The following is a 72089-nucleotide window of genomic DNA, read 5'->3' on the forward strand; positions in this document are numbered from 1 at the left end:
TAGTCATTTCCTTGTTTTTAGTGCTTTCTTTTATTAACTATTTTTGTTAATACATCACCAAGAAATCCTTATTAATGATAGATTCTTGGCTTGGTGATTGTATTTAACATATAACAGTTTCCTTTGCTTAGTCTTAGTTCAAATAAAATGGACATGTGACTGCATTCTAAGTTTGGTGTTGCTATGCAACAAAATTTGCTTCCAATCCTTACTGGATACTTGCATCAATTTCAAGTGAAAGTGTCACACTAAGTTTGTGTGCCACTTATTCTTTATGCAATGTATCATGCACACCCTCTTATGTTTGCAATCACAATGTTTCTATTTCTCTGTGCCTTGATGGTTATTTTTAACTTGCTTGCTTAAACACATATGCTACTGACATCTTCTTGTGTAAGACATTCATGATACATTTTAGACCCCACCACCATTGTTCTAATTGTTGCTTAAGGATGAGCAAGCATTTTAAGTGTGGTATGGAAAGGAGGAGAATGGGAGGAAAATGATAACAATAGAGAAGATGAATTACAAGGTTGTAAAGTTCTTTTTCCTCTCATTTGTTTCCAGCACTTTAAATTGCATGATTGTCTTTATATTCTCTATATGCATGTGTGGTATGAATAAGCATAGCTTGAATTTTGATTTGTAACATCTTGCTGTGGCATTATGACTACCAACTTGAATTCTGTGAGTTCAAAAGAAGTAAACCATCATGATCATAAACAAACAAGGAATTAAAGAAGAATTTAGCATGAGCATACAAGTAATTGGAAGGCTAGTATGATTAATTGTTGCTCAATTGCATTGGATTTTATTTAATTGAAGTTTTTATCTAGGACATTTTGTGAAATCTTTTGAAATCATGAAAACCTTGAAGAAGCAATTGCAAATTAAGAAAAGCAAAATGGAAAGAATGAGAAAGCTGAAGGCTCTGAGTACCAATGACAATTCCATTGTTAAGTACTTGTGGTGTTTATGTATCAAGCAAAAAGCTTGAAAACAAAACACGTAGAAATCAAGGTTAGGCTCAAGTGCAAATGCACTCCCTCAAAGCTCAAGGTTCTGAGCATCAATGATTAGAGAGTCAAGAAAAGAAACAAATGAGCTTAATGAAGTTCTCTAATTCAAATGCTTGTGGTGCTTATGTATTAAGTGGTAATACTTGAAAACAAAGCATTTAGAATCGTAGCTTTGTTATCAACTCATGGGGTAAAGCACCCAAAAGGAGAAGCTAGTAAAAAAAATAAATTCAATAGCTTGTTTCAAGGAAGAAATATAAGGAAAAGATTTCATAAAATGAGCTAGAAAGAAGCATCAATCATTTACATTTCTTTTGTGATTGTAGCATGCATAGAAAACTAGCCTACCATGAACATTAACTTGCTATTCTTCTCACCTTGGATTGTCAATCTTTATTGCATGATTCTTTTCTTCCTTGGGGACAAGGAAGGTTTAAGTTTGGTGTTGTGATGACATGTCATCATGTCATGTTTTTCTATGCTTTTTCATACAAAAAATTGATGATTTACGCTTAAATATTGAATGTTTTTATGCTTAAATGTTATATTTCTTTGATCTTTTGGTTTGATAAACTTTGTAGGAAATACGTAGAAAAAGAAGCAAAGAAGCACAAATTAAGCTCAATTAAGCTCAAAAGGAGCAAAGAGGATTTGCAACCATGACCTCTTTACACTCCAAAAAGAATAACCTGAGCTACAAAAATTCAAATGAGATGATTTTAGTGGCATTAAAAAGTAGACATCTAGAGCTTTCCAAGCATATATGGCACTGCATGGTGGACACTAAATCTGAGGGAGAAAACTGCCTCAAAAGTGCATAGATGAACATGGTATCAACCTACAGTAAGGCCAGCTGACCTCTTCACATTCCAAGGAGGATAACTTGAGCTGTAGAGCTTGGAATGATGCGCTCTCAATTGCATTCGAAAGTAGACATCGAGATCTTTCCAATGATATATAATAGTATGGGGTGAACTTCAAGGATGGTCCTCAGAAGCTGGCGCTAAGTTTGGCCTCCAAACAGCCCCCATCGCGCGACATTGTGTTAGTAAACGCCACGCTCTTCCCATAGCGCTACGTTTTGTTAGTAAACGCTACACTTTGAGCGCCAGACAGCACGACCATGCCTCCTTCAAAGGACCATAACTTGAGCTACAGATGTCCGATTGATGCGCTTCCAGTTGCGTTGGAAAGCTGACATTCAGAGCTTTCCAACGATATATATCAATCCACATTTGGCATGAAATTGAAGCACAAGTGAAAGGCATCTTTAAGGCCCAAAAAGTAATGCGCGACATTCACAAATGAAGGAGCTAAGGCTCGAAGAAGGAGACCAAAGCAAAGCAAGGGGCGCTACGTTGAGTGAACTAACTGAGCGCTCAAGGGATAGCAAGCCAGCACTCAAACAAGGAGCACTCCGTTAACTAGTTTCACTTTTTCGTGGCCCATCACAAAGAAATTGGCACAAATGGGGCAACCAAGGAAAGCATGGGGCGCTACGTTGGAAATTCCAACTGAGTGCTATGCATGGGCAAGGAGGAAGGTTCGAAGGGAGGCACACAAGGCATGTAGTGCTACGTTCACTAAATGAACTGAGCGCTCCCCTAGGAATAACCCAAGCTCCACCCAACACACCCTAACTCCACTGGAGCTGCACCAAGCCACTCTAACCCATGCCATCAAGTGCCAATCTGGATCCATATTCATTCAAAGCCAAATCTAAATCAACCCATTTCATTGAATCCTCAAAGCAAGCAAAGCCCATTGACATGATTCAAAGGCACAAGAACAATCTAGATTAGGAATTTCATTTAATTTGTAATTTGATTTCAATTTCAATTTCATCTTCATTTTTTGTAGAGCGTATAAAAAGGTATCTATTTCATTTCATTAGGGAGGCTGGCTCTGCTAGAGAGCAATAGGAGTAGAGTAGAATAGAGAATTTTCTTTGAAACACTTTTATTTTTCTGCATTTTTTCATTTCAAGTATTGAATTCAAATTGGCTTATGCAAGTTTCAAATTACTTCTTCTGCAATTTTCTTTCTGTTTTGATCGAGAGAGCAATTGAGCTCTTGGCTTTCTTTCTGTTTTTGCTATTTCAAGAGAAATTGTTAATTTCTCTTTGAGATTTGAGAATTGATCTAAGTCTTCTTGCTGGTTTATTTTTTTGCTACAATTTCCTTCTCTGAAATTTTTACTTTCTGTTTCTATTGCTCCCAATTTACTTTCCTGTACTTCTGTTCCTCTGCACTTTACATTTTAGCTACTGTGGTCTGAATTTAATTTTGCTGTACTTTAAATTTCCTGTCACTTGTTCTCAAGATCTCTTTGATTGCTTGCTTCATTGCTTTCTTTAATTTCCAGCACCCAGCCCCCTTTGCATTTCATAGAATTTACCTTTGTTGTCATTTAAGATTCTGCCAATTTACTTTTCTTGTTCTTTAAGATTCAGTCACTTTACTTCTTGCAATTTATAATTCCTGTAATTTACATTCTATTGCTTCAATTTCATCAAATTCACTAATGTTAGCTTGACTAAACTAATCACCCACTAAAGTTGCTTGATCCATTAATCCCTGTGGGATTGACCTCACTCTAAGTGAGTTATTACTACTTGATGCGACCCGGTACACTTGCCAGTGAGTTTTGTGTGGAATTCTAACTTCCACCCATCAAGTATGTGCATTGATTATAGAAAAATGAATGACGCCACCAGGAAATATCACTTTCCTTTACCCTTCATTGACCAAATGCTAGAAAGACTAGCATGTCATGCTTTTTATTATTTCCTGGATGGATATTCCGGGTACAATTAAATAGCAGTAGATCCATAGGATCAAGAGAAGACAGCATTCACATACCCATCTGGCGTGATCGCCTATAGACGAATGCCATTTGGCCTGTGCAATGCACCTGCCACCTTTTAGAGATGCATGTTATCCATTTTCTCTGATATGGTAGAGAAATTCCTTGAAGTATTCATGGATGACTTCTCTGTTTATGGAGACTCATTTGACTCCTGTCTTGATCATCTGACCTTGGTCCTGAAAAGATGCCAAGAAATAAACCTAGTTATAAACTGGAAGAAATGCCACTTCATGGTAACTGAAGGCATAGTTCTTGGGCATCGGATCTCAAATAAGGGGATACAGGTGGATCAAGCTAAGGTGGAAGTGATAGAACGCTTGCCTCAACCTACTAGTGTTAAGGCAATCAGAAGCTTTCTAGGACATGCAAGATTCCATAGGCAGTTCATAAAAGATTTTTCAAGAATCGCCAAACCCCTGTGTAATCTCCTGGCCACTAATGTTCCATTCGTTTTTGACCAAGAATGCCTGCATGCCTTTGAAACTCTGAAGGCCAAGCTTGTCACTGCTCCTATCATCTCTGCACCCAACTGGGACTTGCTATTTGAGCTAATGTGTGATGCAAGTGATCATGCAATTGGCGTAGTCCTAGGTCAGAGACATGACAAGCTTCTGCATGTTATTTATTATTCTAGTCGCATATTAAATAATGCACAGAAAAACTACACTACTACAGAAAAGGAGCTAATTGCAGTGGTTTATGCCATTGACAAGTTCAAATCCTACTTAGTAGGATCTAAGGTCATTATTTATACTGACCATGCTGCTCTAAAGTATCTACTCACTAAGCAGGATTCTAAACCCAGACTTATAAGACGGATATTACTCCTGCAAGAGTTTGATATAGAAATTAGAGACAAAAAAGGGACAGAAAATCAGGTGGCTGATCACTTATCCCGGATTGAGCTAGTAGTAGGGACTTCTTCTTCCTCTACTGACATATCCAAATACTTTCCGGATGAGTAGCTCTATGCCATCTGGACAGTACCTTGGTTTGCAGACATTGCGAATTACAAGGCTATAAGATTCATTCCCAAGGAGTTTACCAAGCAGCAAGCCAGGAAACTCATGCATGATGCAAAATATTACCTATGGGATGAGCCATATCTCTTTAAGAGATGCTCAGATGAAATAATCCGACGCTGTGTGTCTGAAGAAGAGGCACAGAGAATTCTATGGCATTGCCATAGCTCTGACTATGGAGGATACTTTGGAGGTGAGCGGACAGCCACTAAGGTACTCCAAAGTGGCTTTTACTAGCCTACCCTTTTTAAAGATTCTAGAGAGTTCGTCCATAACTGTGATAGTTGCTGAAGGGCTGGCAATCTTCCTCATGGTCAGAGAATGCCTCAGCAAGGATTCTTAGAGATTGATTTGTTTGATGTATGGGGTATAGATTTCATGGGACCTTTCCCGCTTTTATACTCAAACATCTACATCCTTGTGGCAGTAGATTATGTGTCTAAATGGGTTGAAGCAATAGCAACACCCACTAATGACAATAGAGTGGTAATGAGGTTCCTCCAAAAGAATATTTTTATCAGGTTTGGTGTCCCTAGGACACTAATCAGTGATGGAGGAACTCATTTCTGCAATAGACAACTGGATTCTGTCTTAAGCCGATATGAAGTTTGCCATAAATTAACAACACCGCATCATCCTCAAACTAATGGACAAGCTGAGGTCTCAAATAGAGAACTAAAGTAAATCCTAGAGAGGACAGTAAGTGCCTCTAGAAAGGATTGGGCTAGAAAGCTTGATGATGCTCTGTCGGCATACAGAACAGCTTTCAAAACCACCATTGGAACTTTACCATATCAGCTAGTATATGGGAAGTCCTATCATCTGCCAGTAGAACTAGAACACAAAGCCTATTGGGATACTAGATTCCTCAACCTTGATGCTAAAACAGCAGGAGAGAAATGACTGCTCCAACTGAATGAGTTGGATGAATTCCGGTTAGATGCATTTGAAAATGCAAAAATCTATAAGGAGAAGGCAAAGAGGTGGCATGACAGGAAGCTAGCTTCCAAAGTCTTTGAACCATGACAGAAGGTCCTGCTCTTCAACTTAAGACTCAAACTGTTCCCTGGGAAACTCAAATTCCGTTGGACAGGACCGTTTGTGATTACTAAGGTATCACCATACGGGCATATAGAGCTTCAAGGTAAAGAAACCAGGTTCACTGTCAATGGACAGAGGTTTAAGCATTACCTTGAAGGAGATATAGAGCCAGAAGGCTCAACACTATTACTAAGTTAAGTACAGTGAAGTCCAGATAAAGACATTAAAGAAGCGCTTGTTAGGAGGCAACCCAATAATCACTCATACTTTATTGACTTTCTAGTTGTTTTCGTTTTGATCAATTTTCTTTTTAATTAGTTTTTAATTATATTTGAAGTTATTTTTCATGTTAGTGATCCTGTACAGTGCTTAAACAGTGACAGAATGATGCGAAACAGCAAATAGTATACCCTGGAGTAAAGAGTTTTCTGGCGTTTAAACGCGAGAAAGGGTAGGGTGTTGGGCGTTTAAATGCCCATGGAGGTAGCAGGCCTGGCGTTAAATGCCAGCCAGGAGGCCTGATGATTGGACTTTTGTGTGGTTCAGAATTTTCAAATAAAATCTCGTTGCAATATAGTTTCTAAACCAACAATAGTCCTTTCATACAAAAATTTGGTTGTCACAAGTAACAAACCCCTAAATTTATAAACCGAAGTATTGAACCTCGGGTCGTTCTCCCTAGGAATTACAATAGAGTGTTCTTGTTATTGGTTATGGGTCGTATATTAGGGTTTTTCAGATAGGAGACAAGAAATGTAAAATGCAATGAAAATAAACTAGTAACTAACAAAACTCTTGGCACGGTATGAGTACTAGAAGTCCTATCCTAGTTATCCTCCTCAATTGTGACCACAAATTGTCCATTGCTACCACTTAGTTAACCTCTAACCATAGAGGAAAGTCAAGTGGATGAATTAACTTAATTCCACAAGTCCTAGCCAACTCCCAAGGGAAATACTAGCTTTAGTGGTATCCAAATCAATTAGCAATTTCTAATTATCAATCAACAAAGGAATTAGATAACTCAAGCATCACTAATTACTCTACCAAAGCCAAGAGCACTAAAATCTACTCTAAAATCCAACCAAGTATTTTATCAAACACTTGAAAGGCATAAAAGGAAAGCATAGTAAAAAGTGCAAGGGAAGTAAATCTACACTACTCAATTGCAAGAAATTAAACAACAACAAATCAAATGAACAATAAAGGAACATGAAAACATAAATTGCGTTGAAATGAAAATAGAAGAAACAAATGTGCATGAAGATAAAAGTAAAGGATTACAAGAATTAAATGCTAAAATAGAGAGACGAAAGGTAGAAAAAGAAGAATTGCAAAAGGAAAAGTAAATCAAAGCATGAAATTAACCTAGATCTAAGAATTCCTAATCTAGATCTAACCTACTCCTAATCCTAGAGAGAAGAGAGAGCTTCTCTCTCTAGAAACTAACTAAAAGCATAATAAAACTAAACTAATGACTAGATGCCTCATCCCTCTTCAATCCTTGGGTTAAATAGCATTAGAAATGAGTTGGATTGGGCCCACAAGGCTTTAGAATTCGCTGGACACTAATTGCTTTTAATGAATCTCGTCCAAATCGGCACGTACACGTACATGCCACGTGCGCGCCCCCTAAACATGATACAACTATGGCAAATCTTATATCATTTCGAAGCCCCAGATGTTAGCTTTCTAACGCAACTAGAACCGCATCATTTGGACCTCTGTAGCTCAAGTTATGGTCGATTAAGTGCGAAGAGGTCGGCTTGACAACTTTTACGATTCCTTCATTTCTTCATGAGTTCTCCATTTTTACATGCTTTTCCTTCATTCCTTTGATCCAATCTTTGCCTCCTAGATCTGAAATCACTTAACAAACATATCAAGGCATCTAATGGAATCAAGGTGAATTAAATTTATCTATTCTAAGTCCTAAAAAGCATGTGTTCACTCTTAAGCACAATTAAAGGAGAAGTTATAAAACCAAGCTATTTCATTGGATAAATGTGAGGAAAGGTTATCAAAATGCTCTAAATTCATCACAAGATAAACCCTATAAATGAGGTTTATCAAGGCCCTGGCTGGGCATTTAACGCCCTGAAAGGAGCACATGCCTGGCGTTTAAACGCCAGCCAGGAGGTCCTAGCTGGGCGTTTAACGCCCCACAGGGAGGACTACTCTAGCATTAAACGCCAGAATGCTAGCATTCTGGGCGTTTAAATGCCAGCATGGCAACAGGGAGGTAACTTCAATTTTTCAATCTTATCTTGATTCAACTCATCTTCATCCAATTTAATTTCAAAAATTATTTAATTTTTAAATTAAATATTGTTCAAATATTTCATTTTTAATTTAATTTTCAAATTAAAATAATTTTTTCAAATTTCTTTCAAATCCTTTTCAAACTTTCATCTCTTTTACAACTTGCTTTCAAAATCTTTTCAAAATCCTTTCTTATCTTATTCATATCTTTTATTAACCTTTCAAATCCTTTTCATGTTCCATATCTTGTCTTTAATGTCTTTTCTATCTTCTTAAATTCTTATCTTATCTTTTTTAAAATTTAACAACTTAATTTTTCATATTTTTCAAAAATCATTATCTTCTATTCATGCTTATTTTCGAAAATCCCTCCTCTGCTCCCTATATATATATGTATGCCGTGCTCTCTCTCCCTCACTCACCACCTCTCATTTGAATTCACTTTTCTATTTCTTTTTATACTCTCTTTTCAAGTGTGCTTCCTTTCTTACCTTTTGCTCTAGGATGAGCAAATTTTTAAGTTTGGTGTGACAGGAACCTTGTTCTCTTATCAAGAATTCAATTCCATGGCTCCAAAAAGTGGCAAGACCGCCCCAAAGAACAGGAAAGAAGACAACTCAACAGTTGTTTTCAAACCGGTTTGATCCTTCACCAAGCAACATGAGGAACATTACCACAAGGTAACGAGTAAAAGGCCAGTAATCCCTGAAGTAGGATTCGACCTTTGAGAAGAAGAATACCCAGAGATCCAAGAGCAGATTCGAAGGAGAGGTTGGGAGATTTTAAGTGATCCTGAGTTAAACGTTGGATACAACATGGTTTGGGAATTTTATACTAATCTGTGGATGACAGATAAGCAAAAGTGATGAGCAGATATTTTATATGCTTTTTGACATCATTTTCATATAGTTTTTAGTAGTTTTATTAAGTTTTCATTAAGTTTTTTATAGGTTTTAGTGTTAAAATTGCATTTTTGGATTCTACTATGAGTTTTTGTATTTTTGGACAATTTTAGGTATTTTTTGGCTGAAATTGAGGAGCTGGAGCAGAAGTCTGATTTAGAGACAGAGGAAGCACTACAGATACTGTCCAGATCTGACCTGTCTGAATTTATAAGAGTTTTTCTGGAGCTACAGAGGTCCAAATGGAGCGCTCCCAATGGATATAGAAAGCTGACTGACGCGGCAGAAATTTGCAGATTAAGAATTATTAAGAAAAATGGCGTTGCAAGTACAGCTCTTAACCAGCAAAAATCCACTTGTCAATTTAGAAAAGAGTTGTCACAAATTTTAGAAATAAAATACTGGGAGTATGAGTCCCAGGTCATCTCCCAACCAGTTGCAGGAAGATGTGCTATTTCACTAATCAGAGGTGTTCCAAAATGGTTTTTTTTTAGTTTGATAAACAGGAAATTAAATTGGAGAATTTATGTAATTTAAATAAAATCTCGACCGAGAGAAGATTAATCAGAAGTTCTATCCTTGTTGGAACTTTCTCAAGATCAATCAATAATTAGTAGTTGTTTCCACTTAGTTAACCCTCAACGAATGAGGGAAAGTCAAGTTAAAAGTCAACTTCTATTCACAAGTCCTAATCCTCTCCCTTGGGAAGGATTAGAGTTAGTGACTAACAAGCCAACCAACAACGAACTAATTATAATTGAACTCTTGAGTATTCCAACTCAAGGTTCTCCTTTTAATCAACTCCCAATCAAGTTGGGAAACTACTCCATTATCATAAATGTAGACTTTACAAAATAAAAAGGGGAAATAAAAAGAGACATGATAAACGATAATCAACGAGGTCAATTAAAATAAAAATAGTCTTGCATTAATGAACTCTAAAAGTAATCCAATTTTAACTTTGGACAGATTAAGGATATGAAAGAGTAAGTAAAAAGTAAGTAAACAAACTAGAATGACCAAGTCCAGAGGTAGACTCTTCTCAATAACCGAAGCCAAAATCTTCAAATCCTCAATTATGAGTATATAGAAAAAAACCTAGGGGAAGAGTGAAAATCAGATCTAAAAACTCAAAATTATGCGAAATGAATGTCGTCCTTTGTCTCTGCATGTTCCCTGGCTCTAATCTTCATTTCTGGGCCAAAAACTGGGTTAAAATACAGCCCAGAATTCACGCCAGCGACTTCTGTAAATTCTGCAGATCGCGCACGCCACGCTACCGCGTCGTCCAGCATTTTTCCGTGCCACGCGTGTGCATTGTCCATGCATTCGCGTCACTTGTGCAGCTTCCAATCCATGCGGTTGCGTCAGGCACGCGAGCGCGTCACTACAATTTTCTCCAATTCACGCGGTCGCATGAGCCATGCGTCCGCGTCATTTCTCGCTGGTCATCTCCTCAACTTCTTGTGTTCCTTTCATCTTTGCAGGCTTCCTCTTCATTCTCTAAGCCATTCCTGCCCTATGAAACCTGAAACACTTAACACACGGATCACGGCATCGAATGGTATAAAGGAGGATAAAATAAAAAAAATATACAATTAAAAGATCTTTAGGAAGCAAGTTTTCAATCATAGAACATTTTTAGGAAGGATTTGTAAATACATGCAAATCATATGAATAAGTGGGTGAAGACTTGATAAAACCACACAATTAAACACAATATAAATCATAAAATAGTGGTTTATCAACCTCCTCACACTTAAACATTAGCATGTCCTCATGCTTTAGTTGAAGGAGATAAATACGAATGAATAGGGACATGTAAGACTCATGCAATGCAATGCAACCTATATATATGAATGCAACTATATGATTTTGTCTATCTGATTAAAAATAAATAAGTTCTCTAAGACAGAGCATAGAACAGATTTCACTAATTCAAATCATACAGTAAAAGCAAGTAAATTTGTAAGAAGACAGCTCGTGAAAGCAGGGGACATAGAATCAAGCATTGAACCCTCATTGATGATGTGTGTATACTCTAATCTCTCTAGTGTATAGGGTAATCACTTTATCCTTCTCTAATCATGCTTTCTAATATTTGTCCTTCTCCTAACCAATCAACAACATTTAATGTACCAATGCAAACATCATGAGGTCTTTTTAGGGTTGTAATGGGACTAAGGTAAGGGTGAAGGTATATATGGCTAAGTGAGCTTATAAATTGAATCTTTAATTAACCCAAGCTTTCACCTAATCATATATGTGTATTCTATATAATTTCAAATTTCATACCTAGCTACCCAGAATTTCCTTTTCACATTCCATACTCGTGTATTAACTTTTTCTCTTACTTGTATCACATATGCATTGATTTTTTTTTGAACATGAAAATAAACATAGCTTATCAATGCACATGGATTTTTAAATTTTATAGTTTCACATGAGTAGGTACCCAAATTTCCATTATATTATTATGACACATTCCCTTATTAACCTTTGTTCCCACAATCTTCCCAAACTCAATTAAAACACAATTTCTATCTTAAGCTAACCAAAGATTCAATAGGGATATTTAATTATTTTTCTGCTCAAGGCTAGTAATGTGGTAAAATGTAGAACAAATGGGGTTAAAACGGCTCAAAGTGGCTAACAAAGGTAATTAAAAGGGTAGGCTTATTTGGGATAAGTGAGCTAAACAAATAATGGCCTCAATCATATGCATGCATATAACACATTAACATTGGACATATACGATAAAACAAATTTCAAATTACAATCATAGAGAAGTAAACACACAAGAAAAAATATTTATGGTTAAATAATGTAACCATGTACTTAGGCTCAAAATCTCACGGGTTGTGTGTTCTTAGCTTTTTAAACTATGTTCCAAATACAACTTCAAACAAATTTAACATAAAAATTTTGATTTAAATTAGTGAAAATTTTCAAAATTAGGGTCTTAGGAGAAACTTATTATTTTTTTCAATCAAGTAGAACATGCATGCAATTAACCTATTACTATGCAATCTATCCTATTTTACAAAAGAAAAAATAACTAAATATCCTATTTTATTGGTGTTAAGGAAGAGAAATTACCTCCGAAAGTCAGGTACTGACCGACCTCCCCACACTTAAGGCTTTGCACCGTCCTCGGTGCCATCTGTCAGGAACAAAGGGGGGCTGGTAGCAGTATCTCCACAGTCGGGACCGTCATGGCTCCCTGTGCTGGTAAAGGAAGTGGAGTCTGGAGTGTCAAGGTCTTTGTCAGGTCTGTGGTTGCCTGTGAGTAGCTCCTTGAGGTAATTAAATCAGCGCTGGTTGTGGTGCTCTCGTAGCTTCGTATTCTGGTCTTGCCGGTCCAACCTCTCCAGTTTTTGATGCAGCAGCTGACTTGTTGAAGGTGCTTGTGGTGATGAAGGAGGAATGTCTGCAGCTTGTTCTGCGGACTGGCTAGTGGTGGCTGTTGGTGGCCTGAGATATTTCCCATTAGAGACGTACTGATCATCCCGTGGAAGCATGGCTTTGGTGTCCCCAGCTCTGTAGGAGACTCCAGCTGCTGAGACGAGATCTGAAACCAAGGCGGGAAAAGGTAAGTTGCCCGCAATCTGTACGTGTCACATAGCATTCTAGATGTGTCTTGGTAGAGTCAGAGGCTGGTCTGTGAGGATGCACCATAGGAGAACGGCCATGTTTGCAGTGAAGGAGGACTCATGAGTGCTCAGAAAGATGTAATGGGACATGATCTGTGCTCATACTCGAGCCTCCAAGGTAAGTGCTGAAGCCAATATTCCCTTAGGGCGGGAACGATGGTATCCAAAAATCCATCTGCTGCCAGGTTGTGCAATAACTCTGAGAACAGCGTCCCAGTCAAATTTGTACATCTGGCGCTTGAGTGCGGCCTCTTGAAATACGTCCAGTCCTTTTGGGGCAGGGGGAAGATCTAGAGCTTGTTGAATGGCCTCTTCTGTAATGGGGACTTGCTTCTAACGGACATAGACAGACTGCAGGATTGGCAGGTGGAAATTATAGTAGAACTCGACTACCCAGGAAAGATTAACCTACCGTAGCTGTCTCTGTTGGAATCCCCATTGTCGTCGCTCAATTCGCGGCTCAACAAATTCAGCAATATGGGTTGGGAGGATAAGAAGGTATTCGTTGTTGTAACTCCTTTATGCCAGGATGGGGAATATCTGCTCACAGTAGCGGTTGGTAAATCGCGTAGTGTCCTTTATGTCCGAGGAGATTACCAAGCCTTCCAAACTAACAATCTGTTTGTACTAACAATTATATATAATTAATAAAATAGAAAAAGGGTTTTGTGAAAAGCAAGCATTCAGAGTCGTAGATTAAAAGAAATCTGAAAATAGTGCACAATGCCATACGGGCTTTTTCACAAACACTTAGCATGCATGGTAAATAAGGTATAGAAAGTATTAAATTGAACATGCAAGCAACCCTTTAAGAAGTAATATTTAATTGTCAAATAATTTCTTAATAATTCACAAGCAAAATGTAGAAGAAAACAGATACTCAATTAAATTTCCAACACCAATTAAAAAAACAAAGAAAAAGAAAGAAAAAGAAAATATAGATAATGAAAGTAAAAAGAAAACTAAATAAGAAAACATGAATAAAAGAAAAAGAAAAATAATAATGAAAAAGTAGAGAATGAAGAAGAAATAAACCTTGATAATGGATGTGAAAAAGAAAAAGGGAGATAGTGAGAAAGAAGGAAGAAGGAAGAAGGGGGCGGAAGAAAGAAGAAGTGAAAAGAAAAAGTAGGATTTGGGAAAGAAAATAGATAAGATATTTGGCAGATTTAGATGAGTTGTGGGTCACGCGTGCGCGCGAATAGCGCTTAGGTGAAGTGACGCGGAAGCGTCGGTCACGCGGACGCGTGACATGGATTGTGCTGGTGGCGCGAGGGCAGCCTCACGTTCGTACAACTCTTTGTGTGAACCTTATTTTGCCAAATTCTTGGGTGACACGGTCTCGTGGTTGATGCGATCGCGTGAATGGCCATACGTAGAAAAGCAACGCAGACGCGCGGGGCACGCGTTCGCGTGGTAGGGCTTGTGCTTCTAGCATGAGTCCAGCCCAACTCCAGCTCAACTCTCTGCCATACACCCTTTTTATGTCGATATTTTAGGGCACGCGTTCGCGTGTGTGACGCGGACGCGTGAGAGGCCTTTTTCCCACATGGCGCGGACGCGCGGGCGACGTGGTCGCGTGGATCAAATTGTGCCAAAGGCACGCCTCCAGCCACGCTCTCGCATGACTCTCTGTAAAATCTCTTTTCTTCCTCGAGGCACATATGACGTGGACGCGTCGGCGACGCTGTCGCGTCGCGTGCCCCTTTTTTTTGATGCAATATGAAAATGCAGATGCAAACTATAGGCACTAGTACTGAGAAGAGTTATTGAAAAAGGAAATTAAGGAGAGGGGGAGGAACGATCATACCATGGTGGGTTGTCTCCCACCCAGCACTTTGCTTTAACGTCCTTAAGTTGGACGCTCCACTAGTTTAGTCTTCTACTGTGGGTGGATCTTCCAAGAGGAAGATCTCTAGCTCCTGGTTTTTTGCCATCTTTTCACCATGAAATAACTTCAAGCGATGTCCATTTACCTTTATAAGTTCGGAACTTGAAGGATGGCTCAAGTGAAAGACTCCGTATGGCTCTGCCCTCTCTACTCAATAGGGACCGTCCCAACTGGATCTCAGCTTGCCTAGCATGAGCCGTAATATAGAGTTGTAAAGGAGGACTAAGTCCCCAGGTTGAAACTCTCTTCTCTTGATGTTCTTATCATGCACAGCTTTCACCTTCTCTTTATACAGCCTGGAGTTTTCATAAGCTTCTAGGCGAAGGTTCTCTAATTCTTGTAGTTGCAACTTCCGTTCATCTTCGGCTTTCTCATAGTCCATGTTGATCTCTCTCACCACTTAGAATGCTTTGTGTTCTATCTCTACTGGGAGGTGACAAGCTTTTCCATAAACTAAGCGGAAGGGGCTCACTCCTATAGGTGTCTTGTATGCAGTCCGATATGCCCAAAGCGCGTCTTGTGGCCTGGTGCACCAGTCCTTCCTATAAGGCTTGACTATTTTCTCCAGGATACGCTTTATTTCTCTATTTGACACTTCCATTTGTCCATTAGTCTACGGGTGGTATGCTGTGGCTACTTTGTGAATAACGCCATGCTTCTTCAATAGGGTGCTCAGTGTCCTGTTACAGAAATGGGTACCTTGATCGCTCACGATTGCTTGTGGTGATCCAAAGCGACAGATAACATGGTTTATAACAAAAGAGACAACAGTGTTAGCATCATCAGCACGGGTAGGAATTGCTTCCACCCATTTAGAAACATAATCCATAGTTAACAATATGTATGTAAAACCGCTTGAGTTTGGAAACGGTCCCATGAAGTCAATGCCCCAAACATAAAAAATCTCACAGAACAACATAATTTGTTGGGACATCTCATCCCTCTTGGATATGTTACCAAACCTTTGGCATGGGGAACAAGATTTACAAAAAGCAGTAGCATCTTTAAAAAGAGTGGGCCACCAGAATCCACAGTCTAGGATTTTTCTAGCTATCCTTTGAGGACCAAAATGTCTACCACTCTCAGATGAGTGGCAGGCCTCTAAAATGGACTGGAATTCTGATTGAGGCACATATCTCTTAATTATCTGGTCAGCACCATACCTCCACAGATAGGGGTCATCCCATATATAATATTTGGACTCGCTTTTCAGCTTGTCCCTCTCGTGCTTAGTAAAATTTGGAGGAAAAGTATGGCTAACTAGATAATTAGCTACAGGTACATACCAAGGAACTACTTCAGATATTGCATGCAAGCTATCAATAGGAAAAGCATCATTGATAGGAGTGGAGTCATCCTTAATGTGCTCAAGGTGACTCAAGTGGTCTGCTACTAAATTCTGAGAACCACTCCTATCCTTAATTTCTAAATCAAATTCTTGTAGCAGCAATATCTATCGTATTAGCCTTGGTTTGGACTCTTTTTTTGCTAATAAATACTTTAGAGCTGCATGGTCTGAGTACACTACTACCTTAGTACCAAGTAAATAGGCTCGGAATTTATCCAGAGCAAAAACAATAGCCAAAAGCTCTTTCTCAGTAGTAGTGTAATTAGATTGAGCAGCATCTAATGTCTTGGAAGCATAAGCAATTATGAAAGGATCCTTACCTGCGTGCTGGGCTAGCGTTGCTCCCACAGCATGGTTGGAAGCATCACAGATAATCTCAAAGGGCTGGCTCCAGTCTGGTCCTCTCACAATTGGAGCCTGAGTTAAGGTGATCTTCAGCTTATCGAACGCCTTTATACAATCCTCACTGAACTCGAACTCAATATCTTTCTGCAAAAGTCTGGATAAGGGCAGTGCTACCTTACTGAAGTCCTTGATGAACCACCGGTAGAAACCTGCATGGCCAAGGAACGAACGAACTTCCCTCACGGAGGAGGGGTAAGGCAGACTAGAAATGACATTTATGTTTGCCGGATCTACAGAAATACCAGTGTTAGAGACAACATGTCCTAGTACAATACCTTGTTTGACCACAACATGGCACTTTTCAAAATTTAAAACAAGGTTTGAACTAACACACCTGTCTAACACTCTAGATAGACTATCCAAGCAAAGATTAAAGAAATCACCGTATACGCTAAAATCATCCATAAAAACCTCCAGACAGTTCTCAATAAGATCAGAGAAAAGACTCATCATACACCTTTGGAAAGTAGCTAGTGCATTGCACAAGCCAAAGGGCATTATCTTATAAGCATAAGTCCTAAAAGGACATGTAAAAGTAGTCTTTTCCTAATCTTCAGGTGCTATATGAATCTGGAAATATCCTGTGTAACCATCTAAAAATCAATAATGTGATTTACCTGACAGGCGATCCAGCATTTGATCAATGAATGACAGGGGGTAGTGATCCTTACGAGTGGCCTGGTTGAGGCGCCTGTAATCAATGCAGACCCTCAAGGCATTCTGTACTCTGGTTGCTATGAGCTCTCCATGCTCATTCTTCACTGTAGTGACTCCAGACTTCTTGGGCACCACTTGTACTGGGCTTACCCATTCACTGTCTAAGATGGGGTAGATGATATCTGCCTCAAGTAGTCTGGTCACTTCCTTTTTGACAACCTCTAAGATAGTGGGATTCAGTCTTCTTCGGGGTTGACGAACAGGCCTTGTTCCCTCTTCTAAAAGTATTCTGTGCTCACAAACTTAAGGGTTGATGCCTACTATGCCTGTCAAGCTCCACCGAATTGCCTTCTTGTGTCTCCTCAGCACACTAAGTAACTGCTCCTCTTGTTGGAAAGTGAGTTCCCTTGCAATGATTACTGGGATCTTCTGATCATCCTCAAGGTAAGCATACTTGAAGTGGGGTGGTAGAGGCTTTAATTCCAATTTCTGCTTCTGACCGAGCACTGGGTCTTCTGGAGCTGGTGAAAATGGCAAGGTGTCCTGATTGTGTTTAGTGGGTTTCCCCACAGTTGGACCTTGCTCCATGTGCATCTCTTCTATCTCTTCCTGATGAACTGGAGCTACAGTCCCATCAATGATGTCACATTGGAAGACGAAATGATCTTCCGGAGGGTGCTTCATGGCTTTATTCAAATTGAAGCTTACTGCTCGGCCGTCTATTTCAAAAGAGTAGGTTCTTGAAAAGGCATCCAACTTGAACTTTGAAGTCTTCAGGAATGGTCTTCCAAGAAGGATTGATGACGGCTTCCCTGAGTCATTTTGGGGCATCTCTAGGATATAAAAGTCAATGGGAAATGTGAGCCCCTTAATGCCCACCAGCACGTCCTCAGCAATTCCAACCACTGTAATAATGCTCTTATCTGCTAACACAAAATGAGCTGCCGACCTTTTTAAAGGAGGGGGCCTCAAAGCATCATATATGGACAAAGGCATTATACTAACACACGCACCTAAATCACACATGCAGTCAGAAAATATTACACCCCCAATGGTTAAGTTAACTATGCATAGTCCTGGGTCACTACATTTTTTAGGTATATCCCCATTAAAGCATATATGGAACTACCCAAAGGAATAGTTTCCAATTCATTAATCTTATCCTTATGTATGCACAGATCCTTTAGAAATTTTGCATATTTAGGTACTTGCTGAATAACATCAAAAAGGGGAACATTTACCTCAACCTTTTTGAAGATTTCTACCATTTTAGGGTCAAGTTCCATCTGTTTCCTGGATTTCCTTGCAAGGTGTGGAAATGGGATAGGAATAGCGTCTCTTACGACTTCTGCTTCTTTTGGTTCTCCATTCCTTAGTTGAACTGCTTCTTCTTCAACCATGTCTTGTATTTCATCTTCCTCTTCCACGTCCTCCACTTCAACCATCTCTGCATATGGGGCGTGTTCCTGTAGGCTTGGCTCCTCCTGATTCCTCTCTTGCAGTGTGGTTCCGGACCTTAGGGTGATGGCATTGATGCCACCCTTTGGATTGGGTAAGGGTTGAGAAGGAATTCCACTGGAGCTTGCAGGTTGAGTGTTAGAAGTGCTGGATGATCCCATCTGAGAGACGAGAGCTTGTATAGCGGATGTTAGACCGTTGAGTGTACCTTCCATGTTCTTTTGTCCTTGTGCAATGGACTGAAGCAACTCGTCATTGGAAGAGGAGGGGTAAGTGATTTGAGGGACCCGCTGTTGGTTGTTCTGAGGTGCTTGGGCTTGCCTTAGGTGAGGTGCTCTGTAAGGCTGGTTCTGGTTCTGCTATCTGTTGTTCTTATTATTCCATCTCCGATTTCCCTGGTTGTCTCTGCCTCCTCTGTTATAGTTGTCCCTCCAGCCATGGTTGGAATTATCTCTCTAGCTATGGTTGGAGTTGTCTTGCCAACTCTGGTTATAGTTCCCGCCTTGGTTGTAGTTACTGCCTTATTGGTAGGAGCTTTGATTTGGGCGGTCATAGAAATTGTGAGTGGCTGCCAAGGTGTTGTCCTCTTGTTGGAGTTGTGGACACTCATAAGTATAATGACTATAATCAGTGCATATCCCACATACCCTCTGAGGAACCAGTTGTTGTCTATGTTGGGGTGAGGGAGGTTGAGACTGTTGTTGATTCAGGTTTATCTACTTCAGTAGATTGGTTACCTCTCCCAGAGCTTTAGTGAAAGCAGCAGTCTCACCACTAGAGGACACCTCCGCAACAGTCTTAGGATAGTTGGTCCTGTGTCTAGTGTTTCGGGTAGATTCAGCCAGTTCAGCGATCAACTGCCACGCTTCTGTCACCGTCTTGTACTTCTTCAGAGAGCCATTACTTGCAGCATCTAATGTAGTTTTATCTTGAGGCTTCGTACCTTGTGTAAAGTAACTGATCAACACCATCTCATCAATCTTGTGGTGAGGACATGAGTCCAAGAGGTTTCTGAAACATTCCCAATATTTGTAGAGGGTCTCTAATTCTCCTTGGATAATGCAGGAGATCTCTTTCCTTAGTCTGTCTGTAACCTCAGCTGGAAAGTATTTGTCCATAAACTCCCTCCTGAGCGCATCCCAGTCGGTAACTACTGCCTCCAGTTGAATGTAGTACCACTCCCTCGCATTTCCCTCAAGAGAAAATGGGAAGGCCATAAGCAAAATAGTAGTTTCATCTGCACCATGATGCCTAACAGTAGAACAGGTTGTCTGGAAATCCCTAAGGTGCTTTATGGGCTCCTAAGCAGGTAAGCCATGAAACTTGGGTATCAAGTTGATTAGCGACATCCTCAGTCCAAAATCTGCAGCCAGATCTGGGTGACGCGCTTGATACACTTGCAGGGTAAAATCTGGGGTGCCTGCCTCCTGGAGGGTAATCCTCCTAGGTGCTTGATCAGCGGATAATTTATACGTTTTTTGGCATTGTTTTTAGTATGTTTTGAGTATATTTTAATTAGTTTTTATTATATTTTTATTAGTTTTTATTTAAGAATCATACTTCTGGACTTTACTATGAGTTTATGTATTTTTCTATGATTTCAGGTATTTCCTGGCTGAAATTGAGGGACCTAAGCAAAAATCTGATTCAGAGGCTAAAAAAGGACTGCAGATGCTGTTGGATTCTGACCTCCCTGCACTCAAAGTGGATTTTCTAGAGCTACAGATGCCCAATTGGCACGCTCTCAATTGCGTTGGAAAGTAAACATCCTGGGCTTTCCAGAAATATATAATAGTCTATACTTTGCCCGAGATTTGATGGCTCAAGTAGGCGTTACAAGTCAGCTCAAGAATTCTGGCGTTTAACTCCAAAACTGGCACAAAAGCTGGAGTTAAACGCCCAAACTGGCACAAAAACTGGCGTTTAACTCCAAGAAAAGTCTCTACACATGAAAGCTTCAATGCTCAGTCCAAGCACACACCAAGTGGGCCCGGAAGAAGATTTCTGCATTAATTACTGATCTGTAACCCTAGGCTACTAGTTCTCTATAAATAGGACCTTTTGCTATTGTATTTGACACACGAGACATTACTTTGGATACTCTGATAGACCTTTTCATGTTTGGGGCTGGCCTCACGGTCATGCCTAGACTTTGTTCTTATGTATTCTCAACGGTGGAGTTTCTACACACCATAGATTAAGGTGTGGAGCTCTGTTGTTCTTCATGAATTAATACAAGTACTATTGTTTTTCTATTCAACTCAAGTCTATTTCTTCTCCAAGATATTCATTCGTTCTTCAACTTGATGAATGTGATGATCCGTGACACTCATCATCATTCTCACCTATGAACATGTGCCTGACAACCACCTCTGTTCTACTAGCAATGGCTTAAATGCGTATCTCTTGGGTTTCGAATCAAAGATTGGAACCTTCGTGGTATAGGCTAGAATTATTGGCGGCCATTCCTGAGATCCGGAACGTCTAAACCTTGTCTGTGGTATTCTGAGTAGGATCTGGGAAGGGATGACTCTGACGAGCTTCAAACTCGCGATTGTGGGGCGTGTGACAGACGCAAAAGGATCAATGGATCCTATTCCGACATGATCGAGAACTGACAGCTGATTGGCCGATGTTGTGACAGAGCATCAGGACCATTTTAACTGAGAGGACGGGATGTAGCCATTGACAACGGTGATGCCCAACATAAAGCTTGCCATGGAAAGGAGTATGAATGATTGGAAGAAGGCAATAGGAAAGCAGAGGTTCAAGGGGAACAAAGCATCTTCATATGCTTATCTGAAATCCACCAATGAATTACATAAGTATCTCTATCTTTATTTTATGTTTATCTTCATCACCTTAAACTCCATAACCATTTGAATCCGCCTGACTGAGATTTACAAGATGACCATAGCTTGCTTCAAGCTGACAGTCTCCATGGGATCGACCCTTATTCACATAAGGTTTATTACATGGACGACCCAGTGCACTTGCTGGTTAGTTGTGCGGAATTGTGACAAAGTGTGATTCACGTTTGAGAGCTCCAAGTCATTGGCGCCATTGTTGATGATCACAATTTCGTGCACCAAGTTTTTGGCGCCGTTGCCGGGGATTGTTCGAGTTTGGACAACTGACGGTTCATCTTGTTGCTTAGATTAGTTAACTTTATTTTATTTTTATTTTCAAAAAATTCAAAAAAAAAATTTTTATTTTGTTCTTCAGAGTTTTTAAGAATGAATTCTAGAGTTTCATGATGATCTATTGAAGTCTGGCTGGCTGTGAAGCCTTGTCTAACCTTATTGGACCGAGGTTTCAACTTATCATCACAAGAGCTTATTGATTTCTATCAATTTTGCTATTGTTAGCAATGAATTGCTAAAGCTTGGCTGGCCATTGGCCATGTCTAGTGTTTTGGACCGGAGCATTCATTGAAAGCTTGGCTGGCTAGTAAGCCATGTCTAATTCCTGGACCGGAGTCTTAGACTAGCATTACAATGATTCCTGGAACTCGTATTAGAAATTTTGAACCCCTTTATTTTATTTTCCACTCAATTTTCAAAAAAATACAAAAAAATTTTTTAAAATCATAAAACCAAAAATATTTTATGTTTCTTGTTTGAGTCTATTGTCTAATTTTAAGTTTGGTGTCAATTGCATGTTTTTATTCTTGCATTTTTCGAAAATTTATACATATTGTTCTTCATTGATCTTCAAGTTGTTCTTGATAATTTCATTGCTCTGATCTTTAAATTCTCTTGTTTTGTGTGTTTTGTTGTTTCTCATATGCATTCTCAATTTGTTAGTGTCTCTTATATGAAAATATTTAAGTTTGGTGTCTTGCATGCATTGTTTATTTGATCTTAGTTGAAATTTTTATTGTTTCTCATCATTAAAAATTCAAAAATATTTTCAAAATTGTGTCTTTTCAAGTTAATAATACAGAGAATTGAAGATTCAGAACATTCAGCAGAGGAATCAAACAGAAAAAGCTGGGCGTTCAAAACGCCCAGTGAAGAAGGAAAACTGGCGTTTAAACGCCAGCCAGGGCACCTGGCTGGGCGTTTAACGCCCAAAAAGGTAGAGATTTGGGCGTTAAACGCCAGAATGGGCACCATTCTGGGCGTTTAACGCCAGGGTGACACTAGAGGGAAGATTTTGTTTTTAATTCACATTTTTTTTCAAGTGTTCATAATTTTTCAAAATCAAATATTTTTCAAATCATATCTCTTTCAAAATCAATTTCTTTCCATTTTATATTTATTTTCACTATTTTCAAATAACATAAAATGCAAATAAATAAATTCCAACCAATAAATTAGCACTCTATTGCAACTCCCCCGGCAACGGCGCCAAAAATTGACGCGGCAGAAATTTGCAGATTAAGAATTATTAAGAAAAATGGCGTTGCAAGTACAGCTCTTAACCTGCAAAAATCCACTTGTCAATTTAGAAAAGAGTTGTCACAAATTTTAGAAATAAAATACTGGGAGTATGAGTCCCAGGTCGTCTCCCAACGAGTTGCAGGAAGATGTGCTATTTTACTAATCAGAGGTTTTCCAAAATTGTTTTTTTTAGTTTGATAAACAGGAAATTAAATTGGAGAATTTATGTAATTTAAATAAAATCTCGACCGGGAGAAGATTAATCGGAAGTTCTATCCTTGTTGGAATTTTCTCAAGATTAATCAATAATTAGTAGTTGTTTCCACTTAGTTAACTCTCAACGAATGAGGGAAAGTAAAGTGAAAAGTCAACTTCTATTCACAAGTCCTAATCCTCTCCCTTGGGAAGGATTAGAGTTAGTGACTAACAAGCCAACCAACAACGAACCAATTATAATTGAACTCTTGAGTATTCCAACTCAAGGTTCTCCTTTTAATCAACTCCCAATCAAGTTGGGAAACTACTCCATTATCATAAATGTAGACTTTACAAAATAAAAAAGGGGAAATAAAAAGAGACATGATAAACGATAATCAAAGAGATCAATTAAAATAAAAATAGTCTTGCATTAATGAACTCTAAAAGTAATCCAATGTTAACTCTGGACATATTAAGGATATGAAAGAGTAAGTAAAAAGTGAGTAAACAAACTAGAATGACCAAGTCCGGAGGTAGACTCTTCTCAATAACCGAAGCCAAAATCTTCAAATCCTCAATTATAAGTATATAGAAAAAAACCTAGGGGAAGAGTGAAAATCAGATCTAAAAACTCAAAATTATGCGGAATGAATGTCGTCCTTTGTCTCTGCATGTTCCCTGGCTCTAATCTGTGTTTCTGGGCCGAAAACTGGGTTAGAACGCGGCCCAGAATTCATGCCAGCGACTTCTGTAAATTCTGCAGATCGCGCACGCGTTCACGTCATCCGGCATTTTTCCGTGCCACGCGTGCACGTTGTCCACGCATTCGCGTCACTTGTGCAGCTTCCAATCCACGCGGTCGCGTTAGGCACGCGAGCGCGTCACTACGATTTTCTCCAATTCGCGCGGTCGCATGAGCCATAAGCCTGCGTCAGTTCTCGCTGGTCATCTCCTCAACTTCTTGTGTTCCTTCCATATTTGCAAGCTTCCTCTTCATTCTCTAAGCCATTCCTGCCCTATGAAACCTGAAACACTTAACAAATGGATCACAACATCGAATGGTATAAAGGAAGATAAAATAAAAAAATATAAAATTAAAAGATCTTTAATAAGCAAGTTTTCAATCATAGAACATTTTTAGGAAGGATTTGTAAATACATGCAAATCATATGAATATGTGGGTGAAGACTTGATAAAACCACACAATTAAACACAATATAAATCATAAAATAGTGGTTTATCACTGACTTCCAGAGCTTTCCAGAAATATATAACAGTCCATAGTTTGCTTTGGATTAGAAGGCCCAAAACTGTCATCCAACGCCAGCCTCCTACCCCCTTCCAGGTGTCCAGTTCCCAAAGAGTAGAGCCTAGAGTCCAAAGGCCTAGAGGACCCCGTAGCTGGCATTCCATGCCCAAGGAGCCTCATAGCTCGTAGATCTCATCAAAGATTAGCCCAAGCACTCAGCAAGTGGGCCCCAGAAGTAGATTTTAGCCCTAAATAGACTGTTTTACCTTAGTAGTCATTTGTTTAGTATTTAAGGGATTAGATTCATGTTATTCGTACACTTTTACCACCATTCAGCATTATTTTCGTTTTTCCATTGTTTTTACCTCTGTATGAGTTTCTAAACCTCCTAGGTTGAGGGGAGGAACCCTGTTGAGTTTTATGAATTAATAAAAGTATTACTGTTTCTCTTCGATCCGTGTTTGATTAATTCAAAGATGTTTATTCGTTCTTCATCAATATGAATGCATTGAACTGGCATAAGGTTATCACATTCTACATGGGTTCAGAGTACGTCTTTCATCGGACAATGATGAACCACCAGCTTGAATACACGTCTCTCAGATGGCTAATCCACGACTTCGTTGGAGACTTCTCAAGACATTCGTACAAGTGCAACCAAGTTTTTGGCGTCGTTGCTGGGGATTGTTGAGTTTGAACAAACTGCCAGATTGTTTTGATCCTTAGATCAGGTAAGTTTATTTTACATTATTTTAATTGAGTCTTTAATTCTTGTTTTCTTCTTCTTCAATTTTCAAAAATTCTTAAAACTTTTTCAAAAATATTTTTCTTTTCTTTGCTTAATTTTTGTTCTTGGTTTCAGTCCTGCATGTTCATGCTTTTAAATTTCAAAAATTTTTAAACTCTTTCAAAAACCTTTTTCATATAGCTTATTTTTGGCATCCTATAATTGTTTTCTTTGAGTCATAGTGTTAATGTTCTTGTTGAGTCTTACATTCTTTTTGAGTCCTATTTTCAAAAATAATTTTTCTCTGTTTAAATCTTGTTTCAATTTTAAGTTTGGTGTTTTCTTTTTAATTTTCTTGCAATTTTTTGAAAATTTTGTTTTAGTTTTCTAAAAATTTTAAGTTTATTGTTCTTGTGTTCCTTGAGTCTTTAAATTTTGTTCATTGTGTTCTTGTGAGTTGGTGCACGAAATTGTGATCTCCAGGCTCGAACAAATCCTGGTAATGGCTCCAGAGCTTGGTGCTCTGATCTTAATTCATAATTGTCACAACTTCGATACAACTAACCAGCAAGTGCACTGGGTCGTCCAAGTAATACCTTACGTGAGTAAGGGTCGAATCCCGCGGAGATTGTTGGTATGAAGCAAGCTATGGTCATCTTGTAAATCTCAGTCAGGCGGATTTAAACATGATACTTTATTAGATTAAAATAAACAATAAAAGGGATAGAGATACTTATGTAGATTCATTGGCAGGAATTTCAGATAAGCGAATGGAGATGCTTTTCGTTCCTCTGAACCTCTGCTTTCCTGCTATCTTCATCCAATAAGTCTTACTCCTTTCCATGGCTGGCTTTATGTGATACATCACCACTGTCAATGGCTACTTTCGGTCATCTCTCGGGAAAATGATCCAATGCCCTGTCACGGCACGGCTAATCGTCTGGAGGCATCACCCTTGCCAATGGCTTCATCTTATCCTCTCAGTGAATAATATGCTCACGCACCCTGTCACGGCACGGCTATTCATCTGTCGGTTCTCGATCATGCTGGAATAGGATTTACTATCCTTTTGCGTCTGTCACTAACGCCCTACAATCGCGAGTTAGGAGCTCGTCACAGTCATTCATTCATTGAATCCTACTTGGAATACCACAGACAAGGTTTAGACCTTCCGGATTCTCTTGAATGCCGCCATCATTCTAGCTTACGCCACGAAGATCCTGGTTAGGAGATCTAAGAGATACTCATTGTAGCTTAATTCATGTAGAACAGAAGTGTTTGTCAGACACGCGTTCATAAAGGAGAAGGATGATGAGCGTCACACATAATCATCACCTTCATCACGTTCTTGGGTACGAATGGATATCTTAGAAGAGAAATAAGAAGAGTTGAATAGAAAACAGTAGTACTTTGCATTAATCTTTGAGGAACAGCAGAGCTCCACACCTTAATCTATGGAGTATAGAAACTCTACCGTATGAAAATACATAAGTGAAGGTCCAGGCATGGCCGAGATGGCCAGCCCCCTAAACGAGATCAATAGTCTCCTAAGATGAACAATGGAATAAAACTGAGACCAAAGATGGTCAAAAAGACTAGTAAAGGGTCCTATTTATAATAAACTAGCTACTAGGGTTTACATGAGTAAGTAATTGATGCATAAATCCACTTCCTGGGCCCACTTGGTGTGTGTTTGGGCTGAGCTTAAGTGTATCACGTGCAGAGGCCATTTGTGGAGTTGAACGCCAGTTTCTGTGCCAGTTTGGGCGTTCAACTCTGGTTTTGGATCCTTTTCTGGCGCTGGACGCCAGATTTGGGCAGAAGGCTGGCGTTGAACACCAGTTTACGTCGTCAATTCTTGGCCAAAGTATGGACTATTATATATTTCTGGAAAGCCCTGGATGTCTACTTTCCAACGCAATTGAAATCGCGCCATTTCGAGTTCTGTAGCTCCAGAAAATCCACTTTGAGTGCAGGGAGGTCAGAATCCAACAGCATCAGCAGTGCTTTTTCAACCTCTGAATCTGATTTTTGCTCAAGTTCCTCAATTTCAGCCAGAAAATACCTGAAATCACAGAAAAACACACAAACTCATAGTAAAGTCCAGAAATGTGAATTTAACATAAAAACTAAGGAAAACATCCCTAAAAGTAACTAGATCCTACTAAAAACATACTAAAAACAATGTCAAAAAGCGTATAAATTATCCGCTCATCACAACACCAAACTTAAATTGTTGCTTGTCCCCAAGCAACTGAAAATAAAATAGGATAAAAAGAAGAGAATATACTATAAATTCCAAACTATCAATGAAACATTGCTCCAATCATATGAGCGGGACTTATAGCTTTTTGCCTCTTGAATAGTTTTGGCATCTCACTTTATCCATTGAGGTTCAGAATGATTGGCATCTATAGGAACTCAGAGTTCAGATAGTGTTATTGTTTCTCCTAGTTCAGTATGATGATTCTTGAACACAGCTATTTTATGAGTCTTGGCCGTGGCCCTAAGCACTTTGTTTTCCAGTATTACCACCGGATACATAAATGCCACAGACACATAATTGGGTGAACCTTTTCAGATTGTGACTCAGCTTTGCTAGAGTCCCCAATTAGAGGTGTCCAGGGTTCTTAAGCACACTCTTTTTTTGCTTTGGACCTTGACTTTAACCGCTCAGTCTCAAGTTTTCACTTGACACCTACACGCCACAAGCACATGGTTAGGGACAGCTTGGTTTAGCCGCTTAGACCAGGATTTTATTCCTTTAGGCCCTCCTATCCACTGATGCTCAAAGCCTTGGGATCCTTTTTATTTTCCCTTGCCTTTTGGTTTTAAGAGCTATTGGCTTTTTCTGCTTGCTTTTTCTTTTTCTTTCTATTTTTTTCTTCGCCTATATTTTTTTTTTTCTGCAAGCTTTGTTCTTTGCTGCTTTTTCTTGCTTCAAGAATCATTTTTTTTTATTTTTCAGATTATCAAATAACATGTCTCCTAGTCATCATTCTTTCAAGAGCCAACATATTTAACATTCTTAAACAACAACTTCAAAAGACATATGCACTGTTCAAGCATAAATTCAGAAAATAAGAAGCATTGTCACCACATCAATATAATTAAGCTAAGTTCAAGGATAAATTCGAAACTCATGTACTTCTTGTTCTTTTGAATTAAAATAGTTTTTATTTAAGAGAGGTGATGGATTCATTGGACATTCATAACTTTAAGACAAAGTTACTAACTACTAATGATCATGTAATGAAGACACAAACATAGATAAGCACATAACATAGAAAACGAAAAACAGAAGAAAGAAGAACAAGGAATGAATCCACCTTAGTGATGGTGGCGTTTTCTTCTTGAGGAACCAATGATGTCCTTGAGCTCTTCTCTGTCTCTTCCTTGTCTTTGTTGCTCCTCCCTCATTGCTTTCTGATCTTCTCTTATTTCATGGAGCATGATGGAGTGCTCTTGATGTTCCACCCTTAGTTGTCCCATATTGGAACTCAATTCTCCTAGGGAGGTGTTGATTTGCTCCCAATAGTTATGTGGAGGAAAGTGCATTTGAGGCATCTCAGGGATCTCATGGAAGTGAGCTTCTTGCGCCTCTTGAGCTCCATGACTGGGCTCTCTTGCTTGCTCCATCTTTTTCTTAGTGATGGGCTTGTCTTCTTTGATGAGGATATCTCCTTCTATGTCAATCCCAGCTGAATTGCATAGGTGGAAAATGAGGTGAGGAAAGGCTAACCTTGCCATAGTGGAGGACTTGTCAGCCACCTTGTAGAGTTCTTGAGGTATAATCTCATGAACTTCCACCTCTTCTCCAATCATGATGCTATAGATCATGATGGCCCGGTCTATAGTAACTTCAGACCGGTTGCTAGTGAGAATGATTGAGCATTGAATAAACTCCAGCCATCCTCTAGCAATAGGCTTGAGGTCCAATCTTCTTAGTTGAACCGGTTTGCCTTTGGAGTCAATCTTCCATTGAGCTCCTTCTACACATATGTCCATAAGGACTTGGTCCAACCTTTGATCAAAGTTGACTCTCCTTGTGTAGGGGCGTGCGTTCTCTTCCATGTATGGCAAGTTGAACGCCAACCTCACATTCTCCTGGACTAAAATCTAAGTATTTCCCCCGAACCATTGTAACATAGTTCTTTGGATCCGGGTTCTTACTTTGATCATGGTTCTTCGTGATCCATGCATTGGCATAGAACTCTTGAACCATTAGGATGCCGACTTGTTGGATGGGATTTGTTAGAACTTCCCAACCTCTTCTTTGAATTTCATGTCGGATCTCCGGATACTCATTTCTTTTGAGTTTAAAAGGGACCTCAGGGATCACCTTCTTCTTGGCCACAACATCATAGAAGTGGTCTTGATGGGCTTTGGAGATGAATCTTTCCATCTCCCATGACTCGGATGTGGAAGCTTTTGTCTTCCCTTTCCCTCTTCTAGAGGATTCTCCGGTCTTGGGTGCCATCAATGGTAATGGAAAAACAAAAAAGCTATGCTTTTACCACACCAAACTTAGAAAATTGCTCGCCCTCGAGCAATAAACAAAAGAATAGAAGAAGAAGAAGAAGAAGAAATATGGAGAGGGAAAGGGAGATGTGGTTTCGGCTAAGGAGAGTGTAGAGGGGTGTGTTATGTGAATTTGATGAAGAATGGAGGTCTTTATATAGGGAAGGGAGGGGGGTTTAAGGTTCGGCCATATGGGTGGGTTTGGGTGGGAAATTGGTTTTGAATTTTGAAGGTAGGTGGAGTTTATGAGGTAGGTTTATTGGGAAGAGTGGGTGGATGTGAATGGTGAAGGTTTAATGGGGGAGAGAGATTGAGGTGATTGGTGAAGGGCTTTTTAGGGAAGAGTGTTTATGGGGTTGTGTGAAAGAGAGTGGTGAGAAGAAGTGAGTGGAGGTAGGTGGGGATCCTGTGGGGTCCACAGATCCTGAGTGGATCCTGTGGGGTCCACAGATCCTGAGGTTTTCAAGGATTTACATCCCTGCACCCCTTAGGCATGTAAAAATGCCTTTGTATCCAACTCTGGGCGTTCAGCGCCAGGTTGGTGGCCATTTTGGGCGTTCAACGCCCATTTGTGTGCCATTTCTGGCGTTGAACGCCAGAACCATGCCTGTTCTGGCGTTCAGCGCCCAGAAGCTGCCCATTTTGGGCGTTCAGCGCCAGAACCATGCTCTGTTCTGGCGCTGAACGCCAGACAGATGCTCCTCCAGGGTGTGATTTTTCTTCTGCTGTTTTTGATTCCGTTTTCAATTTTTATATTTATTTTGTGACTCCACATGATCATGAACCTAAGAAAATATGAAAAATAATATGAATTAGATAAACATTGGGTTGCCTCCCAACAAGCGCTTCTTTAATGTCAATAGCTTGACAGTGGGCTCTCATGGAGCCTCACAGATGTGCAGAGCTTTGTTGAGACTCTCCAACACCAAACTTAGAGTTTGGATATGGGAGTTCAACACCAAACTTAGAGTTTGGTTGTGGCCTCCCAACACCAAACTTAGAGTTTGACTGTGGGGGCTCTGGTTGACTCTGCTTTGAGAGAAGCTTTTCAAGCTTCCTCTCCATGGTTGCAGAGGGAGATCCTTGAGTTTTGAATACAAGGGAGTTCTCATTCCATTGAAGGACTATTTCACCTCTGTCAACATCAATCACAGCTCTTGCTGTGGCCAGGAAAGGTCTTCCTAGGATGATGGATTCATCCTCTTCCTTTCCAGTATCCAGGACTATGAAATCAGTAGGTATGTAAAGGCCCTCAACCTTTACTAATACATCTTCTACTTGTCCATAAGCCTGTCTTCTTGAGCTGTCTGCCATCTCTAGTGAGATTTTAGCAGCTTGCACCCCATAGATTCCCAGTTTCTCTATTACAGAGAGGGGCATGAGGTTTATTCCTGAACCAAGGTCACACAGAGCCTTAAAGATCATGGTGCCTATGGTACAGGGTATTATGAACTTTTCAGGATCCTGTCTCTTCTGAGGCAATGTCAGTTGATCCAGATCACTTAGTTCATTGATGAACAAGGGAGGTTCAACTTCCCAAGCATCAATGCCAAACAATTTGGCATTCAGCTTCATGATTGCACCAAGAAACTTGGCAGTTTGCTCTTCAGTGACATCCTCATTCTCTTCAGAAGAGGAATACTCATCAGAGCTCATGAAGGGCATAAGGAGGTTCAATGGAATCTCTATGGTCTCTAGATGAGCCTCAGACTCCTTTGGTTCCCCAGAAGGACGCTCCTTATTGATCACTGGACGTCCCAGGAGGTCTTCCTCCTTGGGATTCACGTCCTCTCCTCTCCTCAGAGGTTCGGCCATGGCGCTTATGTCAATGGCCTTGCACTCTCCTTTTGGGTTCTCTTCTGTATTGCTTGGGAGAGTACTAGGAGGGATTTCAGTGATCCTTTTACTCAGCTGGCCCACTTGTGCTTCCAGATTTCTAATGGAAGACCTTGTTTCATTCATGAAACTTACAGTGGCCTTAGATAGATCAGAGACTAGATTTGCTAAATTAGAAGCATTTTGTTCAGAGTTCTCTGTCTGTTGCTGAGTTGATGATGGAAAAGGCTTGCTATTGCTAAACCTGTTTCTTCCACCATTATTAAAGCCTTGTTGAGGCTTTTGATCCTTCCATGAGAAATTTGGATGATTTCTCCATGATGAGTTATAGGTGTTTCCATAAGGTTCACCTAAGTAGTTAACCTCTGTTATTGCAGGGTTCTCAGGATCATAAGCTTCTTCTTCAGAAGATGCCTCTTGAGTACTGTTGGATGCAGCTTGCATTCCATGCAGACTCTGAGAAATCATATTGACTTGCTGAGTCAATATTTTATTCTGAGCCAATATGGCATTCAGAGTATCAACCTCAAGAACTCCCTTCTTCATAGGCGTCCCATTATTCACAGGATTCCTTTCAGAAGTGTACATGAACTGGTTATTTGCAACCATGTCAATGAGTTCTTGAGCTTCTGCAGGCGTTTTCTTTAGGTGAATGGATCCACCTGCAGAAGTGTCCAGTGACATCTTTGATAGCTCAGATAAACCATCATAGAATATATCCAGGATGGTCCATTCTGAAAGCATGTCAGAAGGACACTTTTTGGTCAACTGTTTGTATCTTTCCCAAGCTTCATAGAGGGATTCACCTTCTTTCTGTCTGAAGGTTTGAACATCAGCTCTAAGCTTGCTCAGCTTTTGAGGAGGAAAGTACTTGGCTAAGAAAGCCGTGACCAGCTTATCCCAAGAGTTCAGGCTGTCTTTAGGTTGAGAATCCAACCATAATCTAACTCTGTCTCTTACAGCAAAGGGGAAAAGCATGAGCCTGTAGACTTCAGGATCTACTCCATTAGTCTTAACAGTATCACATATCTGCAAGAATTCAGTTAAGAACTGAAAAGGATCTTCAGATGGAAGTCCATGAAACTTGCAGTTCTGCTGCATCAGAGAAACTAATTGAGGTTTCAGCTCAAAGTTGTTTGCTCCAATGGCAGGAATGGAGATGCTTCTTCCATGTAAATTGGAATTAGGTGCAGTAAAGTCACCAAGCATCTTCCTTACATTATTATTATTTTCGGCTGCCATCTCCTCTGCCTGTTCGAAAATTTCTGAAAGGTTATCTCTGGATTGGTGTATTTTAGCTTCTCTTAATTTTCTCTTCAGAGTCCTTTCAGGTTCTGGATCTGCTTCCACAAGAATGCTCTTATCCTTGCTCCTGCTCATATGACAAAGAAGAAGGCACAGAAAAATAATAATAATAATAATAATAGAGATCCTTTATACCACAGTATAGGGATCCCTTTGTGAGTGGAAGAAAAGGGGGAGACAAAGAATGTAATATAAAGGAAGAAACACAACTGTGAGAATGGAAGAGATGTGAGATGAGATGTTAGGATATGAATGAATAAATAGAATAGGATGGGGGAGGTATAAATTTCGAAAATTATTTTGAAAAGGAGTTAGTGATTTTTGAAAATTGGTTTTTGAAAAAATGTTTAGTAATTTTTTTTTTCGAAAATTTTTTTTTTTGAAATCAAAAATAAAAATTAAAAATAATTAGTTAATTAAAAAGAAATTTTGAAAAAGGGGGAAGATATTTTCGAAAATAGAGAGAGAGAGTTAGTTAGGTAGTTTTGAAAAAGTTAAGAAACAAACAAAAAGTTAGTTAGTTAGTTGAAACAAATTTTGAAAAAGATAAGAAGTTAGGAGGTTAGAAAAGATATTTTGAAAAGATATTTTTGAAAAAGATAAGATGAGAAGATATTTTTGAAAAGATATGATAGAAATTAGTTTTTGAAAAAGATTTGATTTTTAAAATCACAATTAATGACTTGATTCATAAGAAATCACAAGATATGATTCTAGAACTCAAAGTTTGAATCTTTCTTAACAAGCAAGTAACAAACTTCAAATTTTTGAATCAAAACATTAATTGATTATGCTATTTTCGAAAATTTGTTATAAAAATAAGAAAAAGATTTTTGAAAAATATTTTTGGAATTTTCGAAAATAATTAAGAATTTTGAAAAAGATTTGATTTTTGAAAAAGATTTTGAAAAAGATAAGATTTTCAAATTGAAAATTTGATTTGACTCATGAAAAACAATTTGATTTTAAAAATTTTTGAAAAAGTCAATCCAAATTTTCGAATTTGATGAGAGAAAAAAAGGAAAGATATTTTTTTGATTTTTGAAATTTTTATGAAAAACATGAAAATTATGCAATGCATGAAATTTTTAGATCAAAACAATGAATGCATGCATGAATGATATGAATGTCAAGATGAACACCAAGAACACTATGAATGTCAAGATGAACATCAAGAACATAATTTTGAAAAATTTTTAATGCAAAGAAAACATGCAAGACACCAAACTTAGAATTCTTTAATGCTTACGCACGAAGAATTCAAGAATGCATATCATAAACATGAAAAGACACAAAACAAAAAATCATCAAGATCAAACAAGAAGACTTACCAAGAACAACTTGAAGATCATGAAGAACACTATGAATGCATGAATTTTCGAAAAATGCAAGATGCACATGCAATTGACACCAAACTTATAATATGACTCAAGACTCAAACAAGAAACATGAAATATTTTTTATTTTTATGATTTTCTAAATTTTTTTGTATTTTTCGAAAATTATATGAAAAAGGGAAAATTAAGGATTCCAAAATTTTTAATATGAATTCCAGGAATCTTACCATGTTAGTCTTAAAGCTCCAATCAAAGGGTCTGGCATGGCTTAACAGCCAGCCAAGCTTTAACATATAATTACATGGGCTGGAGTGATTAGTTGAATACCAATCCCAAAGTAGTTTGGGTATGGCTTTACAGCCAGATATGATTCAACATATTTCATGAAACACTAGAATTCATTCTTAAAAATTTTGAAGCCATAGAATAATTTATTTTTGAAAACATTATTTTTAGTAAAAAAAATTTTTTTTTTCGAAAACAAGTGAGGAATTTTTGAAAGATTTTTGAAAAATTTTTGAAAACAAAACAAAAAGAAAATTACCTAATCTGAGCAACAAGATGAACTGTCAGTTGTCCAAACTCAAACAATCCCCGGCAACGGCGCCAAAAACTTGGTGCTGTTGCCGGATCAAAAGGGAATCTGGCACTGATGTTACCGGACCAAAAGCTTGCCGAAAACTCAAACAATCCCCGGCAACGGCGCCAAAAACTTGGTGCACGAAATTGTGATCTCCAGGCTCGAACAAATCCTGGTAATGGCTCCAGAGCTTGGTGCTCTGATCTTAATTCATAATTGTCACAACTTCGATACAACTAACCAGCAAGTGCACTGGGTCGTCCAAGTAATACCTTACGTGAGTAAGGGTCGAATCCCGCGGAGATTGTTGGTATGAAGCAAGCTATGGTCATCTTGTAAATCTCAGTCAGGCGGATTTAAACATGATACTTTATTAGATTAAAATAAACAATAAAAGGGATAGAGATACTTATGTAGATTCATTGGCAGGAATTTCAGATAAGCGAATGGAGATGCTTTTCGTTCCTCTGAACCTCTGCTTTCCTGCTATCTTCATCCAATAAGTCTTACTCCTTTCCATGGCTGGCTTTATGTGATACATCACCACTGTCAATGGCTACTTTCGGTCATCTCTCGGGAAAATGATCCAATGCCCTGTCACGGCACGGCTAATCGTCTGGAGGCATCACCCTTGCCAATGGCTTCATCTTATCCTCTCAGTGAATAATATGCTCACGCACCCTGTCACGGCACGGCTATTCATCTGTCGGTTCTCGATCATGCTGGAATAGGATTTACTATCCTTTTGCGTCTGTCACTAACGCCCTACAATCGCGAGTTAGGAGCTCGTCACAGTCATTCATTCATTGAATCCTACTTGGAATACCACAGACAAGGTTTAGACCTTCCGGATTCTCTTGAATGCCGCCATCATTCTAGCTTACGCCACGAAGATCCTGGTTAGGAGATCTAAGAGATACTCATTGTAGCTTAATTCATGTAGAACAGAAGTGTTTGTCAGACACGCGTTCATAAAGGAGAAGGATGATGAGCGTCACACATAATCATCACCTTCATCACGTTCTTGGGTACGAATGGATATCTTAGAAGAGAAATAAGAAGAGTTGAATAGAAAACAGTAGTACTTTGCATTAATCTTTGAGGAACAGCAGAGCTCCACACCTTAATCTATGGAGTATAGAAACTCTACCGTATGAAAATACATAAGTGAAGGTCCAGGCATGGCCGAGATGGCCAGCCCCCTAAACGAGATCAATAGTCTCCTAAGATGAACAATGGAATAAAACTGAGACCAAAGATGGTCAAAAAGACTAGTAAAGGGTCCTATTTATAATAAACTAGCTACTAGGGTTTACATGAGTAAGTAATTGATGCATAAATCCACTTCCTGGGCCCACTTGGTGTGTGTTTGGGCTGAGCTTAAGTGTAGCACGTGCAGAGGCCATTTGTGGAGTTGAACGCCAGTTTCTGTGCCAGTTTGGGCGTTCAACTCTGGTTTTGGATCCTTTTCTGGCGCTGGACGCCAGATTTGGGCAGAAGGCTGGCGTTGAACACCAGTTTACGTCGTCAATTCTTGGCCAAAGTATGGACTATTATATATTTCTGGAAAGCCCTGGATGTCTACTTTCCAACGCAATTGAAATCGCGCCATTTCGAGTTCTGTAGCTCCAGAAAATCCACTTTGAGTGCAGGGAGGTCAGAATCCAACAGCATCAGCAGTGCTTTTTCAACCTCTGAATCTGATTTTTGCTCAAGTTCCTCAATTTCAGCCAGAAAATACCTGAAATCACAGAAAAACACACAAACTCATAGTAAAGTCCAGAAATGTGAATTTAACATAAAAACTAAGGAAAACATCCCTAAAAGTAACTAGATCCTACTAAAAACATACTAAAAACAATGTCAAAAAGCGTATAAATTATCCGCTCATCACAACACCAAACTTAAATTGTTGCTTGTCCCCAAGCAACTGAAAATAAAATAGGATAAAAAGAAGAGAATATACTATAAATTCCAAACTATCAATGAAACATTGCTCCAATCATATGAGCGGGACTTATAGCTTTTTGCCTCTTGAATAGTTTTGGCATCTCACTTTATCCATTGAGGTTCAGAATGATTGGCATCTATAGGAACTCAGAGTTCAGATAGTGTTATTGTTTCTCCTAGTTCAGTATGATGATTCTTGAACACAGCTATTTTATGAGTCTTGGCCGTGGCCCTAAGCACTTTGTTTTCCAGTATTACCACCGGATACATAAATGCCACAGACACATAATTGGGTGAACCTTTTCAGATTGTGACTCAGCTTTGCTAGAGTCCCCAATTAGAGGTGTCCAGGGTTCTTAAGCACACTCTTTTTTTGCTTTGGACCTTGACTTTAACCGCTCAGTCTCAAGTTTTCACTTGACACCTACACGCCACAAGCACATGGTTAGGGACAGCTTGGTTTAGCCGCTTAGACCAGGATTTTATTCCTTTAGGCCCTCCTATCCACTGATGCTCAAAGCCTTGGGATCCTTTTTATTTGCCCTTGCCTTTTGGTTTTAAGAGCTATTGGCTTTTTCTGCTTGCTTTTTCTTTTTCTTTCTATTTTTTTCTTCGCCTATATTTTTTTTTTTTCTGCAAGCTTTGTTCTTTGCTGCTTTTTCTTGCTTCAAGAATCATTTTTTTTTATTTTTCAGATTATCAAATAACATGTCTCCTAGTCATCATTCTTTCAAGAGCCAACATATTTAACATTCTTAAACAACAACTTCAAAAGACATATGCACTGTTCAAGCATAAATTCAGAAAATAAGAAGCATTGTCACCACATCAATATAATTAAGCTAAGTTCAAGGATAAATTCGAAACTCATGTACTTCTTGTTCTTTTGAATTAAAATAGTTTTTATTTAAGAGAGGTGATGGATTCATTGGACATTCATAACTTTAAGACAAAGTTACTAACTACTAATGATCATGTAATGAAGACACAAACATAGATAAGCACATAACATAGAAAACGAAAAACAGAAGAAAGAAGAACAAGGAATGAATCCACCTTAGTGATGGTGGCGTTTTCTTCTTGAGGAACCAATGATGTCCTTGAGCTCTTCTCTGTCTCTTCCTTGTCTTTGTTGCTCCTCCCTCATTGCTTTCTGATCTTCTCTTATTTCATGGAGCATGATGGAGTGCTCTTGATGTTCCACCCTTAGTTGTCCCATATTGGAACTCAATTCTCCTAGGGAGGTGTTGATTTGCTCCCAATAGTTATGTGGAGGAAAGTGCATTTGAGGCATCTCAGGGATCTCATGGAAGTGAGCTTCTTGCGCCTCTTGAGCTCCATGACTGGGCTCTCTTGCTTGCTCCATCTTTTTCTTAGTGATGGGCTTGTCTTCTTTGATGAGGATATCTCCTTCTATGTCAATCCCAGCTGAATTGCATAGGTGGAAAATGAGGTGAGGAAAGGCTAACCTTGCCATAGTGGAGGACTTGTCAGCCACCTTGTAGAGTTCTTGAGGTATAATCTCATGAACTTCCACCTCTTCTCCAATCATGATGCTATGGATCATGATGGCCCGGTCTATAGTAACTTCAGACCGGTTGCTAGTGAGAATGATTGAGCATTGAATAAACTCCAGCCATCCTCTAGCAATAGGCTTGAGGTCCAATCTTCTTAGTTGAACCGGTTTGCCTTTGGAGTCAATCTTCCATTGAGCTCCTTCTACACATATGTCCATAAGGACTTGGTCCAACCTTTGATCAAAGTTGACTCTCCTTGTGTAGGGGCGTGCGTTCTCTTCCATGTATGGCAAGTTGAACGCCAACCTCACATTCTCCTGGACTAAAATCTAAGTATTTCCCCCGAACCATTGTAACATAGTTCTTTGGATCCGGGTTCTTACTTTGATCATGGTTCTTCGTGATCCATGCATTGGCATAGAACTCTTGAACCATTAGGATGCCGACTTGTTGGATGGGATTTGTTAGAACTTCCCAACCTCTTCTTTGAATTTCATGTCGGATCTCCGGATACTCATTTCTTTTGAGTTTAAAAGGGACCTCAGGGATCACCTTCTTCTTGGCCACAACATCATAGAAGTGGTCTTGATGGGCTTTGGAGATGAATCTTTCCATCTCCCATGACTCGGATGTGGAAGCTTTTGTCTTCCCTTTCCCTCTTCTAGAGGATTCTCCGGTCTTGGGTGCCATCAATGGTAATGGAAAAACAAAAAGGCTATGCTTTTACCACACCAAACTTAGAAAATTGCTCGCCCTCGAGCAATAAACAAAAGAATAGAAGAAGAAGAAGAAGAAGAAATATGGAGAGGGAAAGGGAGATGTGGTTTCGGCCAAGGAGAGTGTAGAGGGGTGTGTTATGTGAATTTGATGAAGAATGGAGGTCTTTATATAGGGAAGGGAGGGGGGTTTAAGGTTCGGCCATATGGGTGGGTTTGGGTGGGAAATTGGTTTTGAATTTTGAAGGTAGGTGGAGTTTATGAGGTAGGTTTATTGGGAAGAGTGGGTGGATGTGAATGGTGAAGGTTTAATGGGGGAGAGAGATTGAGGTGATTGGTGAAGGGCTTTTTAGGGAAGAGTGTTTATGGGGTTGTGTGAAAGAGAGTGGTGAGAAGAAGTGAGTGGAGGTAGGTGGGGATCCTGTGGGGTCCACAGATCCTGAGTGGATCCTGTGGGGTCCACAGATCCTGAGGTTTTCAAGGATTTACATCCCTGCACCCCTTAGGCATGTAAAAATGCCTTTGTATCCAACTCTGGGCGTTCAGCGCCAGGTTGGTGGCCATTTTGGGCGTTCAACGCCCATTTGTGTGCCATTTCTGGCGTTGAACGCCAGAACCATGCCTGTTCTGGCGTTCAGCGCCCAGAAGCTGCCCATTTTGGGCGTTCAGCGCCAGAACCATGCTCTGTTCTGGCGCTGAACGCCAGACAGATGCTCCTCCAGGGTGTGATTTTTCTTCTACTGTTTTTGATTCCGTTTTCAATTTTTATATTTATTTTGTGACTCCACATGATCATGAACCTAAGAAAATATGAAAAATAATATGAATTAGATAAACATTGGGTTGCCTCCCAACAAGCGCTTCTTTAATGTCAATAGCTTGACAGTGGGCTCTCATGGAGCCTCACAGATGTGCAGAGCTTTGTTGAGACTCTCCAACACCAAACTTAGAGTTTGGATATGGGAGTTCAACACCAAACTTAGAGTTTGGTTGTGGCCTCCCAACACCAAACTTAGAGTTTGACTGTGGGGGCTCTGGTTGACTCTGCTTTGAGAGAAGCTTTTCAAGCTTCCTCTCCATGGTTGCAGAGGGAGATCCTTGAGTTTTGAATACAAGGGAGTTCTCATTCCATTGAAGGACTATTTCACCTCTGTCAACATCAATCACAGCTCTTGCTGTGGCCAGGAAAGGTCTTCCTAGGATGATGGATTCATCCTCTTCCTTTCCAGTATCCAGGACTATGAAATCAGTAGGTATGTAAAGGCCCTCAACCTTTACTAATACATCTTCTACTTGTCCATAAGCCTGTCTTCTTGAGCTGTCTGCCATCTCTAGTGAGATTTTAGCAGCTTGCACCCCATAGATTCCCAGTTTCTCTATTACAGAGAGGGGCATGAGGTTTATTCCTGAACCAAGGTCACACAGAGCCTTAAAGATCATGGTGCCTATGGTACAGGGTATTATGAACTTTTCAGGATCCTGTCTCTTCTGAGGCAATGTCAGTTGATCCAGATCACTTAGTTCATTGATGAACAAGGGAGGTTCAACTTCCCAAGCATCAATGCCAAACAATTTGGCATTCAGCTTCATGATTGCACCAAGAAACTTGGCAGTTTGCTCTTCAGTGACATCCTCATTCTCTTCAGAAGAGGAATACTCATCAGAGCTCATGAAGGGCATAAGGAGGTTCAATGGAATCTCTATGGTCTCTAGATGAGCCTCAGACTCCTTTGGTTCCCCAGAAGGACGCTCCTTATTGATCACTGGACGTCCCAGGAGGTCTTCCTCCTTGGGATTCACGTCCTCTCCTCTCCTCAGAGGTTCGGCCATGGCGCTTATGTCAATGGCCTTGCACTCTCCTTTTGGGTTCTCTTCTGTATTGCTTGGGAGAGTACTAGGAGGGATTTCAGTGATCCTTTTACTCAGCTGGCCCACTTGTGCTTCCAGATTTCTAATGGAAGACCTTGTTTCATTCATGAAACTTACAGTGGCCTTAGATAGATCAGAGACTAGATTTGCTAAATTAGAAGCATTTTGTTCAGAGTTCTCTGTCTGTTGCTGAGTTGATGATGGAAAAGGCTTGCTATTGCTAAACCTGTTTCTTCCACCATTATTAAAGCCTTGTTGAGGCTTTTGATCCTTCCATGAGAAATTTGGATGATTTCTCCATGATGAGTTATAGGTGTTTCCATAAGGTTCACCTAAGTAGTTAACCTCTGTTATTGCAGGGTTCTCAGGATCATAAGCTTCTTCTTCAGAAGATGCCTCTTGAGTACTGTTGGATGCAGCTTGCATTCCATGCAGACTCTGAGAAATCATATTGACTTGCTGAGTCAATATTTTATTCTGAGCCAATATGGCATTCAGAGTATCAACCTCAAGAACTCCCTTCTTCATAGGCGTCCCATTATTCACAGGATTCCTTTCAGAAGTGTACATGAACTGGTTATTTGCAACCATGTCAATGAGTTCTTGAGCTTCTGCAGGCGTTTTCTTTAGGTGAATGGATCCACCTGCAGAAGTGTCCAGTGACATCTTTGATAGCTCAGATAAACCATCATAGAATATATCCAGGATGGTCCATTCTGAAAGCATGTCAGAAGGACACTTTTTGGTCAACTGTTTGTATCTTTCCCAAGCTTCATAGAGGGATTCACCTTCTTTCTGTCTGAAGGTTTGAACATCAGCTCTAAGCTTGCTCAGCTTTTGAGGAGGAAAGTACTTGGCTAAGAAAGCCGTGACCAGCTTATCCCAAGAGTTCAGGCTGTCTTTAGGTTGAGAATCCAACCATAATCTAACTCTGTCTCTTACAGCAAAGGGGAAAAGCATGAGCCTGTAGACTTCAGGATCTACTCCATTAGTCTTAACAGTATCACATATCTGCAAGAATTCAGTTAAGAACTGAAAAGGATCTTCAGATGGAAGTCCATGAAACTTGCAGTTCTGCTGCATCAGAGAAACTAATTGAGGTTTCAGCTCAAAGTTGTTTGCTCCAATGGCAGGAATGGAGATGCTTCTTCCATGTAAATTGGAATTAGGTGCAGTAAAGTCACCAAGCATCTTCCTTACATTATTATTATTTTCGGCTGCCATCTCCTCTGCCTGTTCGAAAATTTCTGAAAGGTTATCTCTGGATTGGTGTATTTTAGCTTCTCTTAATTTTCTCTTCAGAGTCCTTTCAGGTTCTGGATCTGCTTCCACAAGAATGCTCTTATCCTTGCTCCTGCTCATATGACAAAGAAGAAGGCACAGAAAAATAATAATAATAATAATAGAGATCCTTTATACCACAGTATAGGGATCCCTTTGTGAGTGGAAGAAAAGGGGGAGACAAAGAATGTAATATAAAGGAAGAAACACAACTGTGAGAATGGAAGAGATGTGAGATGAGATGTTAGGATATGAATGAATAAATAGAATAGGATGGGGGAGGTATAAATTTCGAAAATTATTTTGAAAAGGAGTTAGTGATTTTTGAAAATTGGTTTTTGAAAAAATGTTTAGTAATTTTTTTTTCGAAAATTTTTTTTTTTGAAATCAAAAATAAAAATTAAAAATAATTAGTTAATTAAAAAGAAATTTTGAAAAAGGGGGAAGATATTTTCGAAAATAGAGAGAGAGAGTTAGTTAGGTAGTTTTGAAAAAGTTAAGAAACAAACAAAAAGTTAGTTAGTTAGTTGAAACAAATTTTGAAAAAGATAAGAAGTTAGGAGGTTAGAAAAGATATTTTGAAAAGATATTTTTGAAAAAGATAAGATGAGAAGATATTTTTGAAAAGATATGATAGAAATTAGTTTTTGAAAAAGATTTGATTTTTAAAATCACAATTAATGACTTGATTCATAAGAAATCACAAGATATGATTCTAGAACTCAAAGTTTGAATCTTTCTTAACAAGCAAGTAACAAACTTCAAATTTTTGAATCAAAACATTAATTGATTATGCTATTTTCGAAAATTTGTTATAAAAATAAGAAAAAGATTTTTGAAAAATATTTTTGGAATTTTCGAAAATAATTAAGAATTTTGAAAAAGATTTGATTTTTGAAAAAGATTTTGAAAAAGATAAGATTTTCAAATTGAAAATTTGATTTGACTCATGAAAAACAATTTGATTTTAAAAATTTTTGAAAAAGTCAATCCAAATTTTCGAATTTGATGAGAGAAAAAAAGGAAAGATATTTTTTTGATTTTTGAAATTTTTATGAAAAACATGAAAATTATGCAATGCATGAAATTTTTAGATCAAAACAATGAATGCATGCATGAATGATATGAATGTCAAGATGAACACCAAGAACACTATGAATGTCAAGATGAACATCAAGAACATAATTTTGAAAAATTTTTAATGCAAAGAAAACATGCAAGACACCAAACTTAGAATTCTTTAATGCTTACGCACGAAGAATTCAAGAATGCATATCATAAACATGAAAAGACACAAAACAAAAAATCATCAAGATCAAACAAGAAGACTTACCAAGAACAACTTGAAGATCATGAAGAACACTATGAATGCATGAATTTTCGAAAAATGCAAGATGCACATGCAATTGACACCAAACTTATAATATGACTCAAGACTCAAACAAGAAACATGAAATATTTTTTATTTTTATGATTTTCTAAATTTTTTTGTATTTTTCGAAAATTATATGAAAAAGGGAAAATTAAGGATTCCAAAATTTTTAATATGAATTCCAGGAATCTTACCATGTTAGTCTTAAAGCTCCAATCAAAGGGTCTGGCATGGCTTAACAGCCAGCCAAGCTTTAACATATAATTACATGGGCTGGAGTGATTAGTTGAATACCAATCCCAAAGTAGTTTGGGTATGGCTTTACAGCCAGATATGATTCAACATATTTCATGAAACACTAGAATTCATTCTTAAAAATTTTGAAGCCATAGAATAATTTATTTTTGAAAACATTATTTTTAGTAAAAAAAATTTTTTTTTTCGAAAACAAGTGAGGAATTTTTGAAAGATTTTTGAAAAATTTTTGAAAACAAAACAAAAAGAAAATTACCTAATCTGAGCAACAAGATGAACTGTCAGTTGTCCAAACTCAAACAATCCCCGGCAACGGCGCCAAAAACTTGGTGCTGTTGCCGGATCAAAAGGGAATCTGGCACTGATGTTACCGGACCAAAAGCTTGCCGAAAACTCAAACAATCCCCGGCAACGGCGCCAAAAACTTGGTGCACGAAATTGTGATCTCCAGGCTCGAACAAATCCTGGTAATGGCTCCAGAGCTTGGTGCTCTGATCTTAATTCATAATTGTCACAACTTCGATACAACTAACCAGCAAGTGCACTGGGTCGTCCAAGTAATACCTTACGTGAGTAAGGGTCGAATCCCACGGAGATTGTTGGTATGAAGCAAGCTATGGTCATCTTGTAAATCTCAGTCAAGCGGATTTAAACATGATACTTTATTAGATTAAAATAAACAATAAAAGGGATAGAGATACTTATGTAGATTCATTGGCAGGAATTTCAGATAAGCGAATGGAGATGCTTTTCGTTCCTCTGAACCTCTGCTTTCCTGCTATCTTCATCCAATAAGTCTTACTCCTTTCCATGGCTGGCTTTATGTGATACATCACCACTGTCAATGGCTACTTTCGGTCATCTCTCGGGAAAATGATCCAATGCCCTGTCACGGCACGGCTAATCGTCTGGAGGCATCACCCTTGCCAATGGCTTCATCTTATCCTCTCAGTGAATAATATGCTCACGCACCCTGTCACGGCACGGCTATTTATCTGTCGGTTCTCGATCATGCTGGAATAGGATTTACTATCCTTTTGCGTCTGTCACTAACGCCCTGCAATCGCGAGTTAGGAGCTCGTCACAGTCATTCATTCATTGAATCCTACTTGGAATACCACAGACAAGGTTTAGACCTTCCGGATTCTCTTGAATGCCGCCATCATTCTAGCTTACGCCACGAAGATCCTGGTTAGGAGATCTAAGAGATACTCATTCTAGCTTAATTCATGTAGAACAGAAGTGTTTGTCAGACACGCGTTCATAAAGGAGAAGGATGATGAGCGTCACACATAATCATCACCTTCATCACGTTCTTGGGTACGAATGGATATCTTAGAAGAGAAATAAGAAGAGTTGAATAGAAAACAGTAGTACTTTGCATTAATCTTTGAGGAACAGCAGAGCTCCACACCTTAATCTATAGAGTATAGAAACTCTACTGTATGAAAATACATAAGTGAAGGTCCAGGCATGGCCGAGATGGCCAGCCCCCTAAACGAGATCAATAGTCTCCTAAGATGAACAATGGAATAAAACTGAGACCAAAGATGGTCAAAAAGACTAGTAAAGGGTCCTATTTATAATAAACTAGCTACTAGGGTTTACATGAGTAAGTAATTGATGCATAAATCCACTTCCTGGGCCCACTTGGTGTGTGTTTGGGCTGAGCTTAAGTGTAGCACGTGCAGAGGCCATTTGTGGAGTTGAACGCCAGTTTCTGTGCCAGTTTGGGCATTCAACTCTGGTTTTGGATCCTTTTCTGGCGCTGGACGCCAGATTTGGGCAGAAGGCTGGCGTTGAACACCAGTTTACGTCGTCAATTCTTGGCCAAAGTATGGACTATTATATATTTCTGGAAAGCCCTGGATGTCTACTTTCCAAGGCAATTAGAAGCGCGCCATTTCGAGTTCTGTAGCTCCAGAAAATCCACTTTGAGTGCAGGGAGGTCAGAATCCAACAGCATCAGCAGTCCTTTTTCAACCTCTGAATCTGATTTTTGCTCAAGTCCCTCAATTTCAGCCAGAAAATACCTGAAATCACAGAAAAACACACAAACTCATAGTAAAGTCCAGAAATGTGAATTTAACATAAAATCTAAGGAAAACATCCCTAAAAGTAACTAGATCCTACTAAAAACATACTAAAAACAATGTCAAAAAGCGTATAAATTATCCGCTCATCATGAGTCTTCAAGGTGTTCTTGAGTCTTGCACGTGTCTTGATCTTAAAATTTTTAAGTTTGGTGTCCCTTGGTGTTTTCCTCCAAACATTCAAAAATAAAGGGGTGCTAGATCTAAACATTTTAAGTTTTGTGTCTTTTGTGTGTTTTTCTCTTTCATCATTAAATTTAAAAATAAAAAAACATCTTTTCTATTTTTCTTATCACCTAATTTTCGAAAATCTTAATTAAAAATTCAGATTTTGATTTTAAAATTTTATCTTATCTTATCTTAGTTGTCAAGTTTTCAAAAATCAAAATTTTCAAAAGTAAAAATCATATGTTTTTCAAAAAATCTTATCTTTTTCAAAATCATATCATATCTTTTTCAAAATTCAAAAATATCATCTTATCTTTTTCAAATTTCAAATTTAAAAAAAAAATAAATCTTTTTCAAAAACAATTTTCTAATCTTGTCTTTTTGTTTCTTATCTTATCTTTTCTAACTTCTAATTTTTAAAACATATCTTTTTCAAAATCAAATTTCAAAATCTTATCTTTTTCTAATTTCAAATTATAATTCAAATTCTTTTCTTATCTTACTTTTTATCTTTTTTTAAATTTTAAAACTTTTCTTATCTTATCTTTTGTTTTCTATTTTTATTTTTATTTTTACTTTTATCTTTTCTTAATTAATATCTTTTCTTCTCTCTCATCTTTTTCAAAACTACCTAACTAACTTTTCCCTCTCTCAATTTTCGAAAATCACTTCCATTCTTCTCTTTCTCTTCTTTTTCAAAACCTCCTAACTAACTATTCTCTTCCTTAATTTTCGAAAATATATCTCCTCTTCTCTCTCTTCTTTTCCAAAACCACGTAACTAACTATCTTCTCTCTTAAATTATCGAAAACATCTTTCCTTCTTCTCTCTCTTCTTTTTTCAAAACCACCTAACTAACTCTCATCTCTCTCAATCTTTGAAAATTTCTCTCTCTTTTCTCTCCTCTATTTTTCGAAATTTACATTTAAAATTTAAATTCTTTTTAAATTATTTACTTAATTTTTGAAAAGTTAATTAATTAATTAATTAAAAATAAAAATATTTTAATTGTTATTTACTTTTTCTATTTATACCTCTTCTCTTTTCTTCTCATCTCTATTCATTCAAAACTCTCCTATCCCTATTTCTTCTACCTCAACTTCTTTATCTTCTCTTTTACTATCTTTCTTCACATCTCACTTGTAGCTTCTTGCCAATTGGCACAAAAAGCTTTCTTGTGATTTCTCTTCTATTTTCTCAACTTTCATCTCTCTTATTCACTCTTATCTACTATATCCAAGGTATTTTTCTTTTATTTCCTTTATTTATTTTTATTTTTACTTTTTATTCTCTTTCTTCTTTCTCTACTTCTGACTTTAAGGAGGAGCTTCTTGCCTATTGGTGTGGTCTCTTCTTCCTTTTTTCTTTTCTTCTTATTTATGACTAAGAACAGGGATAAAGAACCCCTCTTGACTCCTGATCCTAAACCTGAGAAGATTCTAAGGAGGTGTTTACAACTAGCTAAAGCACAACACTCCGGAAGAGATCTTTCAGAAAGTTTTGAACAAGAATTGGAGGACATGGCCGAACCACACAAGGAGCCTAGAAAGGTCCTTGGTGACTTTATCATGCCTACCTCTGACTTTTATGGCAGAAGCATTGCTGTACCTACCATTGGAGCTACCAATTTTGAGCCTACGCCTCAGTTAGTCTCTCTTCTGTAGCAGAACTGCAAATTCCATGGACTTCCACTGGAACATCCACATTAGTTCGTAGCAAATTTCTTACAGATCTGTGATACTATAAAGACTAATAGAGTTAATCTTGAAGTCTACAAGCTGATGCTATTCCCCTTTGCTCTAAAAGACAGAGCTAAGTTCTGGTTGGATGCCCAACCAAGAGAGAGTCTTGACTCTTGGGAAAAGCTAGTTAATACTTTTCTTGCTAAGTTCTTTCCTCCTCAAAGGATGAGCAAGATTATAGTGGATGTTCAAACCTTCAGACAAAGAGAAGGTGGATACCTCTATGAAGCTTAGGAAAGATACAAGCAGCTGATCAGGAGATGTCCTCCTGACATGCTCTCAGAATGGTCCCATAGGAGTGTTCTATGATGGATTGTCTGAGATATCCAAGATTTTCCTGGATAGCTCTGCAGGTGGATCTCTCTACTTGAAGAAAATGCCTGCAGAAGCAAGAGATCTCATTGAGATGGTTGTAAACAACCAATTCATGTACACCTCTTAGAGGAATCCTGTAAACCATGGAACCTCTCAGAAGAAAGGAGTTCATGAAGTTGAGATTCTGAATGCCATCTTGGCTCAGAATAAGATCTTGAGCCAACAGGTCAACATGATCTCTCAACATCTCACTGGGTTGCAAACTGCACTAGGCAGTAATAAAGAAGCTTCTCTTGAAGAAGCAGCCTATGATCCTGATCAACACACCGTTGAAGAGGTGAATTACATGGGAGAAGCCTATGGAAACACTTACAACCCTTCATGGAGGAATCATCCTTACCTCTCATGGAAGGATCAACAGAAACCTCAACAAGGTTTCAATCAAGGTGGTAGGAACCAGAATAGGTTCAACAACAGACCACCATTCCCATCTTCTAAAGGGAATATGGGGAATTCAAAGCAGAGCTTTTCTCACTTAACCATTCTAGTCTCCAGCCTCACTAAGACCACCCATAGTTTCATTAATGAAACAAGGTCCTCCATTAGAAACTTGGAGGTACAAGTTGGTCAACTGAGTAAGAGAATCCCTGAGATCCCTCCTGACACTCTTCCCAGTAATATTGAGGTTAATCCTTGAGAAGAGTGCAAGGCCATAACCATGAAGGTTTAGGCCGAATTGGAGGAGAATGGGAAAGCATTGAACGCCAGTGAAGAAGCCTTCAATGGGCGTTCAATGCCCACCAGCCCAGGGAAGCTGGCGTTGAACGCCAGCAAGGACATCTGATGCCAAGGCATCTTAGGCTAGTTTCACTAGCATTTTTTTGTTAGTTTTAGTTATTTTATGCATTTTCTTGAGCTTAAAGTAACCAAGAATGGTTAAATGAATAACAAAGCAATGAACCATCCAAACAGTATGATTTTGATGCAAATTCCATGAGTTTTTAGTTATATTACTTGAATGCTATGAATGGAAGATTTCTCATGAAATTTTGCAAGACTTTGATGCAATTGTTTGGATGATTTCAGGGAAGAAGAGGCTAGGCAAGGAAGCAACAAAATCAATAAAGGAAGCTTGAATATCACATGTGGAGTTTAAGTTCCAGTTTAAGCCTAAACTGGAGCTTAAACGCCAGAATCATGAAGACTAAGAAATGCTGGAACTGGCGTTTAACCTCCAGTTTAACCTTAAACTGGAAGTTAAACGCCAGAATGAGAATTTCACCAAGGGAACATTTCCACGTTTAAGCTCCAGTTTAACCTTAAACTGGAGCTTAAACGTGTTCGACACAATTTCTCACCAGGAAGCATTTCCACATTTAACCTCCAGTTTAACCTTAAACTGGAGGTTAAACGCCAGAAGTAAGAAAGGCACCAGGAGCTTAAATGTGTTCGACTATTTCTCTCCTCCAGGGTTGCTTTCTCATTTCCACGTTTAAGCTTCAGTTTAACCTTAAACTGAAGCTTAAACGTGTTCGACCCAATTGCTCCTCCAGGGTTGCTTTCTTCATTTCCACGTTTAAGCTTCAGTTTAACCTTAAACTGAAGCTTAAACGTGTTCGACATTTCACACTCCTGGATTGCTTTCTTCCATTTCCACGTTTAAGTTTCAGTTTAACCTTAAACTGAAGCTTAAAATTCAACTTAAACGCCACTTTTTGAAAGGGGTTTCTGGGCCAAATATATTGAAGTTTAAGTTAGCATTTGAGCACAAACATTAACTTAAACGTATTATGGTATGAAACCCAATTGAATATCATGGTTTATGGGATTGGGCCTGAAGGATTGATGAGTCTGGAGCTTCAATTTGTTGAGTCTTGTGTCATTACTTGTTTATCACTAAGTTTGCTCAATGAATGTTACAGAATTGGATCACAGCCTCATCAGGATTATGGACCATAAACCCAAAGCAAAAGGAAATCAGGGAAAGGCCTCAAAGCCCAAGAAACACAACAGAAGCTCAATTTAGAAAGTGTATAAATAGGATAAAATTTAAGTTAGTTAGAGGATTTGACACACGGAGAACTTTGGATCATTTTCCTTTAGTTTTGTAATTGAATTCAGAGCTATGACTCACTAAACCCCTTTCATTGGGTTAGGGAGCTCTATTGTAATTCAATGAATCAATAATAGTTTTATCTTCTTCTTCAATCTTTTCTCTTGAATTTTGTTAGAAAGCTTCTCGATCTAATTCCATTGGGTAGTTGTCTTGGGAAAGAAACTACCCATAATTGGAATCCTTCGGAACCTTGGGAAAGGAATGGAGGATTCATGCTAGAGAAGCTTTCTCACAGTGAATTGGATTGGGGTTTGGATGGATATTGTGACATGTAATCCTACCAAATTTTGGTTCATGAAACTGTGTGGTATAATCAGTGATCGAGCATCATCTCTTCTTATGAACATTTAAACCAAGGGATTGGGAATTTGTTTGTTTTTAGAGAGAATTGGTGAGCCAAGGGATTGGGATCCAATCATATAAGATTGCCAAGCAAAATTCAATGAATGCATTGGTTGAGGAAGGGATAAAAGTTGTTTTGATTCGGAGATCTCAATATCTCCTAACACCCAATGAACTCCCCATTTCTGATTTACCACTTTCTCTTTACATTCTGCAATTAAATTCATGCAATCACCCCCATCCCTTTTAATTTCAGCAATTCAGCTTCTCGCTCTTTAATTCATGCAATTTTACATTCCGCAATTCTCATCTAAATCTTGATTCCGCTCAACTAGAACATACTTCTAATCCGAATTGCTCACTCAACCAATCCTTGTGGGATTCGACCTCACTCTATTGTGAGTTTTTACTTGACGATAACCGGTGCACTTGCCGGAAGGAATTTTGCCGATCGTGCAATTTCCTAAATCGTAGCATATCAAGTTTATGCACATCAACATCCCTGCTGGGCATTCAACGCCCAGAATGCTATAGGGATTGGCATTGAACGCCAGTCATAGCACACCCTTTGAGTGCTCAAATCCCACTCAAGAACCCTCTAGCCCAGAACCAAAGGAAACCATAAAGACTATTGAGGTTCTTTTGAATGTACTTCTGTAGTGCATAAGTTCTGATGACTACTCATCCTCAAGTGAGGATGAAGACACGAGGGAAGAGCAAGTTGCTCGTTTCCTAGGAGCTCTAATAAAGCTGAACACTAAGCTATTTGGTACAAAGCCTGTAACGACCCAATTTTCAGTATGTCTAGATCATACCAGAAACTGAGCGCCCAGCTAGCCTAGATTCTATACACACCTAGTCCCTCTAAACTACTAAAGCGAGGGAATGTATGTTGTAGGTCTTCAAAAGTCAAGTCAGGTTGAATGTCATCTAAAGGCGAAACATCATCTACTACTCCTCTGCATGATCAGACATTGTCATATGATGTCTCTCTGGTACCTCATCAAGTAGCCACATAACAGGAGTCTCGTACACAGGATTTAATTAAAGTTCGCATACAGACGCGGTGCAGACGTTGGCTGGTCTCACATTATATACAAATAAATAGATAACGGAGTTCACTCTAGACTCAAAAGACTACCTAGAGCAGAATCCTCTTTGTGGAATAATCATTAACGAACTACGGAAGGGTACTCTTGCTTCCATCTGAAAGGGGGAAGGGAGAGAGAATGGTAAGAACTGGGGAGTTCTTAGTAGGGTCGGGGTTATTAGTTATGTGATGAGTATTTTTGGTGAAACAATGAATTTCTCCCAAAACACACAAATCTAACCGGCAAGTGTACCGGGTCGTATCAAGTAATAAAAACTCACGGGAGTGAGGTCGATCCCACAGGGATTGAAGGATTGAGCAATTTTAGCTTAGTGGTTAATTTAGTCAAGCGAATCAAGATTTGGTTGAGTGTTTTGTGATTTGCAGAAATTAAATTGCATGGAAGTAAAGAGAACAGGGAATTAAAGTGCTGAATCTTAAAGAACAAGAAATTAAATAGCAGAAACGTAGAATGCAAGAAATGTAAATTGCGGAATCTTAAAGTGCAAGAAATGTAAACGGCTGGAATTGTAAAGGGAATTGGGGATTGGATTTGTAGAATTTAAACAAGGAAAAGTAAATTGCATCAAGCAGAGAAGTAGAAGAAGGTTTGGGTTAGATTGGATCTTGAAGCAGAAAAGTAAATGAACATGAAAACAGTAAACATAATGTAAATTGGAATTTCAGATCTCAGGGGTCCAGAGACTAGAAAACCAGGTCTAGATCTCACTACCTTCCTTGATCCAACAAGAACAATTGCAAGGGAAAAGTAAATTGCAAAGAAAATAGATGAAGAACAATTAACCCAAACTGAAATTCAATTAAGCAGTAAATAAACAGAGAGATCCAAGGATGAGATTGAAACAGAATTTCTTCAATTCTTCAACCCAAGATCCAAGACAATTGTAATAGAAATTGAAAGCAATAAAACTGAGAGGAAGAGAAGTGAATTCTCCTTCCCCAAGACAAAGAAATTAAAGATCACTCAATATCCAAAGCTCTCCGAAAACTATTATGAAAATTCCCAAAAGAAAGCTCTCCGAAGAACTTGAATTCTATCCTATTTATACACTTTCTTCCAATGATCTTCAAGCCTTGAGTTGGGCCTTTGCTCTTGGTGGAATTGGGTTGAAAGAAGCCTTGGTTGATTGCTCTTGAAGTTTGGAGAAGAACCAAAGTGAACCAATTGAACCGGGTTGGAGTTTTGCAAAAGTTGGACCAAAAGTTTGAGCAAAAGTTAGGGGCTAACTTTTGCCCAAACTTTTCATATCAGCACCCATATCCAGCTGATACCAACGTTGGTGCCAAAGTTAGGGGTCTAACTTTGGCCCCAACGTTGGCCTTACCTTGTGCACTTGTGGCACCAACGTTAGCCACCAAGTTAGGGGCTAACGTTGGCGCAAACTTTTGCTCCTCCCCTTGTGATTTTCATGTGCCAACGTTAGCCACCAAGTTAGGGGCTAACGTTGGCGCAAACTTTTGGTGCCCAGGGAGGTTTTCTTCATGCCAACGTTAGCCTCAAAGTTAGGGGCTAACGTTGGCGCAAACTTTTGGTGCCCAGGGGTGATTTTCATGTGCCAACGTTAGCCTCAAAGTTAGGGGCTAACGTTGGCGCAAACTTTTGGTACCCAGGGAGGTTTTCTTCATGTTCCAACGTTAGCCCAAAAGTTAGGGGCTAACGATGGGGCTAACTTTTCACCCAAAAGTTTGTGCAAAAGTTTGAGGCTAACTTTAGGTCCAGCTTTTTGCTTCCTGGTTCAATTTCACTTATTCCATTGTCTTCTCTTTACTCCTAGCTATTCCTTCTTGCTTCAACCTTTCTCCAAGCTTTCTTCACCTATCATTAATCAACCAAACACATCAAAGCTATGCTTAAAATCATGAGATATTCATTCTATCATAATATGTGACAATTATAGCATAAAACCTCATGAAATAGCATGAATTCATACATGGTCGATTCAATCAAAGGAAGCATGAGAATTTACCCAAATTAGCTTACTTGTAGCTTAAGAAAGTGCATAATTCAATTGAAAACAAAAGAAAAAGACTAGTGAAACTAGGCTAAGATGACTTGTCATCACAACACCAAACTTAAAGCTTGCTTGTCCCCAAGAAAGAAATGAATTATGCTCAATGGTTCTTTCATTTAAGATGGATTGAAGAACAAATTGTAAGGTCCTGTGAGTGAAGTGATCAAGTGTCAGTGGGGTGAACTCTAAATCATATGTTCATGCAAGGGCTTCAGTGCTCACTAGTCTTCACATATTGGGAGTCTTAGGTCTTAGGATTTTCATCCAAAAGGTATCATGGAGATCTCTTTATATGTAGTCACCTTGAAGCAGCTTATAGTTTCTTTGCTTTGGCCTTGACTCTAAGTGTCATGTCTCTAAGCGGCTCTTTAGATAAGCTTTCAATCAATACTCCTAAACCAGTTGGTTTTAAGGTATTAGTTGTTAAAGCACCCCTAAGGATTTACTTGCTCAAGCCTCATTCCTTGACACAGCTCAACCACAAGCATTTACTAGGCTAACAACTCCTTGAGTTTTGTTTCTTCTTTCTTTTTCTGCCTAGTAATTGATGCTCAGAGCCTTGGGCCATGTTCTTTTTGCTTTTGTATTTTCTTTATTTTCTTTTGTTTTGTTTGCTGCTTCTTGGATCAATAGATTTTTGAGAATCTCCACAATACTTCTTTGAACTTCATGTCCTGCCTATGAGCTCCCATGCAAGTTTTCACAAGCATGCAACCTCAATACATAATCATACAACTAGAACCACCACTTCTCATAATCTTTTGCTTTCCTCAAAATTGTTTAATTCCTCAATCCTTCTTTTCAAAGAACTTTCATGTGATACAATTCTTGAATCATTGAGTACAAACAAGTTTTGAAGAGAAAAATATTGTGAATAATCAAGCATCTTGCTTATTGAATTACAGAAAAACTATGCTATGCAGACAGATAATCAGGGAAACTAAACCACTCTCAATCATAGCAGTGTTTGATGTAAGATAATCACTTAACAATACAACCTTTTGGAGTTCGCTTGCTTTCCTTTTTCTCATCATCATCATTGCTGGCCTTTAGGTTCATCTTTTGTTTCTTTGGTTGATGATGCTTAATCCTTCCAAAAGCTTGTATGGACCTCTGCAATGATATTGAAAGTTGCTTGTTCCCCAAGCACTTGAAACAATGGTTAGTCTGGCTGAGTTATTTATGGGCTTTTGAACTTACTTTGGTGTAAGAACACCAAACTTAGTACCTTGCCAATCGGTTTCATGCATCAGATTAACCATGTGTAAAACTCTTTTTTTTTCTTTTTCAAAAGTGATTAAACTGAAAACTAAAGAATAGCAAAATAGTTGACTAGTTTATCTAACTGCTTGAAGCTAGCATTATGCAGAAGGTGAGAATATGTTTTATGATGAAATTTTGGTGGAACACCAAACTTAGAATCCTTCATTCTCCCTTAATTGTTTTGGTGTGCAACACCAAACTTAGCTTCTTGCAATATAGATAAAAATAAGTAACCTTTTTATTGAAATAGCTATGAAAAGAAAGTTACCTCAGGTTGGGTTGCCTCCCAACAAAGCGCTTCTTTATTGTCACTAGCTTGACATCCTTCATTCTTTGATCATGGAGGCTGAAAATCATAGTGCCTCAGCTTTTCTCCTCTCACTATGGACTTCCTTCCGGTCTCCTCCATTTCTTGGTTCCCTTCTTCAGAAATTCCAGAGGTGGAGAACTCTCTCCTGGTTCATGTCATACAACCAAAACAGTAAAGATGCACAGAGCATTCTGTAGCTTGAGTGCAGTGGGGGTTAGTAGAGACAAAGTCTCAAACAGTTAGTGTGCAAGTCAAAGATTAAAGAAACAGAAAAGAAAAAATGCTTGATCTAGATCACCACCTCACTTAATCATTGTCAATCTAATCAATCCCCGGCAACGGCGCCAAAAACTTGATGAGTATTTTTGGTGAAACAATGAATTTCTCCCAAAACACACAAATCTAACCGGCAAGTGTATCGGGTCGTATCAAGTAATAAAAACTCACGGGAGTGAGGTCGATCCCACAGGGATTGAAGGATTGAGCAATTTAAGCTTAGTGGTTAATTTAGTCAAGCGAATCAAAATTTGGTTGAGTGTTTTGTGATTTGCAGAAATTAAATTGCATGGAAGTAAAGAGAGAACAGGGAATTAAAGTGCTGAATCTTAAAGAACAAGAAATTAAATAGCAGAAACTTAGAATGCAAGAAATGTAAATTGCGGAATCTTAAAGTGCAAGAAATGTAAACGGCTGGAATTGTAAAGGGAATTGGGGATTGGATTTGCAGAATTTAAACAAGGAAAAGTAAATTGCATCAAGCAGAGAAGTAGAAGAAGGTTTGGGTTAGATTGGATCTTGAAGCAGAAAAGTAAATGAACATGAAAACAGTAAATAGAATGTAAATTGGAATTTCAGATCTCAGGGGTCCAGAGACTAGAAAACCAGGTCTAGATCTCACTACCTTCCTTGATCCAACAAGAACAAATGCAAGGGAAAAGTAAATTGCAAAGAAAATAGATGAAGAACAATTAACCCAAACTGAAATTCAATTAAGCAGTAAATAAACAGAGAGATCCAAGGATGAGATTGAAACAGAATTTCTTCAATTCTTCAACCCAAGATCTAAGACAATTGTAATAGAAATTGAAAGCAATAAAACTGAGAGGAAGAGAAGTGAATTCTCCTTCCCCAAGACAAAGAAATTAAAGATCACTCAATATCCAAAGCTCTCCGAAAACTATTATGAAAATTCCCAAAAGCAAGCTCTCCGAAGAACTTGAATTCTATCCTATTTATACACTTTCTTCCAATGATCTTCAAGCCTTGAGTTGGGCCTTTGCTCTTGGTGGAATTGGGTTGAAAGAGGCCTTGGTTGATTGCTCTTGAAGTTTGGAGAAGAACCAAAGTGAACCAATTGAACCGGGTTGGAGTTTTGCAAAAGTTGGACCAAAAGTTTGAGCAAAAGTTAGGGGCTAACTTTTGCCCAAACTTTTCATATCAGCACCCATATCCAGCTGATACCAACGTTGGTGCCAAAGTTAGGGGTCTAACTTTGGCCCCAACGTTGGCCTTACCTTGTGCACTTGTGGCGCCAACGTTAGCCACCAAGTTAGGGGCTAACGTTGGCGCAAACTTTTGCTCCTCCCCTTGTGATTTTCATGTGCCAACGTTAGCCACCAAGTTAGGGGCTAACGTTGGCGCAAACTTTTGGTGCCCAGGGAGGTTTTCTTCATGCCAACGTTAGCCTCAAAGTTAGGGGCTAACGTTGGCGCAAACTTTTGGTGCCCAGGGGTGATTTTCATGTGCCAACGTTAGCCTCAAAGTTAGGGGCTAACGTTGGCGCAAACTTTTGGTACCCAGGGAGGTTTTCTTCATGTTCCAACGTTAGCCCAAAAGTTAGGGGCTAACGTTGGGGCTAACTTTTCACCCAAAATTTTGTGCAAAAGTTTGAGGCTAACTTTAGGTCCAGCTTTTTGCTTCCTGGTTCAATTTCACTTATTCCATTGTCTTCTCTTTACTCCTAGCTATTCCTTCTTGCTTCAACCTTTCTCCAAGCTTTCTTCACCTATCATTAATCAACCAAACACATCAAAGCTATGCTTAAAATCATGAGATATTCATTCTATCATAATATGTGACAATTATAGCATAAAACCTGATGAAATAGCATGAATTCATACATGGTCGATTCAATCAAAGGAAGCATGAGAATTTACCCAAATTAGCTTACTTGTAGCTCAAGAAAATGCATAATTCAATTGAAAACAAAAGAAAAAGACTAGTGAAACTAGGCTAAGATGACTTGTCATCATTATGTTCATTAACATTGTGTTGCTTAGCAGGATACAGAGAAGCAGTTAATAGAAGATACAGAAAGACAGAGGAAATAGAGAGAAAATAGAAAACAGAACACAAACAGAAGAATACAAGAAAATAAAACACAGACACAGAGAATAGAAAGTAAACAGGAAAAGCATACATTCATACAACAATCATAACAGAGGAAATGCACAACCAAGAATGATGCATATCTGTCCTATGCAGGCCATGAGTTCATGTGTCGGTTTACACCCTGCAGCCCAGCATTACCTAGGAACTAGTCCTAGATATGGCTTTATCTCTATAGGTGAACTTTGGCCTATAGGAAAAGCACTCCTGTAAGTGAACTTCAGCTTACAGGAATAGTTTAAACATAACACAACAACTTTCTGTAGGTGAACTTTGGCCTACAAAAATGGCACCCCTGTAAGTGAACTTCGGCTTACAGAAATAGTGCCCCTGTAAGTGAACTTCGGCCTACAGGAGCAACACCCTGAGCTACACAATTGATATTCACTATAGGTAAACTTCGGCCTACAGGAATAACAATTTACTGTAGGTGAACTTGGGCCTACAGGACCTCTAGGGCCAACAGAAAAGCAACAGATGAATATACAATAGAATATCATACCACAAGGCTTAAATCTTTATTTTTATACTCTTTTCCTCTATTCTCTTGGTTATATTACTCTTTTCTCTTTGTCTCTTTACTCTGCTCTGATTACTTTTTTCTCTGTATCTCTTTACTCTGCTCTGATTACTCTGTTTAATGTATGTATTTAAAGCTTATGTAAATTTCGGTATGAATGGTTAGCCTGTCCCAAGTATAGGTTCATTAAGTCTATACTAAAATAATTTAACTTTTCATATAACACCTAACCCTAGGCGCAACTCAAGAACTAACTATGTTGCTCCTAGTTCGTTCACTAGTCTCTGTTAGTTTCGGTCATTAAAACTTTACCGACTTTTTCCTTGATTTTTATCTTTTCATTAACTTTTTATCTTTTCTTTGTCTTTACCTCACTAATATGTTATTACCACTCCCTAAGTGTTTTTTGAAGGTAATTATGAGATTCTGAGCTTAAAGTTGTCTTTCTAAAGCTTTTACGAAAAATTGTCTTTTTCGTATTATTTTATTATTTTTATTAAAATATTATTTTAAATTAAATAATATTATTTAATATTTTATTATTATTTATCATTTTATTATTAAATTTTCGAAAATTACCTTACCTTTAACTTTTAAACTTCAAAATTCACTTTTTATGGATCACCAAAATATTTACTTCCTTGCCCTTTTATGGATCAAAAAGGTGTTCTTCATTGTTCTTCACCACACTCAAAATGTTCTTCGTGTTCTTCGTAAATTTTTCAGATTCTTTCTTTGTTTTTACCCGTTTTTTAATCTTTTCGGCAACCGATTTTTACCATAATTCAAAATAAAATTGCAGCCACTAAAGCTCCATATTTTCCCCTTGATTAAAACACAAATTCAACCCCAATTTGAGGGTTAGGGTTTGAAATTCCAGCAGCCATGAAGAACACAAATTCATAGTTAAATATCATCAAATTTCATCAAATTTTTACCGAAATTTCAACAAGAATCACTCATATAAACAATCAATTTCAAGCATAACCAATCCATAATCACACAACTCAAACACAATTAATCAAGATTAATTTTACCAAACCACACCTTGATTTGCTGCTCCAAATCTGGTTACTCTTTGAAGTGTTCTTAAAGCACTTTTTCCTCCTAAAACACATCAAGAAGAACTTTGAATCCATAAAACCTCAATTGACCAAACCTTAATCAACATGTTAGGAAGAGATTTCTCACCTTAAATGTGCTGGGAATTGAAGATATTTGGCCCACAAGTCAAGCTAAGCAAGAGATCTAAGGAAGAACATCAAGAAAACACATGTTCATGCATGTTTCCTTGAAAACCGAATTCAAAAGGGAAAGGAACAGCCATCTCACCTTATTTCCAGCCTTGATAAGTTACATGGTTATGTAGAGGAAGAAGAGAGGATCATTTTGGTGTAATCAGAGTTTTGATTTGAGTTTTAGTTTAGAAGAAATCAAGCTTTGAAGATTTGGAACTAAGAACTTTCTCTCCTTTTTCTCTTGATAATTTTCGGCCACAATTAGCAAATGAGGAAGCCTTGGAGGTCTTGGGAGTGAGAAAAGTCATGCTTGATGATGATTGGCTAGTTTGGGAGGTGGTTGGAAAATATCTCAGCTGTATAATTACTAAAACTGGATGTATTAGAACATACACTTAATAACACTTCTAGAGATTAATATTTGAGCCATTAGTATAAATGACACTAGTAACATGAATAACATGAGCATAGAAGATATATGGTGAGGCATTAGCATTGCTAAAGTCAACAGAGAGTGCTGTTGTTAATCTGCACCAGTAGACTGTGAACCCGGTTAAACCGATTTCCTGTTTTTAACTAGAACAGACCAGGTAACCATATAATATCATTCAAGAATCTTCTAATACTAATATAATAATAATGTTTTACTATTATCTTTCTTCTCTCATAAATCGAGTCTAGTTCATCAAACTGAGATTGTTTACGGAAACTAGAATCAAAACTCCTAACCGATACGGTTAAAAAACTAGGTTCTTCGTGATTGCGTTATTGAGCTTGCCTTAGAAGAGGTTCTAGCTTAAGGATGACATAATGACAATGAGGATTGAGATTCTTTATGATACAATAGAGGTGTTCCCTTTACTAATCTTCCGAAGAAATCCGTGCCTTCAGAAAAGATCTCGCGTATTCGAAAAACGGGGTTGTTACATTCAACCGTCCTAAAAGAAAATTTTGCCCTCAAAATTTCAGCCATGTGTAGAATCCATATTCAAGCGATCTATTTCCTTCAAGCCATCCTAACGAAGAGATCGGCCCATTACTTACAGCATCCAAATCTCACATAGTCATAGCCATGGAGATCACAATAACTATGAAGATAGATGTGCCTTGCATCGATTCGACATTCGAAACTCGATTAAACCGTGCCTATTTTGTAGTCATTGAGGTCTTATCTATAACATTAAGGTGATCAATCTTAATATCTCAAGTTAAGCACGAAAATTCCCAAAATGAGCGCTCATAGACATTCATGCCTAATGTATCTTAAAGATACCCTCACGGCATGAGACACACAAGCAGAGTATGCAGTAAAGCATACTCAGTCCACTCCCCAGGATCTACTGAGAATGAACTGCTCTGATGCCAAATTGTAACGACCCAATTTTCATAACAGAAACTGAGCTTCACCAACTTGTCTTTCTAATTATTATCTGTTATTTAATTATATGAGCCTGATTCATTGTTAAAAGCGTAGTTACTTTGCGATGTACTTTTTTTTTTTGAAAACATTTGTATTAATAAATGGAGTTATTCATAATCAATTCACAAATGATAATAGATACAACAGTTATAAACAACCACAGTGTTCCGTGAGTTACCTGAAACTGTTGGTCGATCTCGGACGAGATCTTCTGTAATTGGTCAGAGCTGTTGTATCCGACTTATTGCACTTGTTGGTTATGCTGATCCTTCATCACTAGAGGGTGGTGGTACCTGCAAGGGACTCCGATGCTTAAGTTAGCAAGGGTATTAAGCAGTTTTTTAGTAGAATCAGAGTATGAGTTATACCTGGGTGCTCCAGTATATTTATAATGTTGTGGAGTGAACTTTTCTGGAGATATGATAGCTATCTTATCTTGTCTTTAAAGGAACCGCCCTTATCTCTCTAGGCTTGGGCTGCCTTTGGACTTGGGTTGTGTTCCTCTGTTTGGACCCTTTTTGGGCTTCTCTTGGTGTTTTGGCCGAACTCTTTAGGAAGAGGTCGAGTAACCCTGACCTGAAGAGGTCGGTCGACTTGTCTTCAATCAGCCCGGATCGTACAGCTCGACCCAAGGTATGAACAGTGCCCCTACTTGAGCTCAGTCTTTTTTAAGGTCGAGTCCTTTAGACTTCGATCTTTTTCCGGTGAAGCCGAGCTCGAGCATTTTTGGTTGGTCTCCATTGGGTAGAATTTTCCCTTTAGTGGTTTTTAAATGCAGAATGTTTTCTCACTCCTTTTAACTGTCTCGTGCGTTGCGCTTTTCCTAGGGAACGTGCAAAGGTTTTTAAGGATTTCATTAACTTCCTTTTTCGCCGTTTCCCCCTTTCTCATTTTAACTTTTGAAATTTCAAAGTGCCATCCCTTCAATTTCCCTTCTCCGTGCTTGCCGTAACTCCCCCTTTTGTTTTTGCTCCTCTGTTTCGTTTGTGACTCTTCGCTCTACTATTCCCAAGCTTTTCACGTCTTTGTGCATTTTCTTGCTTTTTGGAAGTGATCGTTGGAGGTGCTCACCTTTTGCTCTGATATTTCATCGTCTTCTTCACAGGTTGGCCTCTTTCTTTGTCTTTATTCTTTTCATGCTATGTATTTTTAATGCTTTAAGAAATTTTGATCTTTGCTTGCCTCCGCTTAGGGAGTTTTGAATCTTTCTTTGTCTACTGTGTCTGATTGTTTCCGCGATATGCATTATTCTAGTGTTTCTTCAATTTTTGTATAAAACTTTTCTCGTTTCCTGCTAGCTGATGCTTCTAGGGCTTTGAATGTTGCTATTGCTTCTGATTGAGACCCCGCATTTGATGTTTTGGGGTGATGAACTATTTGATTCTAAAAAAAGTTGCGTTTTTTATGATTTCCCTTTGGCATGTTTGATGCATTGATAGTTCCCTTTGCTGATAGATAAAAGGTTACGATTTTGATGACTTTCTGGTTCGTGATTTTTCTTTCGGAGTGTTCCTTTGTTGAAAGAGGGTTATTTTCTTGTTAGGAGGTGTCGAGATGTAGGTTTGTAGATTTTTCCGGAGTCCTTATTCTATTACTGCCTCCAAAGGATGCCCCTGGATATTTGGTGTGAGTCCTGGGGTTTCCTTTTGCTGTTCGTAACTGGCTTCTTAAAATTTGCGTGCTTTAGTCCGAGTTGTAACCCATTTTCCTTTTTCTTACTGTAGGACTTAGTTGACCATGTCTTCTCGCAAAAATATTGTCGAGACATCCTCCAAAGTCCCCGAGGGCATGTCTGACTGGCTGGACTCCTTCGTCCTCATGTGCATTTCGGTGGTTAATACTGAATACTATTTGGAGCTTAGAAAACATCACCGAATCTGTACTAATAGGGATCAGGAAAAGAACTACGAGTTGGTAGTGCCGGACTCTGACGAGAGGGTTTGTTTTCCTTCTCTGATCCAGGGGAAACGTCCCTTCTTTTTTGCTTATGACTATTTTTTCTGCCAAATGAACATTACCATTCCTTTTACATCCTTCGAGACTGAGTTGTTGTGGTCGTGTAATGTAGCTCCATCCCAACTTCATCCGAACTCATGGGGTTTTATTAAGATCTTTCAGCTGTTGTGTCAAGAGTTGGATGTCAAGCCTTATCAAACTCTCTTTCTTTACCTCTTTGACTAAGCTTGGGATCTCTTCAAAAAAGAAAGCTTCTTAGATTTTCTTCCAATCTGCCCAGGGTCACAAAGTTTTTTCCATGTATGATGAGTCCTTTAGGGACTTTAAGAATGATTACTTTAAGGTCCGAGCTGTTGAAGGAGCTCGGCCATTTTTCTTCGAGTCAAATAATGAACCTGCCTTCCCCTTATGTTGGCAAAAGAATGTTGTAGTTTCTAGATATTCGTGGGAGATGCTGGATGAGGTCGAATAGGCCTTTGTGATTGTGTTGGAGTAGAATTGGGGGCAAACTCCTCATCTTGATACTAAGAGGTTTTTAGGGGATTCCTCACTTCTTTAAGCTGAGCTAGGTAGTGGTCGACTTCTTTTCTATTAATTTTGTTCCTTTTCCTCCAATTTGTAACTTGTCTTTTGCTAGTCTCCTTTTTATTTTTTCAGAAATGGCAAAGTCTAATGATTCCATGAAGGCCTTTAAGAAGGCGAGGAAAGCTATAGCCGCCCAAAACATCTCGGCTAAGACCACTGGGGAAGGATCTTCTCAGGTTCTGATGGGTTGAAATCGAATTCCAACATCTAAACTCACTGGCAAGTGTACCGGGTCGCATCAAGTAGTAATAACTCACAAGAGTGAGGTCGATCCCACATGGATTGAAGGATTGAGCAATTTTAGTTAGGTAGTTGATTTAGTCAAGCGAATCAAGTGTTGATTTGAGTGATTTGTATCCAACAGAAGCTAAATTGCATGAGATATAAAGGGAGAGGGATAATTGATAATAATTTAAATTGCAGAAGAATTAAAAGAGCTGAATCTTAAACTGTAAGTAATATAAATTACAGAAACTTAGATTGCAAGAAACGTAAATAACTGCAACTTAAAATGCAAGAAATGTAAATGGCTTGAATCATAAAAGAATTTGGGATTTGGGATTGCAGAAATTAAACAAGAAAAAGTAAATGATAATCAGTAAAGAAATAGAAGAAGAATTGAGATGCAGCAGATTTAAACAAGAAAAGGAAAATTACTTTGAAAACCAAACTGAAAGTAGAATGCAGCTCAATTGCAAAAACTAAAGGGAAATTGAAGATCTCAGGGGTGGAGGAGACTAGAAAAAAATTCTAGATATCAAATCCTTCCTTGATCTAATAAGAACAATTGCTAAAGAAATGGAAGAGTAAATTGCAGAAGAAGTATAAAATGAAAGCAGTAAATAGAATTTGGATTTAAATCACAGTTTCTAGGATTATGCAGAGAAATAAACATATAGATCTCAAGGTGAGATTGAAACAGAATTTCTTGAATTCTTCACCCAAGATCCAAGATGAGAAGTAGAGAGTGCAAAGGCAAGAACAAGGAAGAAGAGAGATCAATTCTCCTTCCCAATTCTCTAAGATCGAAAGTGACAAATCACAAGAAAGTTAAAAATAAAAATTCTAAGATAAGGGTAAAGGTCCTATCTAAATCAAACTAGCTTCTATTTATACACTTCCTATTTTTGGATTTTAGAATTTGGAGTGGGCTTTTTAATTTGGTGAAGAATTGAATTTAAATTGAATTTTGGTTCAATTTTGGCCCATGGGTGTTTGCTCCGAGTAGTGTGCTCGGCTCTTGGGGAGAGCGCAGCATTGGGCATCAATTCCTTGCCCCTTTGTAACGTGCCAAGCTTGGGCAGCACTAGGGTAGTGCTCTGCTCTCCTTGAGAGCGCAGCAGCATGCTACCTTGAGGCTTGTCTTGTGCGCACAAGCTCCTGGGCCATGCCAAATTGTGTGTTTCATGCCTCCCTGGCCATGTCACACTCGCACTTCATGCATCAAGGAATAAGGAGAGTAGCGCTCAGCTCTTGGCAAGAGCGCAGCACTCCCTTTACTTTGGTGAGGTCTCAAGTTCGAATCATGGTGGGAGAATTTTGGTGCCAATTTCCTTGGTTTCTTGTAGCGCCTTCTCCCCATTCTTCATGGCTATCCCTGGTTCGAATCCTTGTGAGTGCATTTTGGCCAAGTTTGGCTTATTTTCCTTTGTGAGTAGCGCTCCCTCACTCCCCCTTGCTCATGACTTTGAACCTTGCGGCAAGCATTGGCAAGCTTTTCTCTTTGGATTTATTTTGGATGGAGCCTGATAATGCTCTTGGCAAGAGCTGAGCATTGTGCTTCTCCCCTTTCTTCCTTGGTTCATTATAGTGCTCAACTCTCAAGGGGAGTGCAGCATCCAAGCCTTTGCTTCCTTGGTTCATTATTGTGCTCTTTTGGAGAGCAATGAGCTCTTGGAGAGAGCGCTGTGGCTTTCCTCTTTCATTGTGCCACGCTTCCTTGTTTCTTTTGCCACACTTTCTTCCTTGGGCCACGCTTTTTAGGCTACGCTTTCTTGTTTTCTTATTTTCTTCACCTACAAGTAATCAAAACAACCAATCAAAGTATCACCAAATTCACAAGGTTTATAAATCATTCAAAAACCAATTAAATTTAGCTTAAACCTCATGATTTAGTATCAATTAAAGGGTGGTTGATTGATTCAACAAAACCATGCAATTCCACTCCAAACTACTTACCTACAATACAAGAAAGTTCATAAAACCTAATGAAACAAGTGAAATTTGCTTGAAAAGTTAGCATATGACGAGAGGTTCCTCCTAAGAAGCCGATCTTGGGCACTTCTGGGCCGAGGAGGATGATTCCTGCTCCTCAGTTCCATTTGGTGGATCCCCCCAAGCTTCTGCTGCTACTTCCCCCACTGCCGGCCCTCCCCCAAAAAGACAGAGGACTGTTGAGCCTTTTAATTTGGATGCCCCTAACTTTGATGCTGTTGGGTTTGTTGACCAACAAATTGCTCCTTATGGTGTTGTTCCTACTGACGATTTATCTATTCTTCGTCATTTAGACTTCATTACCCGAAGCAGCATTAAGATGGCACACATGGAAGCAGCCTTATTCTGAACTGCTCAGGACCTTCCCATTCAGGCAACAACGGCTTTTATGGAGGAGGCCAAATCAGAATTTGACAGGATCAAGGGTTTAAAGGAGGAGCTCGAGGTGAAGGTGGCAAAGCTGGAAAAAGAGTTGGAAGGTGAGAAGACTCGAGCTACTGCTGCGGTGGCTTCTGCAAATCTGGCTGAGGAGATGGCGTTGAAGCATAAGGAAAGCTATGTCCTGATTTATGGTGAGATGATGGAGCTTAGGGAGAGGTTGGAATCTACCTGGGCTGATTATGCCGAGCTTCAGGGTCATCTCGTGGGCAGTGTGACTTCTGCTTATGAGAATTTGAAGGATCAGGTCCGAGTTCTTGCTCCCGAGCGCGACCTGTCTCTCTTCAGTTTGGACAATATTGTGGAAAATGGGAAGATCGTCCCTGCTCCGGATGAAGATAATGATGATGTAGATCCACCTCATGTGCCATCCACCAAGGCTTCTGTTGCCTCGACTTCTTCAACTCCTATAGCCGAGGTCGACCACCCTGATTCGGATCCTGATGTTCAGATCTTGAACAGTCGGATGGGACCATCAATGCTGTCCCCCTCCAGACTCGTCCTCCTTCTCCTCAAGATGCTGCCACTGGAGAATCTTTGGACTCTTTGTAGTTTTTGTTTTAATGTGTTTGGTATAGCCCGGACTGTGGGCTTTTGAACACTTATTTTGATAACTTGTGTTTTTGATTTGGATACTTTAGTTGCTTTTCCTAGCAACTTTATTTAGAAAAACAAATACTTTTCCAACTCTTGAGGTTGATTTTCTGGTGACCTTTTGATTATAGTAGTTTTGTTTCTTCATGATATGATTGTTTGCAATCTTTTGGCGTTTCCAGGAATCTTTAAGAGTGTTGGAGCTTTTTTGCTGTCCGACCCTTTTTTTTTTATTTCCTTGGTGTTGGTTTCTTTCTTGTTTTGGTCGAAGCTAGCCTTGCTTGACTGTCCTTTTGGTATTGCTTGTGAATTTATTTTGAGAAAGGTCGTGGCTTTCTTTGGGTCGAGCTGTGTCCCTTCTAGCGCACGCCATCTGGTGGTCGACATCTTTCTTAGTAATCCTTTGGATTTACTTTTTATAACTCTATTGTTTTAATTGGTTTGGATCGACTTCTTCATGTCGATCCCTTCTAAGTTATTTATAGTAATCCATTTTTAGTTGGACCTTTCCAGGTCTCATTTTGTGGATTACTTTTTATAACCTTGTAGCTTTATTTGGCTTCGGCCAACTTCTTCATGTCGGTCTCTTCTAAGTTATTTCTAGCAATCCATTTTTAGGGCTGGACAGGCCTCTTTTTCATGTCTTACTTTATAACTTTTGGTCGCTTTGATCAGGTTGGTCCAACTTTTTTATGTCGGCCTACCCTAAGTTATTTTTAGCAATCCACTTTTTCTAAGACCTCGTCAGGTTTCTTTCTATGGATCACTTTTTCATAACTTTTGTGAGACAATTCGTCCGACTTCTTCTCTTCGGCTCGGTCTGAGTTATTTTTAGTAATCCCTTTTTATAGGTTACTTTTTATAACTTTTGGCATTAATCTGTTTTTATCGCATTTTCATCTTATCGATTTTGTAGAAATCGGGCGGCGTGTTTGCCTTGCCGACCTTTGTCGAAATCGGACGATGAATTCGTTTTTCATCGCGATTGGGCAGTGAATTTGGATTTCACCTTGCCGGCCTGTAGCCTTCTAAGTCAGGTGAGTTTGCAGATCTGGTCTTGGCGCCTAGTTAAAAAACCTTTTCAGGAAAAGAGTGCGCCTTGTCCTAAGATCTTTTATTACTTCCTTACTGTAATACCTTCTTAGGATGCAGGCATGCCATGACCTAGGTAGTTCTTGCCCCTCGAGTTCGGACACTTTGTAGTAGCCTTTTCCTAGAACCTTTGTGACTCGGTAGGGTCCTTTCCAGTTACCCACTAGCTTTCCCTCTTCGGGTCGACTTGTTCCGATATCATTCCGGATTAGGATGAGGTCATTGTTGGTGAAACTTTGCTGCACTACCTTTTGATTGTACCTTGAGGCCATGCGACGCTTTAATGCCTCTTCTCTGATCCGAGCTCTTTCTCGGACTTCTGAAAGTAGGTCGAGCTCTTCCCTTTGATGTTGGGAGTTGGCCTCTTCATTGTAATGAATTGTCCTAGGAGATCCCTTTTCGACCTCCACTGGGATCATTGCCTTCATTCCTTAGGCTAGTCGGAAAGGTGATTCCCTTGTGGTAGAGTGTGGAGTTATCCAATATGCCCATAGGACTTGTGGGAGCTCTTCAGCCCAGGCTCCTTTTTCATCCTGTAGCCTCCGTTTTAGCCCAGCTAATATGACTTTATTGGCAGCTTCTGCTTGTCCATTAGCCTGTGGGTGTTCTACGGATGTGAATTAGTGCTTTATTTTCAAGTCAGCTACCAACTTTCTAAAGCCTGTGTCTGTAAATTGAGTGCCATTGTCCGTGGTAATGGAGTAAGGAACCCCAAACCTTGTGACAATGTTTCTATATAAAAATTTCTGACTTCTTTGCGCAGTGGCATTGGCTAGGGGCTTTGCTTCAATCCATTTTGTGAAATAATCTACCCTTACGATGAGAAACTTGACCTATCCCGATCCTTGAAGGAAAGGCCCGAGGAGGTCGAGTCCCCACATTGCAAAGGGCCAATGTGATGTTATGCTGATGAGCTCTTCTGGTGGGGCGATGTGGAAGTTAGCATCTTTTTGACATGGTGGACATGTCTTGACGTACTCGGTGGCTTCCTTTTGAAAAGTCGACCCAAAGAATCTGGCTCGGAGTACTTTCTTGGCAAGGGCCCGAGCTCCGAGATGATTGCCACAGGTGCCACTGTTTATCTCTTCCAAGACCTCTTTTGTGTTAGATGTTGCTACACATTTTAGTAGGGACGTTGAAATCCTCTCTTGTATAGGATGTTGTTTATGATGGTGTAATATTGTACCTCCCGCTTTAACCTCTTCGCCTCCTTTTAATCTGTAGGGAGTATCTTTGATTTGAGGTAGCTGATTAGAGGAGTCATCCATCCTTGATCCTAATCTGATATGGCTAGGACTTTTTCTTCTTCCAAGATTGACGGGGTCTGCAATTTTTCTTGAATGAGGCTTCTATTATTGCCCCCTAGTTTGGTGCTGGCTAATTTTGAGAGTGCGTCAGCTCGGGCATTCTGTTCCCGAGGTATATGTCGGATCTCATTTTCCTTGAATTGTCTGAGTTGTTCTTTAGTTTTTTCCAGGTTCTTTTTCATGGCAAGGTCTTTAGCTTGGTAGGTCCCTTCTATTTGCAAGGTGATACCTGTGAATCACTGAAGATGCCCAGTTTTTGGGCTCCCACCTCTTCAACTAGCTTCAAACCAGCCAATAATGCCTCGTACTCAGCCTGGTTATTGGAAGCAGAGAACTCAAATTTCAGGGAGAGTTCGATTTGGGTTCCCTGATTGCTTTCGATTATCACACCTGCTCTACTCCCAGTTTTATTTGAAGATCCGTCCACGTAAAGGTTCCAATTTGTAAGGATTTCTGGGGTGTCAGTATACTCTGCGATGAAATCAGCTAGATATTGGGTTTTGATGGCTGTCCGAGCTTCATATTGAAGGTCAAATTCAGATAACTTGACTGCCCATTGTAGGATTCTTCCTGCTAAATCTGTTTTTTGTAGAATACTTTTTATGGGTTGGTTGGTTTGAACCTTGATGGTGTCAGCTTTGAAAGTATGGGCGAAGTTGTCGAGAAGTTAGTATGAGAGCATAGGCGAACTTCTCTATTTTTTGATAGTTCATCTCGGATCCCTGTAGTGCTTTGCCGATGAAGTATATAGGTTGTTGTCCACTTTCATCCTCCCTGACTAGTGCTGAAGCTACTGCCCGACTTCCTACTACAGGGTATAGTATGAGTGCTTCTCCTTCCCGTGGTCAGGTGAGAATGAGTAGTTATCCCATGAATTTTTTAAACTCCTGGAAGGCTTGTTCGCACTCAGATGTCCATTCAAACTTCTTTCCCTTCCTTAGTGTGGCGTAGAAGGGAAGAGAACTTATGGCTGATCCGGCTAATAATCTGGACAAGGCTGCCAGTCGCCCATTAAGTTGTTGCACCTCTTTGACACAGTTCGGGCTTTTCATGTCGAGTATGGCCCGGAACTTGTCTGGGTTTGCTTCTATTCCTTTTTGTGTGAGCATGGAACCCAGAAATTTGCCGGCTTCTACTGCGAAGGTGCATTTCACAGGATTAAGTCGCATGCCATACTTTCTTATGGTATTAAACACTTGGGCGAGGTCGGATAGTAATGATTCCTCGCTTTGTGTTTTTACTAACATATCATCCACATATACCTCCATAAGTTTCTCGATATGGTCTGCGAAGACCTTGTTCATTAGTTTTTGATATGTGGCTCCTGCGTTTTTGAGTCTGAATGGCATGATGATGTAGCAGTAGTTTGCTTTTGGGGTTAAGAATGAGGTTTTTTCTTGATCAGGTGGATACATCGAGATTTGATTGTATCCCGAATAAGCGTCCATAAATGAGAGGTATTTGTATCCGGAGGAGGTATCCACTAGGGCATCGATACTTGGGAGTGGATAGGGATCTTTTGGGAAAGCTTTGTTGAGATCGGTGTAGTCGGTACACATCCGCCACTTCCCATTTGCTTTCTTTACCAAGACGACGTTGGCTAGCCATAGTGGGTACTTGACTTCTCTTATGAATGCTGCCTCTAGTAGAGCTTGTACCTGTTCTTCCACAGCTTGGGATCTTTCTGGTCTGAGCTTTCTACGCCTTTACTGTACTGGCCGAGATCCTGGATATATTGCCAGTTTGTGGCACATTAGTTTGGGGTCTATGCCCGGCATGTCTGCGGCCTTCCATGCAAAGAGGTCAACATTATCTTTTAAGAACTATATCAGGGACTCCATTACATTTCTTTTTAAGATTGCGCCAATATTGGTTGTTTTATCTGGGACATCTCCGATCTGGACTTTTTCTATCTCACCTTTAGGTTGTGGGCGAAGTTCTTCCCGACCTCGAATTCCCTCGAGTTCGATGGTGTGGATTTCTTCTCCTTTGCCTCTGAAGTTTAGACTTTCGTTATAACAGCGGCGTGCTATTTTCTGGTCTCCTTTTATCATAGCGATTCCTTCTGTAGTTGGGAACTTCATGCATAGATGTGGGGTTGAGACTACTGCGGCGAGCTGATTTAACGTTGTCCGACCTATTAGGGCATTATATGCTGAACTCACATTGACCACGATGTAGTATATGTTGAGTGTCCTTGACCGGTTTCCTTTTTCAAAAGGTTGTGTGTAGTGAGATGTATCCAAGTGGTTGGATTGGAGTGTCTCCTAGTCCAAATAAGTTGTTCGGATATGCTTTGAGCTCTTTTTATTCTAGACCGAGTTTGTCGAAGGCAGTTTTAAACAATATATCAGCAGAGCTTCCTTGGTCCACCAGTGTGTGGTAAAGGTTACCGTTGGCCAATATGATAGTGATGACCATGGGATCGTCATGTCCCGAGATGATGCCAGCCGCATCCTCTTTAGTGAAAGTAATAGTAGGGAGGTCGGGTGCTTCTTCTCCTCCCTCAACGTGATATACTTTTTTAAGGTGTCTTTTGCAAGATGATTTGGAGATTCCTCCTCCCACAAATCCTCTATGTATCATGTGGAGATGTCTTTCTGGGGTACGAAGTGGCCGTTCAGTTCGTCCGACTTCTTCGTCTCTTCTTCTTTTTCTGGGCTCATCTGCTTTGCTGGCTAAGTACCGATCTAGTCTCCCCTCTCTCACCAATTTTTCTATGACATTCTTCAAGTTGAAGCACTCGTTGGTGGGATGTCAATAGATTCAATGGTATTCACAATATTCTGTCCGATTTCTACCTCCTTTCTTGCTTTTAATTGCTCGAGGTGGTGGAAACTTCTCAGTGTGGCATAATTCTCGATAAACTTCCATACGAGATACCCGAAGGGGGGTGTAATTGTGGTATTTCTTAATCTTCTCTCCGTGTTGGTCTTCTTTTTTCTTAGACTCTTTTTCCATATCTCGGGAGGAGTAGGAGAATCCAGATTTCGATTTCTCTCCTAATCGAGAGTTTTTCTTCATGTTGATGTACTTCTCTGTTCGTTCTTTCACTTCATTTAGAGATATGGGATGTTTCTTTGATATGGAGTGAATAAAAGGTCCCTCTCGTATACCATTGATCAGGCCTTCTAATGGCTACTTTTGTTGGCAGACTTTGTATGTCCAAACATGCTTTGTTGAATCATTCCATATAGTTGCGAAGACTTTCTCGATCTCCTTGCTTGATTCCCAATAAGC

The 72089-nt window shown here is 39.1% G+C and overlaps 2 non-coding genes across 2 annotated transcripts; both read left to right on the forward strand.

The window, feature by feature from the left end:
- The first annotated feature begins 32181 nt into the window (after positions 1-32181).
- Positions 32182-32289, forward strand: LOC112760959 (small nucleolar RNA R71). The gene has a single exon (XR_003181371.1). It is a non-coding gene; the product is annotated as a small nucleolar RNA R71 (small nucleolar RNA).
- A 9148-nt stretch (positions 32290-41437) lies between these two features.
- On the forward strand, positions 41438-41545 carry LOC112760960 (small nucleolar RNA R71). Its single transcript, XR_003181372.1, has one exon. It is a non-coding gene; the product is annotated as a small nucleolar RNA R71 (small nucleolar RNA).
- The last annotated feature ends 30544 nt before the right edge of the window (positions 41546-72089 follow it).

This window comes from Arachis hypogaea, chromosome 16, assembly GCF_003086295.3.
Source record: "Arachis hypogaea cultivar Tifrunner chromosome 16, arahy.Tifrunner.gnm2.J5K5, whole genome shotgun sequence".
NCBI classification, from domain to species: domain Eukaryota; kingdom Viridiplantae; phylum Streptophyta; class Magnoliopsida; order Fabales; family Fabaceae; genus Arachis; species Arachis hypogaea.